Genomic DNA, 72,089 nt, shown 5'->3' with positions numbered 1-72,089 from the left:
TTAAGCTTTCACACTTGGGAAAGTCTCTCCGATGGCTCCTCAGCAGACCCTCACATTGATGGTGTACTTTAAACCAGCCGTGTAATTGTGAGGAATGATGTGTGTTTGGACCCAAGTGGGCGTGCTCGGGGACCCCGCCGGCCCCTGAAACCTGATCCATGACATCCAAAAAGGTTTAGAGAGCTGACGTTTTTAAGCACAATGTATGCAGGGACATAGTGAGAAGACACACACTCAGCAGTATTTTCACATATTTCCAACAGTGCTAAGACAGGCGCATAAATTCATAATACAGAAGCTGCCTGCGAGTCTCTGAAACTCGCGACAGCTGTTGAGGGAAGACGCGGGACTGGGAGCGCTCGTCAAAAGGCGGTGACATGGCAGTTGGGTGGAGATTGTGCAAGGGATGGAAACCCCTCCCCGCAGAAATACTGTCACCGGATGTGATCTGAGCAGACGGAAGAGGAGTTCTGTCCAACAAAGAGCTGCAGATGACGATTGTTTTAATCCATCATTCGACACGACAACGATTAATGAACCGTTTCATCTAGAAATGTCAGAAAAATATCACCAAATATCACCTTTCTGTCATAGACTCTGCTCAAATATAAAGGTATTTATGTTCTTTAAAATCATGTATTTTTACGCACATTTTCTCTATTTTCTCTTAAAAACTTTCCTCACTTGCAGCTGTGCATTGCTCAGTGTGCAGTTGATCTCATGTGCACACAGATGCATGTTAAATGGACAAACTGTTTGTCAGTGCCTTTAAAAATTGACCCATGTGAGTGTTTTGGCTCATCCGAAAATAGTACGACATAGTAGAAAATGCACTCATTTGCCTTCTCTCAGAGCGTGATAAGATAGAAATAGAGCTGCAGGCAGCACATGGTTAGCCTAGCTTAGCATTAAGACTGGAAGCAGCTCATCAGATGGAAAAAAAATCATTGGAAAACTTCACTTTAATGCCTTCATTTAGCATTTATAGCAGCATATACACATTCAATACATGGTTTAAGTGTTTATTAATGTATTTATCAGTAACTCTAACTCCTATATAAACACTTAAACACGTCTTTATATCTGCTGACAGATGTATTATGGTGCTATTAAAGGTTTATACAAATGCTAAAAGAGGGACATTTGAAGTACCGAAGCGGCTGAAGCTCACTATTTAAACATGCTGTAATTTAAAAGTGTGAGTTTTAACTGACATGCTGGACTGAGGAAAACACAAACATGAGTGTGAAGCAGCAGGTTTCAGGGTTTCACCCTGTTTCTCGTTCACGTTCTCTGCCCAGATCTTCCCCAGCTGGTCCTAAATTTGATCTGGCAACCTCTCAGTCAGTCCCGGGCTCTCTCCTCTACGAGCTCCAGGCTGTGGCTGACAACAAATTCAGCTTTGTTTGCCAGGAGGACTGACATGTTTTTCCTGAGATGAGGGTATCATTACACCCACTCACCCAGTCGCCGCCCCGCCAAGCCAGCGGTCTGTCTCGCATATCGCCTCCTCTCACTCATCAGCATACCGATCCTCTTCTCCCATCCAGCCCGGCCTCGCTGCCACGAAGCAATACAGCAGAGACTGTTATGCAAACAAGTTTGGTGCTTGTTTGCCTGTGAATCATCTACGGCTGAAGGCCTGATAGTCCCCATTTTCCAAAATAAACATGACATGACAAATCGCTGCTGTACCTCCAAAACTAGAAAAATAACAGAAAAGTTTTATTCAGCGGGGTTTAAAATTGAGTCGAAAGTCATTTTTTTCAGTATTTCTATACATTAAACGGTGCACCTCGGCATATAAAATGTGCTGAACTCAAGTCAACTTTAAGGGATAAAAACTGCAGAATTCAATGTTGAACAGGCCGAAGTGAATCCCTAAACGTTGGTCCTGTTCTTCCATTAATGATGAAGAGTTTTAATAAGTTCCTTTGTTTGTTTAAGTGATGAAGAGCCCACTAATCTTGTACATTTAGGTAAATGTTTGGTGACAAATTTACAGGAGCATAAATACAGATTAGTGAATTATTCAGGCCTTTTTAAGAGATGTTTGTCTTTTAGATATTAAACGCATCTTTTTTTCTTGCACAAATAATTCATCTTTAAGGATTACTGAAAGTTTCATATTAAGATTAATGGAAATGTGCACAAATTGTTACTTTAGTGTGTAACACAACTAGATTTGATCATTAAAAGAGCAAATTGATGCCCCAAATGTGGCTTGTGTGCCTCCTGAAGCTGCTCAAACATTAAAAGTTTTATTAAAATTATTTGTTTTAAAGAGTTGTCTGTCCACTACCTGCAACCCTTAAAACGCAAAACACAAAAAAATACTTTTGCCTTAAATTTGGAGAATTTGTAAAATCCAAAAATCACAGTTTATATGAAGGGATGTGTAGATAATTAAGGCATTTCGAAGCTTTTATCAGGGATGTGTGCCTGCTGTCCACATAAATGAATGTTCAATTTGCTGTCTTAAAGAAAAATATCACTGCCTGCATGTGATGATTGACGCAGTAGTTTGACATTTAGGGAAATCCACTTATTCACGTTCTTGCTGAGGGTGAGCTGAGAGGTTTGATACTACTGCAGTCAGTTAGCTTAGCTTAGCACAAAGACTGGAAACAGGGGGAAACAGCTAGCCTGGCTGTGCTCCTTGCACCTGTAAAGCTCAGTAATTAACATGTTATATCTTGTTAATGCTAAACTAAGCTAAGCTAAGCTAAGCTAAGCTAAGCTAACCATCTGATGGCTGTAGCTTTTTAACCGATTGGTATGAAGGAGATTTCCATCTTCTCATCTATCTCTCAGCAAGAAAACAAATAGGTGTACGTCCCAAAAAGTTGCATTAATTAATAAGAGAAATGACCTTTAATCTTATTTATATACACACTTTATTACACCATTCACAGTTTCTTGTTGAATTCTCCTCTGCCAGTGAGATTTCTTGTGGTTGTAGCCTGCTGCTTTAAGTCTGCTTTAAGTGGACCTCTGTACATAAGCCCGTCCCTTAGAGTAAACAATCATAATATTAATACTCTCATATGAAATCATATTTTTCCAACAAATGCCAGAAGTTCATAAAAAGTTCACACGGTTTGCTTTGAAGCTCAAACTGAGCAGCGTGTGCACGTGACGGTTCACGCTTATAAACCTTAAATCATCTCTTCATCTCCAGAAATCTGCCGCTTGTTTTCGATTTTGAGATAAATTAACATGTCGATACGCACACAAAAAAAGAGCTCTATTATCTCGAGATAACAAAATAATTAACTCATGATCTTGAGATAAGAGACTTGAGGCTTTTATTGCTGCAAAATACCAGCAAACTTTGAGGCTTGCCCCCAGATCTAAACAGCTGATTGGTTGATACAACTGTCTGTCAGGCTGAAACATAACAAGAAGAAATAACACACACATGCTCGGCCGCCTACAAGCATCTTCCATGTCAAGGGCGGTGAAATATTATGGAAATCCTGGAGTAGTTATTCACTTTCATCACAGCCATGTCCTGCCGTCCTGACTGGTCACCTCTATGTTATGTACACTGTAAAGAATTCATCACAGTAATGCATTTATCATGTCCCCTCAGCGCTGTCCAGGGCAGAAAGACAAACTCATATTAAATATGCATGTCTCTTTTTCTCCATGTGGACAAATGTTGGAGATGTACAGCTGAATGGTTTACGTCTGTGAAACTGCACCAAACAACAAGTTCCTGCTGGAGTGAATGCTGCGTTTTATTCATATTTCTGTGTTCGCGAGTGAGCTCATGCGGAGAAAGTCGCAGTAGATCTGACTGTGATGTGATTTCCCGTAACACATGATTCGATTTCGACAAGAAGCGCAAGTTCAACCCTCCACTCATCTCAATAAAACCTCCATCCTGAACCTCGCAGGGAGCTCAGGCTTCCTGCCTCGTCCTGAATCTGAATTATCATTTTAATCATTGCCGTGCTCGCTTTCATAACGTGTCTGCTGTCATCTTAAGTAATGACCTACAATGAGAGGTACTATTAAAGTCATTTATTAAGCTGCTGCTGCAGCTTTTTTTAGCAGGCAGTTTACCTCTCTTTGCACCTGTGACATCTCTGAGACTGTGGGGTGAACGTTCACAACTGCAGGAGTTTGAGCACATCGTGACTCTGACGGTTTTCTTAAAAGGTGTAATAAGGGTCACATGAAGTCATTGCTTTTCATAGTTTATAGTTTATGAACAGCTGTCAGCATTTCTCAGGCAGTTCTAGACTATGGTTGTGTTTCTTCCATTAGCATTCAAGCTAACAAGGTGAGACCAAACGTGGGCACCTGAAGTAAAGCTGCTGTTTGAGCATCTGGAACTTTGAAGGACTGCTGAGCTGATGGTGAGTCTGATTTGGACGTGACGGATGATGGGACCAGGTTGGACCTGGTCTGCTCCAGTCTGGGTCAGTTGGCAGGTAAAGAGTCTGATCTGAAGTCTTCACATCCAGTCGCTGCCACTCGTTCTCAGATTTCTTTCAGACACGTTTGATATTTGTGACCAGTGTCAGCAGTGGCTGATTTGAGGGAGGATGCCGTCCTCCGTGTTGACCTGCCATCACCCCTCTCCATCCACCAGCAGCAGAGCGGCAGAGGGGTTGTTTAGCTGAACGTGTTCAGCCTGACTCAATGATCCTTTATCTGACTGAGGCTCTGATAAATCCATGGCGCTGTCCGTGGTGCTGAAGCAGCAGAAGGATTCTGTTCAATTTCTAGAATATTCAGTACAATATATACTACAAATACTCTGATCTGTGCTGTACTGTGGCCTACACACTCTTTAGAGTGGTGTTGCATTCATGATCAAACTCTCAGCCTTTTTCCTCCTTTTTGGGACAAATGTCACTGAAACAGAGCTTAAAGTTTATGTCACATTTGCATTTTTCAGTGAAATATCTCAACAGCTATTAACTGGATGTGTTTTGTTTTGCTTTTTTCATTTAGCACCACCATCAGGTCAAAATGTGAACTTGTCCAGTACTTTAGTGCGTGACAAAATACCTGCATAGCTGACATTCCCATTAGCTTCAACTGCAGCATGCTAACAGGCTGCACTAAAACCATTAGAGCTTGTTAGCATTGTCACTGTGGCAATGTTAGCAGGCTGATGTTAGCATTTAGCTCAACGCACCAGTGTGCCAAAGCACAGCCTGTTAGAGCCGTTAGCATGGCTGCAGACTCTGGTTTCCTCCTCATTTCCTGATGTTATCCATCTTTCTTATGATCTTTTCTCTACTTTTTGTCTATTTTTCCTTCTGTTCAGCAGTAAAAGTACTGGTTGTGCAGTAGAACATCTCCTGTATTTGATTCCATGTGATATTATTAGAGTATTGTTATTGAAACACAATATTAGAGCATCATTTTACTGCTGTAGCTGCTCGAGGTGGAGCTAGCTTGAACTTCTGTGTGCACTGTTAGCCAGTTCAGTAATCCTTAAGAGTGTTATATTTCCTATACTGATCATACTATGTGTGTTTATAGAAAATTTCAACCCAGTAGAAGTAGATAAATTTTAATTAAGTACAAAACTTGAGCAAAAGTTATTTTCCACCACTGACTTTTGACACTTTTACTGCTGATACTACTTTAAATGAAGTAAGAATGTAACTGCAGGTCTTCATTGGAGGTGTTTCCACTGCCGTACTGATGCTTCTCCTTCAGTAAATGATTTGACTGCTTCCTTCCTTCCTTCGTCGCTGACGCGTTTGAGAGTCAAACCTTTCAGCTGTGCAGAGCTGATTTCACACCTGCAGCAGCTCATCAGGGCTCCTCTGCAAACATCCCTGATGTTCATCGCGCTGTGGAAGGCAGATACTGTACGTTCCCGGTCAATTATTTATCACAACAGCGCTTTCACGACAAGTTCATCGCATAGCAAAACTCATGCAAAATGCAAGCAGGAGGGCATATGTTAGCGGTGATGAGGGAACGCCGACTGATGCACAGGCGGGTTTGGAGGAGCTGAAGTGTGTTTCTGACCGAACACACACTCCCTCCCACTCACTGACACACACTCCTCTCCATCCATCCTCACCGTCTGCGTGTGAATTCACTTTAATGTCTTTATTGTTGCCGTGTTTGTGTTTCTTGTGCGGCGACGTCGTGTTGAAGAGGTTCTGGTCAGATATTCAGTGTTTTTGTTTGTTTGTTTGGGAGTGGGATGTTTCTCTGAGCTTTAGCTCGCCCACACATATCATCACACGTTTCTTTCTTCTCTTCTTCCTGTGGTTCTGCCATCCAGCTTTTATCCATCTATCACTATCAGCAGTGGTGGAAGAGGTACTCAGAGTATTTGCTTAAGTACAAGCAGCGGTGGAATGTATGTTAGTACTTCTTTTTATTTCACTACAGTACATTCAACTGACAGCTTTAGCTAAAAAAAAATACGATTTTTACACATCAAACATATAAAGAGATTATAAAATATGCTGTTTTGTTGTAAATTAAATCAACTCAACTTTACACAAATGTGAGGATTTGCTGCTTTTCCTTTTAATTGCTTTAATGTATTTGTAATAATCTTGAGGTTTTCACTGTTGGTTGGTCACTTTGTGCTCTTTCAATACTTTAAGCACATATTCCTGATTATACTTACATACTTTTACTTGGACACATTTTCAATGCAGGACTTGTAACAGAGTATTTTTACAGTGTGCTCTTAGTATTTTTACCTGAGTAAAGGATCTAAATGCGTCCTCCTACCTGCTGCCTCCGCGCTGCTCCTGCTGCTGCACGTCGCTCTGCTGATCAGCAGCTCCTGTCGCAGCCTCAGCACCTCCTGCTGCAGCTCCTGGCCTTTCTTCTTCCAGCCTTCATCCTGGTCCTTCAGCTTGCAGGCCAAAGCCTCAGCGTACTCTCTGCTGCTCACACCTGACGGCTTGCTCTTTATTATGGCCACTGCCAGGGCCACTTTGGCTTTCACGAAAAACCACTCGGCTTGACTCGCTGCTGAAACACAGTGAGAGGGCACATTTTAAGGGAAGTCCACCAACACAAAATCCACACATTTAACCACAAAGCACAAGTTGTACAAAACACAAATGTATGCATATTTGACAACAAGCTGGCGTCTGTTTCATCAACACAGTTTAGTTTCTGATCTCAGTTTCAGCAGGCTCAAGTGTCGCTTCACAAAATATTTCAATTGTGATAAATTACATGAATCATAATGCAGTTTGGGGGAGTGTATTTGATTTAAAACACTTTATTAGTCTGAAGCTTCCCAACCTGTAACCAAAACAACTCTAGCTAGGAGCTCAACTCAGAGTCCTTCTGACAAAACCGCTCAAATACTGAGAGACACTTTTCTTTATTTAGGCAACAGACCTAGCTTACTAAATACACCGTGCGTCCATTATCGGACATCACATTAATTGTCTTCACATGTCAAATCTTCAGACCAGTTGTGTCCCTGATATGTGACTGGACTGGAGAACATTTTATTACGATACACAAATTATTTCGCATTAACCCCTAAAATTAATTTGTTCTGTGTTTACCGAAGCACAGGTGCGTCCAGCTAAGCTAGCACCGTAATGTTAACGTTAGCCAAAATTAACTTTTTTATTGTTTGTTTGTTTTAACTAATTCAATCAGTCTGAATTCACATCTGTCTCCAGACCACAGCGGGAAATATCACTACTGCTGAAGGAAACAATAACGTTAAATTACTCTATATTATAATTTAATTGACAAAAAAATTGACAAACTAAGTTAGAGCTAGCTAAAGTTACCGAATGTGGCTAACTAGCTTAACCGTACACAAACACAACAATTCAGACTGTTGAACAAACGAGTTCTGCCCTAAAAACTGTTCATGTTAACTGTCGAACTAATCACCTTTTAAATGACCGTCCTTACTCTCCATTGCTCGACGCCTGCTCTCAGCTTCCCCATTAAAAGTTTACAATCAATCGTGGAAAGGAGAAAATGGTCAGCAGATTAATCCATCATGCAGGACGTTTACTTGAGTGTTTTAACAGTGTGTTTAGTCCATTTACTTAAGTAAAGGATTCTTGGTCTTTTCCTAAATCTAACCGAACTGCAGCCATTTCACAATGTTAATATCAGTTACTGAATGTAACTCTGGTTGTGTGAGTGTGCTCGCCAGCGGTCATCTACAGTGTTTTGTAGATCATAGTCAAGCAACCTCTTCTGCTGTTCAGTCAGAGTTCAGTAAGAGACTAAACTTGCTTGATGAGACATTTGTGCATTAATTCAACAGAGGAAAATGTGAAAGGAGCCATTTTAACAATCCTCACATTCAGTTTCATTCAGTGCAGGATTTCATTCGCAGCCACTTTCAAGGCCAAAACACCAGAGAACAAAAATGAAATGTGTGATTCCATCGAGAGGGAAAAATCTGTCGCCGCTCTGCAGACAATGAGCAGCGAGAGCTGAGCGAGGGAGGCGGTTTTTAAGCATCACAGGACATTTTCTGGTTCAGGACTGACATTTCCACTGTGAAGTAAAGCTCATCTGCATGTGAGGACTCAAAAAAGCGTTCTGCGTGTGCCTGAAATCAGTTTCTTATTGGCTTTCTACAGAGCAGACTGGAAAATTAGACGTTACAATACCACAAACGGGGCTTGAAGATTTGTGTTTCCGGGTTTTTCCTCGACAGCGGGATAAACATTCACAGATATCTCAGCCTCCGTTTGGCTTCTAGTTATAAAATAAAGACGCTGATTATTTGAGAAGCAGGTACAGCGATGTGACATCGCCTCTCTAGCTTCATCTATATTCCAGTCAATGTGTTTATTTGGCTTCGGCAGCATGACACATTTCCAGCAGAGCCTGTGTTGCCATGGTTTAGCCGAGCATCAAACCATGGAAACAGTAATCAGGGGGCCACAGCGGTCTGATCGATTTCAAAGGGAGCCAACAATATTAATTTCTGACAAAAGGGAAGAGCGACGTTGGCTGAGGGTTTGCTGTGAGAAGAGCTTTTTTGAACGGGATGGTTTTTTGAGGCCAGTTTGAGCTGGACAGTTTCAACACAATGGCAGATTCCAGCAGTGTGGTTAAAAACTAAGATTTTTTTTGAAGTGGCATGTTTACTGCAGTGCAGCTGCACAAGGTTTTGGTTGGACAGCAGGTAATGTTGCTGAACAAGAAGTCCCAGTGAGAGCTTTTACCCCTGCCAAGCCTTCACAGTGCTCACTGTTTGTGATTTTTAAGGACAAATCTGGTGATATGCTGTATTTTTCCTCCTGTCTGATCCCATAAAAAGACCAAAAGTGAATGTATCTGCTAACAAACACTGTGTGTGGATCCCAGCTGGATATATCTTCTTCCTCTGAGCCGTAGAGCTCCATTGTTGTCCGAAAACTATTAAAAACAAATCAATGAGCCTCACTCAATCCCACACACACCATCCTGCTGCCATAAATACTCACTAGAGCACTAAATGTGGATTCATCCACCGCTGAAAATAGACCCCAACTAAGAACCATTCCTTTCTTTTTGAGTAACGTTTGATAAAATCTACAGTGACCAGTTGTTTCAGGAAATTCATGAGGCTTTTTTAAAATGAAATGGGCTTGGAGCTGAGAGCCACAGACAGGAAGTGTTGGGAGGTTTTGACCTTTTCTTGGGTTTTGCTGACAATATTGAAAATATTTTAATTTGCAGCTGCATCCAGATGTGAATGAAACACAGACAGTAATGGACAAAAAGGATACGTGATGCCACAGAATACAGATAATCTACAGAAATATCCATACTTCGGATTCACTTGATGGAGGGAACTGGGGGGAGAAAGGAGTTGAGGACCCCTTCTGACTCCCTTTTTCCCCATTTTCCCATTAATTACAACCCACAGTAGTAAATTTTGCCTGAAATCTCTGAGAGCTTCAGAAAGCAGCTCATAACATAACATAACATAACATAACACAACATAACATAACATAACATAACATAACATGGAGCATGATTATGGTTCTAGGCTCTCAAAACCCTTAAATGTTGAGGGTTTGCGGTGGAGTTTTTGACCACTAGTAAGTCTATGAAGCAAGTTTTTATATTCTCACATAAACCTACTGATCTACACTGGAGAAGAACACTGTTAGCTCGTAAACATGGATGTAAACAATGCAGATATAAGAAAAATCTGCTTTTCAGATGTTTGATGTGGAAGCTTTAAGAAAGTCAGTGGAGAAGTATTTAAAACAGCCACCGCTCCCTCACCTTTACTAAAGGTGCTGAAAGCTGACCACACTCAGGATGTGAAGCAGCCTTCAGACACCCAGAATCCACCACAACCACCTCTGTATGACTTCTGTGCGGTACATGACAGTAGTACTTCATGTACCACTGACAGTGATCCAGTAATTGATGAAACATACAGCTGATTTCTGAGAGGGAAGGTTGGTTCCTGCCACCAAACGAACAAACAGGCCTGAAAGCACAACCTTGTCAGAGGAGGTAATTATCACATCCATCCATTTCCTAAACCTCTTACAGGTCACGGGAGCTGCAGCCTCTCCCAGCATGCACTGGGGGAGAGGTGGGGAACACCTTGGACAGGTCACATGTCTATAACTAATGCTGTCACCCTGATCCATCTGCTAAATACTGACTGTAATAGTACACTGTGTCTGCAGCTGGCACACGAAAAAAGACTAATGACGAACTGTCTGTCAGACATCAGAGCGTCAACATCACTTACAATTAAACTGTTAAAGAGAAACCAAAGGATTCAAAAGGACCTCAGTGTCTGTCTGAAGCTGCTCATCATCTGCAGTTTATTCACATTTCTTCAGCTGATTGTGGGGCGAAAAAGTCAGGAGCGTTTTAATGGGCCTGCTGGCTTTTTTTGGACATACTGCACTTTTAAAGTATGAACACAGTTCATGTTTAAAACCTGCTTTTATTATGTGTTGAATTAGGACACAGGATCATAAACTTCAGGGTCCCAAATGTAAAAACTGCACTAAACCCACGCACAGTAACACAATGGCCGACTGCTGCAGAGTGGAGGACCCTCATTACACTGGATGAGCTGTGCACATTAATAAATAATCCGCCTCGTGGAGAAGAATGCAAACATTCTGATATGCAGTGCAAAAAGGAAGCAGGCGTGCATTTCATTTTCCTCGTGGAGTATTTCTCCCTCATGGTTAATTAAGTTGCAAACTGTTAATGCCGTCACACAGCACATCCATCAGCTCACATCTGTGAAATGCTTTATCGTCACCGAGCAGACCAAATACCACAGGAGATTCTGACGGCGATAAGAGAAATGTCAACGCTCTCTTTGTCGTTAATCTTCACCGTCCTCGTGCCTCAGAATCACATTAAGACAGATGGTAAATTAGAAAAAATGACAATGTGGGCAAGCTATCATAACCTCATGATGCCATAGACCTTTTTATTGGTATTTTTTTCAGTTTTTCACAACAGCAGCAGTGCTTTTTTTGTGCTCCAAGTGGGTTGGATTTCATCCTCCAGAGCAGAGCAGTTACAGTGCATCGCCTGTGTGTGCAGAAGCGTTGTACAGCAGAAGCCAACCTGGATGAAATGCAACGTCCACTGGACTGACAGAGCCACCAGATGAGTTTCACACTGAGCTGATCAATACTGTACACAAAGAGGCTATTCACCACAGAGCTGCAATAGAGCAGGATGGCTACGGTGCGTCCACGCTGCGGTTTGTCTCAAACATCCAACATGGCTGCAGAGGAAGTGACAGGGTGGGAGCCGGCGTGCTCGCAGTCCTCTGGCAGCCATCTTTGATGTGATTCAGCAGGACTTTCTGTCATGTTTAATTCTGTTTTTTTTTGTTGCTGTTTTTTTCTGCTTCTCCCGGTGCAACAAACTCCCTGCAGCTGCGACAGCTCTCGAAATTCTTCAGGGACAATTAGGCAGTTTTTCAAACAAATCCATGTTTTCTATTTTTACAGTTCAGGAGAGCCTTATTAAAGGAACAGTTCATATTCTGGTAAATGGACTCTGTCTTTCCTGCTGAGAGTCAGGTGAGCAGACTGATACCACTCTCATGTCTGTATGTTTGATACTAAGCTATGGCCTCCAGGTGGTTAGCTTAGCTTAGCATAAAGACTGGAAACAAGGGGAAACAGCTAGCCTGGCTCTGTCTAAAGTTTGAGATACATCTACCAACACCTCCATAGCTCACCAATGAACCCATAATGCATTTATTGAATACTTACAGCCTGAAAACAGCAGTTTGTGGCTCCACTAGGGGTTGTGTGGCGTAAATATTTGCTGTTTTCCAGGAAAAACCTTCTTCTTCTTTGTCTTTACACATCTGTTTGTGCACAGATTAAATGAACGTGAGCTCTAGGGGTGTTTATGGGAGTATTTTCTTGCTTTGGACAAGGTCAGGCTAACTGTTCCCCCTGCTTCCAGTCTTTATGCTAAGCTAGGATAATCATCTCCATATTTAGCAGTGAGCTCCTGTTATTTTACACATCACAGTCTGTTTCAAGGAATTCTACTGCACACGTGAATAAAATTGTTTAAAGCCTTTAGTGACTCCAGAGGGAGCTGCGTGGAGTCTGACAGTAAACGTCCTCAAGTGATGTCACGTGAGTCAGCGTCGGGTGGAGACTACAAGCTGGGAAATGAAATGTTGGTGGGGAGTTAGAAAGAAGGGAGCTAACTGGACTTCTGTACCTGCTCCTCATGTCTGCTGAAGGCTACAGGCCCCAGGCTGCATGAGCTGCAATTAGCATAACATGCTACAATCTCCTGACTGAATTGTGGGTAAAGTAGGCGCCAGGTTTTGAGAAGCGTTTGGAATGAAAAAGCAAATATTTCTGGTTCGATTATTTTTGTCCATCGTGAGTCCGACAGCGTTATCGGAGCATGAAGTGTTAAAGTTAAACCGGCGGAGATTTCTTTTAATACACAGACATCAGAGCGGTATCGAGTGTTGCATCTAACTCTCAACTAAAAAGTCAATGATTCCATTTTCCAAAACGTTTCCTTAGAATTGACAGGACGGGGTTCCTACGCATTTTTAGATTCTGAGATTTCCTAAGTGACTGTACGACATGTGCAGGGCTGCAGCCAGGATTTAAAAACACTGAGGACAATGTCCCCAAAGCAATACCCACCACAAAACAAATTTTCATTTATTTAACTTTAAGTGACATTTTGGATCATTTTATCATTTTATTTATGCTCCAATGAATTTAATTCCTTTAGAAAAATCGGCTACTATTGAAAATCCTTTAAGTTTAATTGATTTTTTGACCTGAAAACAATCAAATGTAAGAACTTTGACTGCAAGAAACTGCAGAATGGTCCTTTAAACTCACCGTGCATGATTTGTGAGTAATTACTCGACCTCCTGAGGTTTTTAACCCCCCAGATTTCCAGACTCCTCAATGACAGCTACAGTCCTGGACATGTTGAGCATTATTTCATGTTTTTGCATCTTTTTTTCTGACAACCTGCAAGCAAACAGATTTTTTTTTTTCTTCAAAAATGTTCTTTTAAGGGATCAGCAGGCAGCAGCTAAAGCTTGACATTTAACATGTGACGGTTTGGTGGGAGGAAAAGGGTGATTTTGATCAGAATACCGTGACATTTTCCAGCATTTTAAAAATCGTCCGCCACAACTTTCCTGCGTGTAGGAGACACAAATGCCAAATTCCAAGAGGAGACTGTAGGAACCCTCCTGTTCATGATCAACCCTGTTCGACTAGATTTGGAATCGTGTTTGTTTCGCCTGACATGAAATGGAACATCAAAGCTCATATTAACACTTAAGAATGCATCTTTAACAAGAGGTCTGGGAGACAGGATCGGCTCTTCCTTCCCTCAGAGTCGCTCCCTTCGCACTATTTTACAGTGTGATACCCATTCGACTGAGCAAAATCCAGACTCTTCAGGAAATTAAGGTAAAAATCACACTGATGCATACAGATTCATACATTTACACTCATTTTGGAGCCTTGTTAAAGTGAACATCAGTCACAGCAAGAAAGGAAAAGAAAATGCATACACTGGCCACGAGAACAAACCAAGCCTGCGTCTTTTTCTCAAACTGAAATCATGCTTTTATCTCCGTCTGGGCCAGGCACGTCTGAGGAACAAAACTAAACTTGTTGTAGGCACCAGTATTTCCCCTTATTGAGTCAGGAAAATGAAACACAAATCTTATTTTTTGCCCTTGGGGCTCATGATAGCTTAGTCCTAAGCTGTTTGTGCTTACAAGCCAACTGACGTTGACTGTCAAACTCATATGGCAAAGTGAGTCTGTAGGCTACAGTCCAGTGCAGCACGTACAGGCGGGGCCCCTGCATCTGGGGCTATGGGCTTTCTCCAAGTCACTATAATAACACTATCAACTGCAAAGCAGTCACAGGTTTCCACATCATCACATCCGCTGACATTCCCCTCTGCACCAACAGCAGCCGCCAATCTTTCTTTAGCTTTCCGATGTTTAGGAAATGACAGCCATTCATTACGCGGTGCCATCAGAGAACACAATGCAGACTGGATTAGATTTCCACAGTCCTCTGCACCACTTTTCCGGTGAACGCTCATTCTGCAGCCACATTATCATAAACAATCTGGATGTTGGTGTTGTTGCCCTGGGGAGGAAACCTGGGGAGTGAAATATTTGTGGGTGGGTTTGATTCATTTCTGGCATTATACAGCTGATTGGAGATGAGTTTGAGGGAGGAGGAGGGGGGGTTATTATGGCTGGTAATCATCGTTCATGCCCTGCAGCATTTAAACCGTATTAGTTTGTGGAAAGCCTGTTTGAAGTCCTCGTTGGACATGGTGTAAATGATGGGGTTGATTAAAGAGTTGAGGTAACCCAGCCAGGTGAAAATGTCAAATAACTCCGGGTAGAAGCAGGACTCGCAGACAGGCACTAAGAGAGTGTAAATGAAAAACGGGAGCCAGCATATGATATAGGCCCCCAGGATTATCCCCAAAGTTTTGGTCGCCTTCCTCTCGCGGGCGGCGGAGATCCGCTTCTTCTCCAGCAGCGCGTCGGACACAGTGACTTTGACTTGGCTCACGTTCGCGGAGGAGGTAGTGTCACAGGAGGAGGTGTCGTTCGTCCCGTAGTTCAGGGAGGTCGTGGACGCTACCGAGCCCGGGGAGTTGGTGATCAGGTGCGCCGAGGTGAGTCTCTTCCCCGGCTTGTTGTGCGACTGCTTCAGGATGCGCTTTCGGGCTTCCACGTAGATCCTCCCGTACAGGGCGATGAGCAGCAGCGTGGGGATGTAGAAAGCGCCGAAGGTGGAGTAGATGGTGTAGAAAATGTGGTCGGTGTTCACGTTGCAGGTCGTCACCTCTTCTGCTTTCACCTGGCGCCAGAAGAAGGGCGGCAGAGAGATGGAGATGGCGATCACCCAGGCGGTGGCGATCATGCCGGCGGCGCGTGCCGGCGTGCGCTTCTTGGAGTACTCCACCGCGTCCGTGATGGCCCAGTAGCGGTCCAGCGCAATTACGCACAGGTGGAGGATGGAGGCGGTGCAACAGGTTATATCCGAGGACAGCCAGATGTCACACATCACCTGGCCGAGTGTCCACGTTTGGCTGACCGTGTACAGCGCGCTGATGGGCATCACCAAGATGGACACCAGGAGGTCCGTGACGGCCAAGGAGGCGATCAGAAAGTTTGCCGGGGTGTGCAGTTTTCGGGACTGGTAAATGGTGGCGATGACGAAGGCGTTTGAAAGCGTCGTGGCGAAAGTTATGAGGGCTAAGGTCACGGCGAGACCCACTTGGAAAGCCACGTTACTGTCTTTCGCCTCCGCTTTCGACGTGAAATTGGCATGGGTGTAGTTGGTGGAGATGTTCAACAGCTCTCCGTAGATGACAGGCGTTGGTTTGAGCTGACTGGCATTCTCCATCCCTCCACCTTCCCTCGTCAGATCGCCCTGTCATTGAGCTGAAAGGAAAGCCTGGAGACCAGTGTGAAATCACTCAGATATTCATCCACCGCTCGCGTTTCTCGCCTTCTGTAAACCCAAAATAAAAGCGGCTCCATCTCCAGCAGCAGCAGCAGCTATCCAACAATCAGACGACAGGTGTTGCCTCACAGACACATTTCTGCCTCCTCCTCTTCATCCTACTCACTTCACCCGCAGCATTTTATCTTTAATCAACTTAAATATCCAAGAAATGAAAATAAAACGCACAGAGGGGCTTATCCATCATCAATAAATCTGTTTCTGTGTTGTTAGAATCATTTTCCAAATAATATCAGCATCCAGTGCTCAAATAAAAACACTTTGTTGTCTCTGTTATCTGGTTTTTAATCCGCTCAGAGTCTCCTCACAAGTTCAGAGCTGCTGAAGTCTGACTCCTGGTTTTATACTGCCAACGCTGGGCAGCGTTACCTCTCTCTACCTCCCTCCCTCCCTCCCTCTCTCTCTCTCTCTCTCTCTCTCTACCTCCCTCTCTCTCTGTGTGTGTCTCTACCTCTTGCTCTCTCTGCCTACCTCCCTCTCTCTCTCTTCCCTCTCTTTCCTCTCTCTCTTCCCTCTCTTTCTTTGCTCTATTTCTCTCTCACTCCCTCTCTCTTTGCTCTCTCCCTCTCCTCTCTCTCTCTCTTCTCCCTCCCCTGTCTGCCTCTCTCTGCCTCTCTCTCTCTCTCTCTCTCAGCTCTCTCTCTCTTTGCTCTCTCCCTCTCCTCTCTCTCTCTCTCTCTCTCTCTCTCTCTCTCTGCGTCCCTTGTAAATGTTAAAGGACTCTTATTTTTTCTATTATCTATTTTCTCCTTTTCTTTTATCAATAATTCTTTCTATTAGAGCTTAATGACTTTTGAAGCCAATACCGATATTGATACTTCAATATATTGAATATATCATGTAATATATAAATATCAATATACTTCTCAATTGCTTAAATTTTAGGACTAAGAATTGTGACAGTTTTTATTGAAGTACGGAAGCCCAGAGGTGAAAAAAAAAATTGATGATCTTAATTAATTTCTCACCTGCAGTTATGAGTTAAGAACAGGTGGGGAAAAAAGTCTTTCTCTGGTGAAAAAACATTTTTTTTGTCAGGATAATTTTTCTTACAGGACATCTATAATGCAAACTCAGTTTGGCCCCCTGTGGCCAAACTGAGTATTACAACAACAATGGCAAAAATATGCTAATTTAGATTTAGGATATTTAGATCATCAATTTAGATCAGACTTGAATTTTTTTCCTCTCTTGCCTCTCAGGGCTTCCTTACAATCCTGATATTTTACAGTATGAAAATGAACTTGTCAGCGCTCTCTGGTGGACAAACTATATAATGAAGACACTTCTTAATGAGACGTTCAATCTCACCACTTTCCATCATATCACAGGATCGTTAAGAGATGGAGTTTGTCATTTAAGTGTAAAAGTTACAACTAAAATCTGCACAACAAATTGGACCTTTTAGGCATTTCTATGCTGTCTTTTTTATGTTTTAATAGGTAATACACCAGTACTGATACCTGAGTATTGATAGGCATCGATGCCTGATTGTAGTAAGAGAAATAGTGAAGTCAAGAGTCCAGCACTGAGTTATGATTTTTGTTTTTCAAATCGCACATCCCAAAGTCAAAAATGAACTGACAGACACACTTTTATTTTTTGTTGGGCTAACAGTAACAAATGTGAGTGTGTTCAGTCTGAAAATACTGGAATCAGCGTTTAAAATAGCCACCATTTGTTTTTAAGTGGAATACAAACTGCCTCCAGGTATCTGACACCCCTGAGTTCCCAGCAAAGAATACAGAGGACAGACCTCACCTGTCCTCAGCTGTCCTACCTGTGATGAGACGAAGTCAGCTGATCTGTCAGGTTTCCACTCAGTGGTGGATCGAATCTTTTGTAGCTGTGTGTCCATCACACGCGCCCAATAAAGAGCTCTGTCTCGTGATTAATTTCAGGATAATTTTTTCCTGCGGATTATTATTTCTTTATGTATAAATATCAGAAAGATGTGAAAGAAACATTTTATATTCCCCAAAGCCGAAAGCAACTTGATGTTTAGAGATATTAAGTTTATTAGCACAGACAATGAGGAAAAACAGCAAATATTCTCATTTCAACAGCTTGAACTGGAGACATATTTGCTTGAAAAATCACCTGAATTGTTATTAAATTCTAACCAAATTATGCAGATATTATTTATGCATCATTTATCAAAATCAGCAATAACAAGGTGCTTTACAAAAGTCAAGTTAACAAAATGAGGACTAAAGAAATGCCAATGTACAAATTTACATACACACTCATTTAATAATCAATTAATCATCATCAGAGGTGGAAGAAGTGCTCAGATCCTTAAGTCCCAACTTTTTTGGAGTTGGGGTTGTCGTCACCTCCCACCTCTGTTAATCACAATGAATGCATGTCTGAATATCTATTAAAATATATCTAATAGCACCTAGAAAAGTCTCTGGCAGACTGAATATCCCTCTCTCTCCCCCTCTCCCCCTCTGAAGTGCTTTCATTAAGGCTGTCTGCTGGGTCATAAAGCCCGAGGGTTTCCTCTGCAGAGGCTAACAGGCTAACAGGGTCCATTATTCTCTGCCACAGACTAATGAGTGAAGTCTGGTGAGCGGAGCAGTCTCAGCACCGTGGACAGCTCTCTGACCTGAGAGCAGCTGAACGGGCTGCAGCCTCAAGCTCCCTCCAGACTCCATGTTTTAATAGTGTCCTGCAGGGGGGAGACGCAAGCAGGGATCAGCGGTGGAGGAATTTTTATTCAGATCCTTTGCTTAAGCAAAGAAAAACTAATACCGCAGTGTAAAAACACTCAAGGCCTGCAGTGAGAGTGTGACTCCGATAAAACTTTGTAAGTATAATGAGGAAAATGCACTTAAAGTATTAAAAGTAAAACTGCTCAGTGTAGAAAAATCTCCCTTATATATATGAGCTCATTAGGTTATTATGACTCTGCGTTAATGTAAAAGCTTGAGGTGGAGCTCATGATCATCTGCTAATCATTAAAAGTGTACTTCTATAAACCGTTAGGTAGTTTAATTTAAAGCAAAGCATAATTTATAAGATCTTCATAAGTTTTATCTGCAAAAATCTTAATTCCAAAGTTACTAGTAACTAAAGCTGTCAGGTAGATGTATTGAAGTAAAAAGCTTAATATTTCCCTCTGAGATGTGGTGGAGAAGAATTAGAGTGGCATGAAAACAAAAGACTCAGCTAAAGTACAAGTACTTCAAATTTGTACTCGAGTAAATGTACTTAGTCCCATTGCTCCGCTTCCAGGGAAATAAGTTTCTCTCACTTTAACCTGTTTGACCTTTGAATGGAAGCTTTTTGTCGAGCTCTAAATCAAATCAATACTCTGTAGTAATTATAAGGAAATAAAGTATTCAGGGAAAGTATAATAGTAGCCGATTTATTTGAGTTTTTACAAAAAAATTAGCAATTTCTGTTGAAATCAACAACTTGATTCAACTGCTTATAAAAGTATGTCCTTTTTTTCGTCTATCTAAGTGAACTATTGTATCAGTTGCCATGAATTTCTTTAAAAATCTCACTATTTTCCTCATATTCAGTGCCAAATTACATTAGCAATTCAGGAAATTCTTAGAAAATGAGCATCACCCAATTGCTTTTTTCACTGACTGAAGTTGGTGTACTCCAAGGGAATGTTGTGTCTCTACGGGGTCCTGGAAGCCTATCAGAGCATGCCTTTTTCATTTCTCAAACAATATTGATATTTGAAGTGAAACAACAGCCTGCCAAGCAAATATTTGGCATGCGTTTGGAAAGCTGTGGTGCATGAAGCCGCCGAGTCCATTTTCAAAGCAATCCAAGCTCAAGGCTGCCGACCATCCAGAGAGCGTGTTGTTGAACTCAGCGACCAAAACTCATCACAGCCATTATGTCGAAACACCTGCGCTGCTTCAGCTCATCATGTGTTTATCCAGAGACACACAGAGACACGCAGAGTGTCCTTGATTCACACAGGAAGTGGAACAGCCGACATCTTCACTGACGTCTAGTATTTATGTAACACCTTCCTCAGCGAGGTTAAAGCGAGCAGCACAAAGTGAAAACAAACAGAAGTGTAAGTATGAGTAAGACATTAGATAACAGTCAGCAGTAAAAAAAAAAAAACCACAGTAAAAAAATAAAATGCATTACAGCACGTTATTATTACACTGTGTTGGTCCAGTCCAGGTTTTATTGTCACATGCTCCTTCAATACGTGCAGTGAAATGAAAAGTTACCTGGTGAACTTACCAACAGGTGTGCACGAGGGTCAGAAGTTCAGACGTTCGATGGTCCAGACTGAAATATCTCAAATTTCATTGCCGTGAAGTTTTGCACAGACATTCATGAGTCGTGCTGCCTTTTGGGGACTATTGAGCGAAATATCTTGACAACCATCGAATGGCTTATTTTGAAATTTTTCCCGCTCAAGTCAGCAGTTGTTTCTCGAAAACTTTTTTCTGTGGGGAAATAAAGCTCTCCAAGCTAACACGCCTGCTAGTAGGCAGTTAGCAAGCTTGCTAGCTCAGAGAGTTTTTTTTTCCCTTTAAAATTCTACATTTATTGAATGAAATGTTGTTCAGCTGTGCACAAAATGCCAGAGGAACATTGTTCACTTTCAGTACAGAACAGCAGAGAGAAGCTAAAGGCGTTGATGAGTCTGAGCTAACGGTTAGCTCGCATGCTACCTTCAGCAGTTCATCATTAGCCCTGCGAGTTGCCACTGTCAGCAAGGTTTTGACCTCCACCTGTTTCATGTTCATGGCACTCTTTCACACACGTCAGCCTGTTACTGTGTCAGTGTTAACAAACGTGCTTTTACAAATAATGAGGATCAGCAGTGAAAAGCTGCAGGGAGCTTTGAGGGGCAGCTGCACTTTGCAAACGTTTCTTACTTTTAGCAGCTTTGTACTTTTGGGGCAGAGCTAGTTGATCACTTGCAGAAAGTACAATCAAAGAGAGATTTTAAGCATAAATCATTTATCATCCTTCATTTCATCCACTCTGCACAGTCCATCCACACTGTGCACCTGTGGCAGGCGCTGTATCGAGCAGACCATCGAGCAGGGAGCTGAGTCACAATGCAAAGCTCCCCATTCTCCGCTCGAGCTTCTGCCGACCTTCACCCGCGTGCCCGCAGGCTCGGCACTGACTCGAGGAACCACGTCACGGACGCCCTCCGCTGAAATGAGATTCCTGGGTAAGGTGGCCAGCCTCACTCTGCGAGAGGGCGAGGGGCTCAGTGATCCGGCAGGACCTCCGTATCGAGCGGCCGCTCCTCTAAATGAACACGGTCGGCTTGTTGCAGCAGACACCTTCGAGTGCTTAACTCAACAGGAGGATATTTCTCCTGACAAACGCCTCGACGCAGTGCCTCTTCATCCAATGTCATACTTTGATTTTGATAATTGAGTCCCAGTAACCTCATTATCTTTAAGGGGATTAATGCAGCACTTCTGTAATGGCGGGGCCCAGCAGAATCCAAGATATCCTGACTGCTAGTCCCTAGTTGTGGCCAAGATACAAAACCACTGAGTACTTCATTTCCCATAATGCACTCTGCCTGGTAAATGTAATACTGATGCACAAGCTGTTGCTGCTGATACACTTACTTAAGACTTAATGGGCCCCTGGCCTCTTTCTCCCTACATCACCACTGATATTAACCTTTAAAAAGTTGTGCTGGTGGTTGAAAACAGATCTTGAACTTGCTGTCTGTGCTGATTTTCCAAAAAGAAGTCCCTTCAAACAGAAGCCCTGTGGCCCCTGGCCAGTTCCTGGTAGCCCTGTTCAATAATCCATCCATGCTTGTGACGGGTAAACTGATCTTGTGTGTAAAATTGGTTGCAAATATGTCCTTGAAATAAGCGTACAGGGAGCTTGAACCAAGAAAGAAGGCAGGTTTCTCCATTTGAATTCTGAAAAACAGATTTTAAACACAATGAACTAAAGTTGATATGCAAAAATATTAGTTTAAAGATTGAATTATTGAACAGTGCATCATATATTAGCAGCAGATTATGTTTTGTATGAAAAATCAGAATCTATAAACTGGAGCAAAATTAAAAGTAGCATAAAATAGAAATAGTTGAGTAAAAGTACCTCAATATTATACTTAAGTACAGAACTTGACTAGATGTATTTTTAGTGACCCTCCACCCCGTCTAAAGCCACATTTAGCTGAGCATTGAAGTGCCTCCACTCCCACATCTGGGATTTAAATGAGGCAAAATAACCTGGGAATTTGGGCTGCAGTCCAAAATGGTCGCTGCACCGATAAGAAATAAACAAATAAATAAAAACAACTGAAGCACAGCAAGAGCCTGAGATCAGATCCAGAAGAGGGCCGCTGGTTGCTGCAGATAATGAGCCATGATTCTCTCATGTTGAAGCAGGCCGGCGTGTTTTGACAGCAGCGCTCCTGCACGTCGAGGATACTTGAAAATGTCATGCAGGAAACTTTTAAAAGGTTAACAATCACAGTATGCAAATTTTGACAATTTGCAGCGAATTAGACGACCATTAGTTTAACCCAAGGAGAGAAAAACAAATCAAGAATGACTTTTTCCGCTGGCCTGAGGAAAAACCATTTATTCTGATGATGCTCCAGCAGTGAATCAGTCAGTGTGTGTCGACAGTGAGCTTATTGTGTTTCTCCTCTATCAGTGTTTTGTTGTCTGCTGATGCACATTTCACCAGGTGACCTTGTCAACAACTACATGGAGTGTCAGACGCTGCAAGTTTCAACCATTTATCCATTTTATTAACCATTGTGTTTAGCCAACTGTTTTAACCATTTATCGATTGTTTTATAGAATATTTATAGAGATTATAAAGGTACTCTAGGCTGCAACAACTATAAATTCATAAATAAAAATACCAGTATATTTTTGCTAAATTTAAAAATAAACTTTGATTTTATTTGATTGATTTGATAAAAATAAAAAACAAACAAAAAACAAACAAACAAACCACACTTTATCAACACTTTAACTGTCATTGTTTTTAATATTTTAAACACGTTTCACGGTCACGGATTTGAATGATGCGTTCACGGTCCATCCGCTTTCTTGGCGGACCGTCACCGGATCAGATGGGTCGCAGATTTCTCCGTAAAACCTGTTGAAAGTGAAATTAGCATCCCAAACTTGAAGATTGTAAACTTTTAATGGGGAAGCTGAGAGCAGGCGTCGAGCAATGGAGAGTAAGGACGGTCATTTAAAAGGTGATCAGTTCGACAGTTAACGTGAACAGTTTTTAGGGCAGAACTCGTTTGTTCAACAGTCTGAATTGTTGTGTTTGTATACGGTTAAGCTAGTTAGCCACATTCGGTAACTTTAGCTAGCTCTAACTTAGTTTGTCATGGTTTAAACTATAGCTGAGTAATTTAACGTTATTGTTTCCTTCAGCAGTGATACTTTCCGCTGTGATCTGGAGACAGATGTGAATTCAGACTGATTGAATTGGTTAAACAAACAAACAAACAAACAAACAAACAAACAAACAAACAAACAAACAAACCAACCACAAGTTTATTTTAGCTAACGGTAACATTACGGTGCTAGCTTAGCTGGACGCACCTGTGCGTCGGTAAACACAGAACAAATTAATTTTAGGGGTTAATGCGAAATAATTTGTGTATCGTAATAAAATGTTCTCCAGTCCAGTCACATATCAGGGACACAACTGGTCTGAAGATTTGACATGTGAAGACAATTAATGTGATGTCCGATAATGGACGCACGGTGTATTTAGTAAGCTAGGTCTGTTGCCTAAATAAAGAAAAGTGTCTCTCAGTATTTGAGCGGTTTTATCAGAAGGACTCTGAGTTGAGCTCCTAGCTAGAGTTGTTTTGGTTACAGGTTGGGAAGCTTCAGACTAATAAAGTGTTTTAAATCAAATACACTCCCCCAAACTGCTTTATGATTCATGTAATTTATCACAATTGAAATATTTTGTGAAGCGACACTTGAGCCTGCTGAAACTGAGATCAGAAACTAAACTGTGTTGATGAAACAGACGCCAGCTTGTTGTCAAATATGCATACATTTGTGTTTTGTACAACTTGTGCTTTGTGGTTAAATGTGTGGATTTTGTGTTGGTGGACTTCCCTTAAAATGTGCCCTCTCACTGTGTTTCAGCAGCGAGTCAAGCCGAGTGGTTTTTCGTGAAAGCCAAAGTGGCCCTGGCAGTGGCCATAATAAAGAGCAAGCCGCCAGGTGTGAGCGGCAGAGAGTACGCTGAGGCTTTGGCCTGCAAGCTGAAGGACCAGGATGAAGGCTGGAAGAAGAAAGGCCAGGAGCTGCAGCAGGAGGTGCTGAGGCTGCGACAGGAGCTGCTGATCAGCAGAGCGACGTGCAGCAGCAGGAGCAGCGCGGAGGCAGCAGGTAGGAGGACGCATTCAGAGTCTCACATCATATTTATAAGCTCTGCATACGTTTTGCTCTCAGATAAATGTAGTGAAGTAAACACTACAATATAGAAAGTGGTTAAGTACAGTTAAGTAGTAGTACTTGAGTAAATGTACTTGGCTGCATTCATCCCCTGTTGGGTAGACAGAGTGTGATTTGTGGGCAAAACTTTTCTGTTTATCATAAACAGCTTGTAGTTTGCAAAAGGTTTCGCTCTTGAAGAAGTCAAAGTTTCAGAGTAATTCATTCAGCGACCTGCGGTTTTAACAGCTGAAAGGTGAGCTGGAGTCAAAAAAAAAAAAAGAGCTGACAGTTTATAAAGATACACAAGCGCAGACTGACTTTCCTGATGCCTTCAGTCTGAGGAGAGGACGTCTCAAGGACACCCGCCTCGACATGACTCCTCAGAGGAGCTCAGGCGCTGAGGGAGCTGAGGTTGGCACACGAGGCTGCTAATGATTACATACATAATGCTCATGAATGTTGAGCTGTCAGGTTTATCGCTGCTTGTCCCTCTTTTCGACCCGGCCGATGTGTGATGTGCAAGCAAGACTCCATATTTCTTCCCAGCACACTGGTGTCCTGTCAGGGCGTAGCGATATTTCATGGCCCAGTTTTCACAATATAAAAACACGACAGTCTTAACGACATGTGAGTTCTGTTGGAGCTGATGAGTGCGGAGTGGAAGCAGAGCTGCTGTGAAGCAACTTGAGTGACAAGTCTGTAACAAGTCAGAAAATAGTGAAAAATCATCACAGTTTCCCTCACATCTTTGAAATGGCCATGTCAGTTTTGGTTTATTTTGCCTTTGATAGCCCGACGCTCATTAATAGGTAACTGGTTAATTTTGAGCTGAGGACGATCCAGACTGCATCTCCCAGTCAGCGCTGATGAAGTGAAGGTAGCTGTGATGTAGCTGTCCAGCAGTTGGTTGTCAGCGCTAGCTTCTCTGCTTGACTTTTAGCTCATCCATCCTCACTTAGCAGCGTGATCTGTGCCGGTGAGCCCACTAGCTCCACTTTGCGCACTTCGTTTGCTAGTTAGCGACGCTGTTAGCGGGGTGTGTGTGCACAAATGGGCCCACAGGCTGACATGTGTAACTGGTCATTTCCCATCAATCTCTGGACTGGACAGGCTAATCAATGGAGCCAAAGTACTGTTACTGGGGAAATGTCGCCATCTGTAGGTCCTCCTTGTAATGTCAGGTGGGGACGTTGTGAGTGCTGTCTTTCGTTCACTCAAGGTTGCTAGCCAGCCAGCTAACTAGCTTAGTGGACATAACTGTTTTTCACGAGGAGTCAGTCTCAGCCGTTGTCCACAGGAAGTGCTCCAGCAGCATCATCCAGCGACAGAGTGACCAGCTGTGGGTCACATGATGTACCGTGACATCATGAAATGAGCCCGTGTTGTTCATCCTCTCATGCTGCTCCCTAAAGAAAGCTCATACAGTTTGTGTAAATGCTCTCCTGTTGTTCTAATATTCAGTTTCAGAGCATTGAAGACCACATTTGGCATTGTTAGGGTCCTTGACTTGCAATTAGAGCCGCTCAGATTATTATGGCCTGGATTCAGCTGAACATTGACTCTGCATAGCTACCGCTCCACCTGTGCTCAGTAAAAATAGTCACGTCAGACCATTTCTGCCTCTCTTAAGGTGGCAGGAGTGAGATAGAATAGATATGAAACAGGATGTTGGCTCTACGTGATGGGAACTATCCTGTTTTTTCCAAATGATGCACAGATTTTGACAAACGGCTTGAAAAACAATGCTGACAGCTTTCCAGCGTTTGGCTCCTGATTACTATAATAAAATGCTCACGTTGGTGCAGGTTTTCCTTTGGCAGGGGTTTCTGTTGTTTACTCCATCCTCGCTGACATGAGTGGTGTGGACAAATTACATGATGAATGAATGAATGAACGAATGAAACACTTGCCAGTATAACAATTCAACAGCACCACAAATGACGCCTCTCTAAGTTTTTACTGTTTTTTAGTAAAAGCTGGCTGGAGAGTCGTCGGTATTATTGTTTCAGACCTCTGGTCTAATGTGAAATTGGCATATGGACCTTAAATTAATTAGTTTTTTGTTATTTAATCCATTTATTTTCCGCTGCCATTCCAGCTTCACAATGTACTTCATGATTAATTAATGATGTTATTTGGGTTTATTGTTATATTTCAGCTGGCTATTGCTGACAAAAATGTGATTTAAATGTCAGTAAATTGGTAAATAACTCCAGGCCATATTGTTCTGACTGGTTTTCCTTGATATTTTTCATACTTTGGCCGCTATGGCCATGAAAAATGTATTAAAATGCATTTTACGTGGCATTAAAAATGTCTTAAATCTAACTTTGTGAGCTCTGCGCACAATGCAAAGAGCTCACTTTCATACTCAGATACACACAGTGTGTATTTGTATCTGCAGCTTTCCGTATCTCCAGTATTTTAAGGCTCCTCTTGCTGGTGTTCATCTTTCCCTTTGTCAGAGAAGAACCAGCTGCTGCCAAATATCACGACTGGTGTAAATTATGTTATAATTCATTTGTTGGGAAAAGGTTTCAGCGCTCCCCAGCAGAGAATCTGTCACTTTGAAACAACACCCCACTCCTTATAAAACACACTCGGTTATAAATAGTGCAGCCTTTATGATAGCAATTGTTTCAAGGAAAACACTCGTCCCCCTAAATCTAAAACCTCAAGGGCTGAGGGGAGACATTTAGCACCGCAGCCTGTGAAAGTGATAACCAAGGTCCACCTGTTCATCCAGTTATGAGTTGCAGCCGCTATAATTTTGATTCTAGAAGCCCACCGGTGGGATTTTAGGGGCTTAAGGATGAAAGTTTCATGCTCACCTGAAAAGCATCGAGAGCGACTTACTGAAATGTGTGAGAATCCTGGAAGCACATATTAGTGATACAGCAAAAGCCCCTTTACGAAGGGGGTCTTCTTTGATCTGGTTTCATCTACCGTCTGACCTTTTTCGTTAATTGAATTTGTCAGTTCACTTTTTCACGGTGGCACTTTTCTCCCTCTGTGACCCTTTTTGTGCCTCTTTATTGTGACGTGCTCGTTAATCTTAGCCGTTCTTAACGTGAGTGAAAAGCCAGATTTCACCGGACAAATATAGAAAAAGGAAGGGTGATGCATAAAAGCACTCCGTGGTCGGGTGCTTTATTGCAGATCTGACTCCGAGAAGCAAAACTCTACACAAAGATTCAACATGGAGGCTGCCTGATAAACAATCCTATCAATAGCCTCGTGACGCCCACGCTGCCAGGGTCAGAAGGAGAGGCGTGGATGGCTCTTTTTAGCTATCATGTCCTCTGCTCTGAACACCAAAATCCAGGCAGAACCACTTTACAACCAGCATACCCATTTCCTCGAATCTGTACGACTGGACAGTCTGAACCTCCTCTGACATCCAAGGTCGGGGTACCCCGTGCTCCTCCTCAGCCTCTATTAAGAGCTTAACGCTGATGTGTCTTAATGATGAGTGATGACGCTGTTTACTGACCAGGCTCCTCATTGGACTTCCAGATCACCACGAGGCGGTGGACTCTTCTTCGCAGGACTTGTTTGGTCCAGAATGTGAGGCGTGCAGTGCAAACCCTGAACCAGGCTGTGACTCAGAGACTCCTGAAGTTCTGCAACAGGACCCCCGACCGGCCGCCTCGTCCCCTCAGCTTCCAGCTCCCTGCAGCCACCACAGATGTCCTCGTGGGAGGGCCGTGCTTCCTCATGTGCAGTTCCTCCAGTCACTGTGTGCCCTCCACCGAGCAGAGCGGACCAACAGCGTCCTGGAGTCGCTCTGGTTCCGCCCTGACGGGGATGCAGGGTCAGTGTTGGTGGACTCTGTGTGCCAGCTCCTGGACTCGCTGGTGGCAGCGTGCAGGGATCCTCCTGCACTTGGACCCCCAGACCTCGTCCCGCATGCCTGCCGGGTCACAGCCCGAGCGATGGACCTCTTCTGCTCTCAGAAGCTACCGTCTGCAGAGTTCATGAGACGGGTGGAGGAGTCACTGAGGGAGCTGACTGGGATGCTGCTGCACTGTAATCAGCTCAGCAGGGTGAGTAATGGGATCTCTGGGGAGGGGATGTGTATACACACAGTGTGTCCTTATCAATGTCCACAGCTGGAAGATTACCCAAATCATTCGGAGCAGTTCATTAAAGGGAGAAGTCGATCTGGCCTTTTTGATCAGATGTATTAACATATAAACAAACAATCCTGCGGCAGTTCCAGCTTCCTCTGATCTCCACATCTGACTTTTTGTTTATGTCATCAAATAGATGGAAAATCTAGATTTAGTGCCCACGTTGCTTAATTACCATTCGTATTAACTCGCCACAAAGCCACATGTGCATGGATGTAGTTTTAATGTGTTTTACTCAGCTGTGGAGGGAACAAGATGACAAGAAGATGATTGTGCCAGATCTTAAAAAGCACCTTATAGGTTGAAATTCATACTGAATTCAACAAGAGCAGCACTAGCTTTGAGCCTGCATGCGTTAGCTGACGCTGGGCACTCGCTGAGACACCTGCCCTCAGTTTCTCACCCATGGCTGTTATTTCTCCTCATCGTTGTTGGTTTCTGATCTTTCAGCTGTCTATCAGGAGCAAATGTATAAGACTGTGGTCTCTTCAGCCTCATCATGCTGGCATCTCTCATCTAAATGCCAGTATCTGGGCCAACAATGACAAAATGTTGTTTTATTAATTATTAATTAAGTATTATTAATGGTGTTTTTGAGTTTGTGTCCAATGAAACACTCCACTGCCATGGATGGAAGAGCGTTTCTGGGGGTTGGGCCTCACATATATAACTAAAAAATAACACAACTTTTTAACTTTATTCGCTGATTTAAATCTCTCAACTCTGTCTCAACTCTGGACAAATAACTTTACTTAAAGCTAAAGTAACCAGTGACTACTAACTAGCAGCCTGATGGACAGATACTGTGGCTTTACTTGTTGCTAAAGTAAACGCTATGCTGCTAAGTGTAGCTGCTGTTAGCTAGTTAGCTCGGTTAGCCATGCAGCTAGCCGGAAGGAAAAACAAAGAGAGGAAACCTTGGCTGGGTTCTAGCTGCAGAAACTGCTCCAGGTTTTACTCTGTGGACTCTGCAGACTTCTCTGGGATAAAATCACCTTATTGGCCACAAGTTTTTCATGCTGTTGTTACCACTGAACATCCCCTGGGTAATTTAAGTCCGTTGCAAACAAGGCTTAAGGGGCTGACGTGACAGTTGCAGTAGTTGGAGAGCTCCATTAACTTTACCCAAATGAAGTTTTAATACTACCTGATTTCCCTTGAGCATCATTAAAGTTTCATAATATTCTATTTTCAAGGCAAGAGAGGATTATTGGTGTTTGTGTAAAAATATGTGCTGACTCAGCTTAATGTATTCAGCAGCTGCTGCTGAGAGCTTGTAGGCAAATGTAAAAATTGATCATTTGTCCGCTTAGAACTAAATGGAGTTTGATTGGAGTGAAATGGGCCAAATACGCTCTCTGTGTAAACATGATCTTTATGCATTCAAAAGCAACTGTAAGTAGGGTGAGAAAACACTCAGGCTGCATCTGATTAATCATTCTATTAAAGGACAGAAAGCAGTGAAATATTAGTATGATCAGCCACAAAACCCAAAGACATTCAGTTCAGTGTTATCCAGCAGAGACCTGCAGCAGATCCTCACATTAGAGAAGCTGGAATCTGAGGATGTTTGACATTTTAGCACAGCAGCTCTGTCAAGCTTTGTGCTTCTCAACAAGCAGGAGTAATGTGCACAAGGCTTTAGTAAGTGACATGCATGGTTTCCAAAGAGTTTAGAGGGGTTTCTTTCTCCCATCCAACACAAACTGGTCTAAGAGTTTAGCAGCTCTGTGAGGCTGTACATGCTGACAGCGATGCCTTGAAGTAAATGCTAATGTCAGCATGCTAAAATGCTCACAATGACGGTGCCAACAGGTAACATGCATGCTAACATTTGATAATTAACACTAAACATGAGGCACAGCTGGGGCTGAAATATTTAGTTCATAAAACAAAATACTGGACAAATTAGTAACTATTTTGTGAAAAATGTATATTTTAGAAACACCTCTCACTCCAGCAGCTGCATCGAGGTCCCAGTGTCCATGGGAGAGGCACCAGACAAGTGTACCATCAGTCAGAAGTGCAGTATTTGATAGCGTATGTATATCAGAAGAGTACTGTGTATACAATAATAATCATAGTAGCAGTAGGAGCAGCCATGAATTTCTATTCAGGTGCATTCATGGAACCTGCGAGACGAGGAAGCGCAGTGACTTCTGGGAAGACCCCAAGTCAGTAATGTAAACGTGTACAGATGGAGAGGAGGAGAGAGGTCCCCACAAGCAAAAAAATCTGCGTTAAAGCCCAAAGTCTGATACATTTGGGTTGTAAATTTTCCACCATTATCACTGTAATCTGTATATATGCAGTGATAGAGTGGACAGATGAAGAGATGCAGTGACTAAAGAGGGGCAGGGCTAATTGTTTCAGCACTAAAGCATACAGCACACTGTATATCATGCAATATATTGAATTAATAGCAGTTAATTTTCTTATTTTTAGAAGTAATTGTCATCCAGGACAGTCAAACTCGGACAATACTGGATGATGCACACGTTGAACAAACAGCAGCTTGTCGTCGGTTTGCTGTGAGAAACCACATTCAGACATCAGCTTAACCCTCTATTAGCTTTCAAATGATGTGAGTGTTTTCATTACAACAGAGGAGCGCAGTGTTATAGGGTTTTCTCATCATTCAAATCTCACTGAGCCCGTAAAGTGTAAAATTGCTTTTGCAGCGCGTCGTCAAAGTCACTAACCGCCTCGCACATGCTACCGTCATGACAGGCCTCAGCAGCCTGGGAATGGAGATGAAAGAGAGCCTGAGTTGACGAGGGTGAAGTTATCCCGTCTTGTGCTGTACTAAACGCTCAGAGAACGGCTCACCCACTTAACATGGCTGCAGGCAGTTTCCTCTTCACGGCGAACTCCCTCTGTTTGTCAGGACAAATGGTGCAGAAAGTTTCCTTTTCGCAGAGAGGTTTAGTAGTTAACTGATGATAGCGGTGATGAGGGCGTTGAATTATTTAAATTCACGTCCATTAGCACAGCACCGCGCTGTCTCAGTGTCCACACAGAGGCAAGTGTCTCAGCCTTATAGGACAGATGAAACAAGCGATCACAAGAAGGTAAATGCTGTTGGTGGGACTCAAAGTGTGATTATTATGGAGGGACATGAGGGTGGGGGTGTTGCTTCAGGGATTCTTGTAAAAACTTAAATTATTCATAATACAAAAGAATTTTTTTTTGTCCGCCCAGGTGGAAAATTGTTTTAGGTAACGGGCGCTAAAGCGTACAAACCCAAAGGAGAACTGATGGCATTTGTGAAGAATCATCAAGAAAACTGGCCACCAAATCCAGAAAAAGACCAAGAAGATGTCAAAATGCTGAAAGAAACTTTATTTACTGTGGATCGGTTACAGTGTGTCATGGCCGACCGTTGAGGGGCAGCTGACCTGCAGACTTCTTCAGTGGACGTAACGTGTGATTGGTCAGAGCGGCTGCATTTACTTTCTCCTCCAAGTTTCTGATGCTTGCGTCGATCGTTGAAGAAATGAGCAAAGTCATCTCGGCTGTGATCAGCTCTGACTGAAAAGAGCTAATTATTGCACTGCGGGAGTCTAACTTTCCCACTGTTGCTCTGTGTTAAGTAAAGTCAATGGAAGGATGGAAGCAAAGTCACTGTGGGTAATATTAATATCCTAACCTGCACCACAGTGATCTCCAGGATGCCTCCTGCTAACCCCACCCGTCAAGTATATTCAGTATTGATTTGGAGTATTTTTTAACCCTCACACAACCAGCTCTGCAAAGACAGCCGGACTCTCCACGTGACGGGAATCTTCCCCATTAATTTCTTCCATCCCACTTGATAAAAACATGCCGTTCAACAGGTCACAGACAGCGTGAGCACCATTGAGCAACAGACGAGCTGCATCTGTAATCATTTCTGTTGTCCTTTTATGACACGCTCCCATAAGAACTGGCTGTGAATTTATTCCTTTTCATCAAAGCACCTTATAGAGTGAGCTCTGTGTTTGGAGCCAGATTACACTGTTTAAAGTAAGAACTGTCTTTTTGATAGCAGCGCTGTTTGATGTCACTCATCTGTGATGCTCAGCGCACGTGTAATTAATGTTTGTGATGTGCTCACCGTCCTTCAGCCTGAGTCATCTTCTCGTTTTAGTGAGCTTCCTTTTATTTTCTCGCCCAGTCTGTGTTTTGACAAGGCTTCAGTGACGGAGGGTGAACTCGCTGCTCGGTGTTAAATGTGGGCCTATACAGGCTTAGAAATGGCTTTTAAATGTGGTCATTCAGCTGTGGGTGATGCGGGTCACTGATCTCAGCTGTGCCTGTTACTCAAAATGCAGCACCTCGTGGCTGCATTGCATTTTGGTCTAATGACACCACACCATGCCTGCAGAAATTGGTCTCTCTGTCTTTTCTATTATGGATGACCCCGTGTCTGGTGGGTGAGCTGCAGTCCCAAATGGTATCTTTGGAAAAAAAAAAACAACTCACATTGATTCTGAAGAGCTGGACCTGAAACCTGATGTTTAAGACAGATATTTTAAACATTTCTGAACCAAACTGATGAATGGGCTAAAGAGCTACAGAATCTGAGCACTGCTAATAGTCTGATTGTGAAAAGATGAGTGATTTTGCGATGCATTTAAATGTTTATCTTAACATGAGGCATCAGCAGTCTGAGTTAGTCAAATCCTGTTCCCAGCCTTTAAGACAGGGGTCATCTACTACACTGTCCAAGGGCCAGAATTTAGGCCAAATTAGTTGTGTAGTATTTTTACCCAGAATATCCAGAATTTAGTTATTTCCTGCAGTCGTTGGAAAGCCACAGTTGGAAACCAGCATTTTAAATCGCCCAGGTGCTACACTTCTGCATTTCAAAGGCTTTTAGCATCTACACGTTAACTGCCGCTTCAGCTAATTTTTACTCTTCAGCTGACAGCTCAAATACAGCTCGCGGCAGTTTACATGCACTTAAACTATTTATGCAAAGGGTTTGAATTTGAAATTGAAATTTCAGGTGATTACACTTCAGAAGACACTTGTTCAGCCTCGACTGACACTTCAGCTGCTTAACTGTTCAACATCTCATGCAAACAGTCGACATTTGAATCCATTTCAACCTGTTCAGTGATGCTGTGATTTTGGTTCAGCGCGATTTTTTTCTTTAAAAATTTGCATTCTGTCCAAGTTGCCCAATCACGACTTTGAGGATCCCCGTTAATGAACTCTATATATTCCTGACGTCCAGCGAATGCTCCATTGCGCTGCCAGTCAGACTGATTGCTCAGGATCGGTCAGATATGGAGGCGAGGTCAGAGATGAAGGGCGGGGGTAATTATAATATTGGAAAGACTCCTGAAAAGATCAAGGCGTGCCAGCAGGGGAAGACGACCTCTGGGACGCGATTCTAAAACACTCTGACGCCAGACTAATCTGTCAAACGCGCTGTTCAAAAACAATTTTCCATGTGGAGAGGGATAAGATTGTCTGGGATACAGCGTCTCGATGAACTCGTCCAGTGTATTTCCGTGCATCTGACAGTATGAAGACATGACTAAGCACATTGTGCTGTGACTCCCAGATTTGATCTGAAGTGTTGCGTTATATCAGCCGCGGGTGTACAGATGAGAGGAGAGGAGAGTGTGTCCATACTATTATGCTGTAACTCTATTTTATGTGACGTGCCATTTTTCCTGTAAAGGAAGGGGGCTGTCAGTCAGTCCAGGAGAGTCAGTGCACATGAGGTTGCAGAGCTGCTCACCGTTAGTTACAGATGAAGGGTTGCTCTTTTAGACAATTCGATATTGTAGGGAACCCACCGTGATTTTTTCATCCCTTTTCTAAAGCCGCAGCTTAAGAGTCAAACCGTGAAAAAGTGTCAGCAAAGTGCTTACAGCCAAAGTGCGTTCCATCTCGAGGAGTAATGCCGCAAGCAATTTACCCAGCAGCGGGTCCTGCCTCCAGAGCCGCTCACGTCCACAAAGAGAGCTCCTATTTCTGCCTCCGTTTCTCAGGCGCACCTGGAGGAGTTGTTACCGTCTAGGAGGAAGGAGATTGGACAAGATGAAGAGCCCAGACGATGAAATTGCAGATCCTGAATCCCAAGTGGCGTCATTCAAATGTCACTCTCCCGCTGCGTTCAACTGCAGGCATATTTCATGTAATAACCTTTCACAGAGGAGGACAGTTTAGTGTCTGGCTGGCCTCATATAGCCTCAAACCCGCCTCATCTTACTGTGTCATCCTTTTGTCTACTGGAAGAACTTTTATTACCTTCTCGTATATTGCACCCAGCTCGCCTCATGCGTTTCGGCCCCAAACAGAGCGCTCAAGTACACCTTTTATCACTCTATTATTTTTCAGACAATGCTACCCGTCACGGTTATGGCTCCAGCATGTGCCCGTAAACATGAAGAATGAGATTAGAAGTTATTTAAACAGGCCGTTGTTCTGGATGTTAACCCCTAAGTGAAGAGAGGGTACTGTAGTTGGCGGTGTCTCCTGCAGCGTGCTCCATACGTTCCTGAGCTCAAAAACATGATAATATACCAACAGTTTTGATTGGTTGTTTACAGTGTTAAGCACAAAATGTGCTGTGATATATTCAGAGTGTGAAAATAAATGTCTGAGAACATTATGGAAAGGACCCCTGCAGAGATATCTTTTGTTAAAGAGTACGATCCTTCAGTTTAACCTGAAACGACTCCGGCCAAAACCACCAGACTCCATTCACAGAATCAGTGATTTTATCACCGTAAGACACACCTCATTCACACTTAACAGGAACAAATTCAAACCCACCAAAACTGCCTTGGTTCATCTTTCCACCGTCACCGTCTCTGGTTTGGTTGTAATTCGCTGAATCTTGGGAGGTTTGACAGTGAGGACGTCAGAGAAGCAGTTGGGAAAACGGCGTTTACAGCCAGAATGTTTTCACGTCTAACTCTGGAATTATTTACATTATGACTGAGACGTTTAAATATGTCAGACTTCATGTTACGCTCAAGAAAAGAAAATATTAAATAGAAATTAGTCTGTGTCGCTCGGCCCTGGTTTCTGTTAATCACTTGGTCGATATGATCATAGATACTGCAGCCAACAGGATTATCAAGAATAGTCAAAGGATGAGTGTTGAGTGGAAGGTGAATCAGCTGATGGATGCAGCGAGAAAGCAGAATCCATTTCATTGGTGCTTTATTTTTTTGTGCCCATCTCCGTGTAAGCAGCAGAACTAGCTGCTCCGATCAGGCATCAGAGGGCGAAGAGGTGCTGGGAAGGAAGCCTCATCAATCTGCAGCCTGAGACGAGCTGGTCAGGAAAACTGAATAACATCTCCTCCCTTCATTTGTTCCAAATTATGAATTAATCTCTTGATAGGATAATCACGCAGACAGTTTCACATGATGTCCTTGTAGCATTCGGCACTCAGGCGTAATCAGCAGCAGAGGCAATACAAAGCAAATTGAATTTAAGGGTTTTTTTTTTTCCTTTTTGTTCATCTTTCAGTCGCTCTCCGTTTGAGGAACGCGGCCAAACACGCCCATCTGATCAGCTTTAAGCATCTGTTTTAGCTCTGCACTTCAGTTGCGGGCAAGGTTACTAGTTGAATTTCCCAGCCCAAATTAAAAAGCAACAATGGTCATGATGCCCTTGAGCCAAACAATTTATCCGCAGCTGCTGCCGTGGAGCTGCCTGCTGGCACGGCAACAGAGGACAGTTTGGATGCGCTGGCCTGCTCTCGCTTGAAACTGTGAAAAACTGAGTGAATATGAATCAGGCTGTTGCTGAATGTGAGCGTGCATGCTAACCCAGGATCACAGAGCTTCAAACCTGTGGCAGCAGCCAACTGTGTGCTGGGCGTCAGGGTGTAGAAACTATTTCCTTGTCAACAAATCCCATGAAAAGACCCAAAACAGTGAACGTGACTGACAAATACTGTGTATCAAAGCCTGATCTATCGTCTTCCTCTTTGTCTGGAGCTCCGTTGTTGTTCCACAAGCTATTAAAAACAGTGCGCCACGCTGTTAAACTCAATCCCACACACACTGTCCTGCTCCTTGAAGTACTGGTTAGAGCACCAAATTACGTATTAATCCACCACTCAAAGTAATCCCTGATAACTGCAGCTTTCGACAGTGAACCTCCTAATTACTGCTTACTGATGGTACATAAGGAAGTTGTTGTGCGTGAATTATGATCTTAATCCACCGACCCCAGAATATGGCATTAAAAAGTGCTTTATAATGACCAATAAAGAGCCAGTATTCATGGTTAATACTAATGCTAATATTCTAATGCTAATATTCATGCTGTGATAGGTGTGGATTTACCTGTCCTTTAGCGCTGGGGCTGTTGACACTGTGCATTTTCTATGAAAAGAGTGAATACCTCTGACCTTTCTTCTGGTTCTCACTGTGTTATTTCTTGGTTGATCAACAGGAGGTGAATCTGATAACGACTAAAATTTTTAGCAGTATTTAAGGTAAAGATGTCAAAGATTTGGTTGTTCCAGCTTCTCAAACGTGAGAATCAGCTGCTTTTCCTCATCAAAGTAAACTTAATAGTTTGAGGTTTCCAATCATTGTCAGACAAAACAAGACATTTGAAGATCTCTTAGAAATGGTACTTTTATGGCATTTTTAATCGGTTAATCAGGAAAACATTGGTAAATGAATCTCTAATCAAAATGGTCATAGTCTCATGCTGGACTGGTGTTCATGTTGTCTTATTTACATGCAGCGTGCAGCTGTTTGGTGTCTTTAATCCGTATGACATGCACTGTCAGCACATATTTATTGTAACCAGTTTGGGATGAGTAGAATTAAAATCTATTCATTTACAGATATTGCATCCTTCATGTGAAGCTGTAAAGGTTAGCAAAAAGAAAGCGTTGAGGAATCTCCTTTAGTGAAGTGCTGTTTTTCCAAACCTCAGCTCCCGGCTGCAGAGACGCTGATGGAGTGCCTGATCACGCTGGGGAGCTGCAGTATGTCAAAGTCCTTTCTCATTCGTCACATCCTCTCTCAGATCAGCACTCTGGCTGTTCAGCTCTGGCAGGCCTTCCAGGTAAACACCCCCACTGCTTCACCACACCTCCTCCTTCGCTCCCGTCCTGCTTTTCTTCTTCTGCGTCTGTCTCTTTTGGCTCGCAGACAGTGTTGATCCTTTTCTGCTTCCCTCCGCCGCCTCATGATGGGATGTGTTCTTCGTGTTTGTGCCTGTGTTGTTCGCTTCCCTTTCAACAGCGGTGCACTGTGAAGTATTATGAACACATTACAGTCCATGTAAACAGGTGGTTTTGCACTCAGACCGTGTTGAGATCATGAATCTCTCCATCATACTCTCTCTGCTGTTCTCCCCCCACAGTCTCCCTTTCTCTCTCCCATAGACTCTTTCATTTCACCTTTTTGCTCCTTGCCAGCCGCCTTTTGTGCAGGGCTTCAGGTGAAAACAGTTTGCCCTATTGACTCTGCTCCACGGCCACTCCTGTACCACCGTAATCAATACTGCGTCCCACTAGTTTCCTGTCTGCCATGTATTCAAACATCTCTCGGTGCCTCTGGAGACCGCCTGAGTCACAGGCCAGGCGAGAGCTGCATTTGGCCGGCCTGCTTCCTGTGAAAGGCAGAGCTGAGTGTCAAGCCGCCGGGGGTCCTTCGAAATGGAAATGTGTAAAAAAGGAAAAGGATACAGATGATTCCCCCCCCCCGTCACCCCTCCCGCTGAGCTTCCCTCCCACTCAGCAGGGTCGGTCATGCTCTTGCGCCTGTTTTTCTCCTCCTCCTCCTCCTCCTCGAGAGAGCCTCTCGAGGCGGCCGATGCCAAAAAGAGAATTTTATCAACACTGCATTTTTGAGGGCCAAGTCGAAGAAAGAAAATAGCTGAACCCACTGTTCACTGGAGATATTGACAATGCAGAACAGCCTTGTGCTGCTGTGGCGCTATTGTCTCCAACAAACCAGCAGTAATGGCTATTTATAAGCAAAGTCTGGAGGCTCAGTTCTCCACAGACTGTCATACACAGGCGGATCGCGGTCATTGGCCTTGGTGCATTCTGGAGACTTTTAATTGGAGAATTTAAATGAACCAACATGGAGGCGTAGACCTCTGTTAATGTGATGGTTTGGCATTTGAACGCACACAGACATAATGGGTGGATGGGGGGGCTCACGTCCCCTGCGGCATATGAAATGTGGAAGCGTGTTCCCCCTAACATGTGAGTGACCAGACACTCGTGTTCAGGGTTAAACTGTCGCGTGTCTATGTCAACCAGCAACAGTGAACGCAACAGCTGTGAGCAGTTCAAGAGCACGTCTCCTCGTAGCGCCGTCCACAGATCTCTGGTCCATGTGCACACAAGTGAAACACAGTCTTCACTCAGAGCGTCGTTGTTAGTCAAATACAAAGGGCTGCTGAGTGCTTCAGTGTTACAGGATGGAGGCTGAGCAGCGTCGCTCTGTTTCCTGCAGACTTTGTGCCAGCTGTGTGCGTATTTGGGTCCAAAGAGAAGTCTGAGGGACTGGAGGTGATAGGTTGCTTCTAGGGTGGCTGTGAGGGACCAACCGGATAGGTGGAACCCTAAAAAATAAGATAAATATATCAATCTGTCCATCCATCTCTCTGGTTTGTCCACCCAGTGTCTGACTGAGTGTTTTGCCCTTGCAGTCATTAGAACGCCCATGGAGTCCACCCCCCACCACGTCCACCCCCACCACGTCCACTCCCACCACTCATCTTCAGTCTTTCAAGGCTAAAGACGTGACAGCGAGATAACTGTGGACTTGACGGAGTCTTATTTGCTTGCAGCTCCGCTCCTGCAGCTCTCCGCGGTTCATTCCCTCCAGGCAGGAGGTCTGAGGGGAGGAGCGGCGTGCCTCCCATTATGGAAAAACTGTAGAGGAGACTGCATCTATATCTCCATTAGCATTTTACTCTCTTAGGTCACGCTGCTAACCAGAGCGAATGAGAATGAGGGCAACTGTTGAAGCTTCAATTCCCGAATCGCAGCATGCTAATTTTGTTGTTACAGAGTCGAGAGGTTATATTTAACGACACGCTCTTTGAAGCGGGGGGGGGGGGATAATAGTGAGTGAGAGAGAATTAAAAGGTTAAACTAATTGCAAAAAGCCTTACTTAAAGCAGCTATAATCAGTATTATTACAATAACAATGGATCAAATGATGATGTGAAAGGGGTTTTGGCTTGATGGGACCTGTTGGGACCCTGTAGCACACGCCCCCTTGTATAAGCTTTCATACACTCCCCAGGCTGAGTCAAGTCCACGGACAGACCCCTGCCTCAGCTCTTTTGTCAGCAGCAGCAGACCCCTTGCCCCCCCATCGATAGTGCTGAGTGAAAAGTGTTTCTCAGCGTGGAGGATTTCCTTTGTATGGGAAGCTGTCATGGCAGTGACACGTAAAGGCTGAGCGGATGCCTCCTCTGTCTGCCTCTTGAGTTCAGTCTCCAGGTTTGTGCCGTTTAATGTCAGGATTAACATGTCTATCAGAGCACGTTTCCCGGTGACATGACATGAAATAAAATGCCTCGCGGTTTGTCTGCTTTCTGGTGCTTTAACATGAAGTCTGCTTGTTTGGTTCAGTTTGTTTGAGCCGCTGTGAAAGCTGTCAGTCAAACCAGAGTCTGCTCCTATATAGTACATGCAAATCAAATGGTGACCAAATCAGTGAGACAGGCAGCAGGTCTGCTGTGTTTGTGTGCTGCTCTGTTTAATTAGGCAATTCATTAAGTGTTAATGTTAATTATTACTAATATGTGGTCGATTTGCAGTCTTTGCAGTTTTTTTGGTTTAGCATTAAATTGCTGCTGTCAGGCACCAGATTTCCTCACGTGTGTCCTGATGACGGTTGTTTTCCTTCGCTCCAGACTGTTTTTTCGGGCTCTGGCCGGGGCAGGTGCAGCTTTTCATCAGTTTAGTTAAACAGCATGGACAAACATGCCTGCAGCTGCCCTGAAGCTCAACATCTGAGAGCAGAGCCGAAAACGCCTGAGCTGCTGAGAAGACTTCATTCTGAACAATAAGTATTGTTTTTGTTTTCTTTTTCGTTTAGCGTCTGAGCCGCGTGCCTCATCAGGTATCCATCAGACACCGTGCACTACAATCTGTTCACGGTGAATGACACTGATTGAAGCTATCAGCAAAGAGCGCAGTAGTGCTAGCTGCAGAGAGGGTATGAATCGTGCAGGAGACGGAGCGAAGAGGAGCCTCGGTTTGAACTTCAGAAATAAGAGCGCTCACTCGGGCTATTCACCATGTCTCTTGTTAAGATTAATTCTGCTTCTTCTGCCGTATTTCCCTGATTGATAATGACATGCTGTGTCTGAATGAGGCTTTGTCATGTCTTACTGAGGCGTTCGCAGGCAGCGAGTGATTTGAATGCAGCACGTGAGCTAACAGTCAAACGATTATATGGAGAGATAATTCCAGACTGCAAATGCAGTGAATGACTTGCTGAAAAATCATAAATGGTATAAAAAGGGTTTGATTTTTCTGAAAAACTTGATTGTAATTCTAACTTTAAGGGGGTCATCTTAACATGATCGCTGCTCCTGCAGTTTGAAGTTTCCTCTTTTCCTTCAGATCTTCTCTCCTACCTGCTTCTCCAAGAAGGCTCGAGCTAACAAAGCTGTCTGTATTCTTACAGTTAAATTCCTAAGTAGTAATTATTATTATTATTAGGGAAGTATTACGTTTTCAGTTTATCAGCACACCACCTGCCGCTGTAGTGAACGTCACACAGGCCTTCACCCTCCTCCAGCTGGTGGTTAAGGGGGCAGATCGCGCCCATCTGTCCGGGGAGTCTTCGCTGACTTGGGTTTTTGTGTTCCAGAGGTGGAGAGGACAGGCAGCGGTGGTTGAAGGGCTTTGTGTGATGTTCACATGTGATCGACCTTATTTTCTTGTCATCTTTTGCGTCATAACTTGGGAGACCTTAACAGCTCCTCCGGGTGTTTGTCTAGAAACGCATGTGCAAGACGACGAGCTAACAGGCTAACAGGTTTTCAAGCCTTTAGGATTTTAGCGGAGAACTATTAAAACTCTGAATTTGAGGTCTTACATGATGACACGTGGACTTTAAGTCCCACATCATGGAGATATAACTGCCCATTGTCCTATTACTGTTAATTTTCACTGTTATGATTAATTATGAATCATAGTAGCGCTGCGTATTTCACCTTTATTTCAGGCCCGGTGCCCCCCAAAAAAAAAAAAAGATTGCCAAAATGTCATCATTTAGAGCTTTGAGGAAACTAGCCTGAGTCATTTGGTCCATTAAATGTCAGTAAAGCACTGAAACTTCCTGAAGTTGCCATATTCAACAGTCCAAAACCCAAAGATAATTAACAAAGGCATCATGAATTGACTGACTGATTAATGGAGTAATTGTTTCAGCTGTTTTCAAACCTGTGATTTCAGCACAGTAAAGCTGACATCGCAGTGAAGGTCTAATATATACATTTATTTTCATTTTACCACCTGCTGAATCACTGAAGTTTCACAGCTGTCACAGGAAGCATCTAAAGAATGAGTGTTTTTGGATGCACTATTTCAAGGACATACAGTAAGTGTTGTAGTGAGCGGTGGCGTTTAAGTCATGAGTATTCTATCAGGAGCAGCGCGGCGCTCCTGTCTGACATACATCCTCAGAGATGCTGCAGCCTGGTGCCACTGTCCTTGGAGCAGCGCGGCATACAGATGAGCCGTGCCATCTGGGCGCTGCGCTGTCCTGTCAGAGGGCGTGACAGTCAGCGGCGGCTTACACCAAACAGCCACAGCCCCTCAGGACAAAGCCACCATGAAACCCAGCAATAACACTAAACCACTGGGCAGTGTAAATGCCACTCTGACGCCATTACTATGCACCCTCGGTCGTCACCGTCTCAGCGTCTGCACTTTATGCAAACTGTGGGCGGTCAGCGGCTCGCCGGCTCGTCTTCACCGTATTTTCTTTAGCTGGTTTACTGGAGAGCACTGGAGGTGTGGCAGAAACAAAATCTCAGCTGGAACCTGTCCAACAAGGCGATAACAACAAAAGCGATTAATCACTTTAATTATTTACTGATTTGCAGCAGATTTTGGTGTGAACCTGCCAAGTGCTGAAACAATAAAATTCATTGTGTAGAGCTGAAACTAATTATTTTCACTGCTGGCTACTGTCTGTAAAATGTTAGAAACTGTTCAAAGTCTCCCAGAGCCCAACAGAATTTAGACAAAAGCAGCAAATCTTCACATTTAAGAAGCTGAAACCAGAGGACATTTAGAAATCAAACAGTTTTTCAGTTAGGAAAAATAATTAGCCAAATTGTTGGATTTGATTGATTTTCTGTTGTTCATCGAATTGATTTTGACTTGAGCAGATTTTAAGTTGAACTCGGTGACGTGTTTGAGGTCTGTGGGACAGCAGAGCGTCACGATCGTCCCATTACAGTTGTGTTTGTACCTGCTTTCCTTTTACTTCTGGTTTGCTCTCCTGTGAAAAACCTCTGAAAAACGCTCCGCTTTCTGGCCGTGTGTGCTTGCTGCCGGGCGGGTCGTGTACGGTGGGTTTATCGGAGTTGGCTTGATGGAAACAGCTGCTGCTGGAATCAGGTTGATGAGAGACAACAGTAACGTTGTGGATCATTAAACCAAAACTGTGTGCTAAAAGATTTTAAAATGCTCCACAGAGCTGAAGGGAGCTGCAGTTGGTAGTAATTCTGTCCGAGTTCATGGCTGTGAACATACATCGTTTCATTCACTGGTTTCCGCAGCTGCATTAAAATTGCCAGCCGGTTGTAGGTTCCAGCCTCTCAACTGCTTTAAAACTTGAGTTCAGATCAGTACATGATGAGCCCATTTTTAGCATTTAATGTATTAAACGACTGATTAGTCAAAAAAAAAAAAAGATGTGCGTGGTCATCAGTTGCAGCGTACATTGGATTTCCTGTGATGAATTGTGAGGCGTGTGAGCGGACAGTCGGGGTGGGGGTGGGGGGGGGGGTGGCCTTCCTGGTTAACCTTCCATTGTAGCATCATTTGGCACGAGATCCCATGAAACTTCCCCGTGTTATTGTCTCATTAGAGTGATCCGATGAGTTTCATGGCCAGCCATCGTCTGGGCCGAGTGCCCTTAATGATATTAAGTTTGGCTTGGGGATATTAAATTTGGCTTTGGGGTGATGAATGACTTTTCCGACATGCAGGGTTCAGCTGTGGTGGCAGAGCCAGAGGAAATGAGCATCGCAGCTGATGCCTCGAAAGGCCAGTGCCAGTTCAATTTGCACCCTTTGGCTCCTCGGTCCTCAGTGAATGCTCGGGGAATATTTCGCTCCAGGACTGCTCCTTACTTCACGTTTTATCTTTAAATATCAGGAGGAGGCTGATTCCCGAGTTTCAAATGCTCCTAGTCCTACATTTTTCTCGAGAGCCCGGTCGTCCGATGCTTGATAGTAATCTGTGACTCAGATAAGGTGAATTCATTCTCAAAAATTGTGAGTTTAATGGAACTGCTTTGTCTGCGTGAGTGACAGCGGTGTTTGCAGGGAGGAAGTCTTTAGGAGATGTGGGAAGAGCTGTGGCGCACACGCATGGCATTTCCAAGAAACTGGCGTCATGCGCCTTAAAGCTCATTTTTTCTGGTCTCATGTGTGTCACCATGACAGCAGAGAGTTCAGTCGCTGCAGGTCTGAAGATCAGATGCAGGAAGAAATCTGCTTTTTAAAGACCGTAATTACAAACAGCAGAGAGGAATATGGTGCACTGAACTGCTCAGTAACAGGGAGCTGTTTCTGGTTCTTGTGGTGCAGAGCAGTCACGATGTAGTTTATTGGAATTAAATTAATCTAATAATAACGTTTGCAGTTGTACTGCCTGATGGAGACGCTGCTGGTCTAAACGTTGCATCCTGAACAGCCTGCTTTTCTGTGGCCTTATTGGATTTTTGTAGAATTTTTGCCTCAGTGTGATAAATTACTTTGATTTATCCGGTTTTGGATGCGCTAGATGAGCCAAAAAGACGTTCAGTCAGATTATTGTATCCATGAACAGTCCCTCAATTGAGGTTCCCAAAAATAAGCCGCGTCACGATGCTCTGTATGTCAGTATGAAACGAAATGTTAAATTGTGGGCAGTGAACTCCTTTGCATGGCACTGGTTGACCATCAGGAGCAGTTTTGCTCAAGGATGCTTTGACATGTGAACAGACCGCCTGCCCCGAGGTCAGTGGACTGTACCACTCTGTGATCCATCCCAGCAGGGATTCACAATTCCCTTAAAATAATGCTTTACCCTAATTCTAGCAAGTTAGTCCTTATTTCACCGTTTTACCTCTACTAAATTCTCCAGTTTGTTTTAGCGTTTGCTCACATGCTGCACCCAGTCGCCCCAAAAACTCAGACTTTTTCACCCTCGATTGCACTCGTGGTGCCTTCACTGGCTCACTGACTCTTCAGGTTGACTGTTTTGGTACTAAAAGGCAGGTTTCGCCGTCTGTGGGTTACAGTGAAACATAAAAATTCACAGCTTTTTGAGGCATGAATTCATCCCGTTTTTAATCTTCAATCTTAGTTTCCCATAATCGGGAGCGGCTTCTTCATATGTTTTGGCTTTTGACAGATGTTTTTCTTTTCTTTCCTGTCAAAAAAGGGTCAATATTTTATTTCGCGAATAAATATGGATGACAGCAGTTACAACGCAGGTGCCACCTTAACAGTGCCGAGATTGAAGCTTGTTTTACTACTGTGAAAAAGGGCCATTTATTATATGATGAAGAGACGAGAGGGCTCTGATGGATGGAGATGAACATATCTTTGGCATTTATGTACTGCCTGACTTACACATCGATGCTAGAACATCTCAACTAATTCAGCAGCTCATTTATCAGTCTCGCTCTTTTGTACTGCGCATTATGTTCTAAACTGTCTGGCAAAATAAATATTGATGTGTATATAAAGAAAAATTGTATTTTTTACAGCTAACATAGTTTGTTAGTCGTGTTGGGCTCCAGTCCAGTCAGTGGAGCTCTGTAATGTTCACGCAGACCTACTGTAAGAGCTACAAACAGCCTTCCTCTCTGCTTGAGTTGCTATAAGAGAGCTTTGTCAGTACATCTCTGCTTCTTTTTACACTTACTCACCAGCTCTGCTCCATTCCTCGGGGAGAAAGAAAACCAATAACACCTTCACGGGGAAAACAAATGACGACATTTTGATAGTTTTCTTCCTGCTGTACAGCTTTGTATGAGGCACGGGGCTGGCAGGGGGGTGCTAGCATGCTGAGTTGAGTCAGCAGTAAGCTGAGAAGTGGAGATACTCGGTCCTGATACAGGAAGACCAGCGAGAGGGAATCATTGTGTGCTAACAATCTGTGCAGCATCCAGGTGCTGATTAAGCTGCAGACACAGAGATGCTCGTCTCAGGGTAAAAATGCAGCTTCTTTCTGCGCCAGCTCCAGTGGGGGTAGCCTTCATATTAATCATACTAAACATGCCCCTTTTTCTGTTGTTGAGAACAGCCAGCGAACGCCGGGTGTTCCGGTCAGAGAGGCTAAAAGACAGAACGCCGGCGGTGTTTGGGACCGTGTGGTCTTCTAGAACTGACACCTGGACCTTTCCTCTGTACGAACCGGCTGAACTTGACTTTAAGATCTGAGCCCAATGGAGGCTCAAAGCTACGTTTTTACCTTTCTAAAATGTTTAGTGTGTCGAAAACTTTTGTGATTTTAACTAAGTTAAACAATGAGTACCAGTGCGGCAGTGTGGGTCGACTCTCTGCTACAGCCACTCGATTTGTGCATGGACTCGCCTTGTCCATCCCATTTACATCCATGAGGGTAGGCTAAATAACAGAAACACCTCTCTGTACAATGCAGTGCAGTTCAACAGCATTACAAAGTGCATCATACATCTCTTAAAAACCTCATAACCTTCATCAGGGGAGGATTCATTACAGGATTGTATTAGACTAACTGGCGGCTGAGTGAAATGAAAAAATGGCTGCCCCCATCTAAACAAATGAGTAACCAGAGTTTAACGCATCCCAAGCCCACAACTTTGTGTGGCAAATTGTTGCAGGTCGGGAGGCGGATCAGGTCATGATGCCACATCTGTTCCCGCTTTGGCTCCAGCGGGTGCCTTGTGTCTTGTATTTAACAGTAGCTGAGCCATGTGTCGTTCAGTCTGAACTCAGCAAATGAGCATTAATGCTGCGTACATCAGTTCTGCTCAGACCAGTTCAAAGGCATAATGTGCTTGACAGCCGTCAGAGGTCGTGCTGTTTTACAGCATTATATAAAATGCCATTTGGATCCTGTCATCATTGTGGATTTTCTGTGTCATCTCAATCATCCTGTTTCTATTAAAATGTCCTGTGGATTTCTGAGAAGTTAACAAAACAGACATGTGAGACATTGAGTGTTTTCCACTACTCTTATGCTAACACACCCTTAAGATGTGACAACATAACAGAATTAATCGAGCACCGACTGTGGTCCATTTGTTATTTTAATGAATTTGTCTGGCGCGAACACATCCTGCTGTGTTTTCCATCAGCAGCTGTGGGATTTGAAAGAGATGTGACAGCAGCGAAGGCTCCTGTCTGAGCTCATACTGTACTTTTTTTTTTAGTGCGCTTTGCATTCAGACGTTGCGATATTTTCTCCACCACAAGTCAGCTGACTCACATTTTCAGATAAGGGCAGAGAGGTGCTCTCCACAGCACAAACAGGTACCAGGTGTTATTCGCTGTGTGAAAAGCCTCTTTCCATCAGCCTGTTATCTCACCTTGTCTTAACAATACAATCTCTTCGCCACCTCAGTCAAATATGAAACTTTTTTTGTGATCCTGAAGCTGTTTTTCCCAGAATTTCTTTTCTGTTTCAGTGCATTAATGTTTTAATTGAAAAGTATTTTAAGGAACATATTTGCCTTTATGGTATTTAGTATATTATATATAATAAAGTCTCTTTATATGAGTTTTATTATTGTCCTGTGTTATTCTGTCCATCCTGGGGCAGCTGTGGCTCTGGATGTGTAGAGGTTTGATTGTAGGGTTGATCTCCCGTCAACATGTCAAAGTGTCCTTAAGGAAGACGGTGAATGCAAAGTTGCATGGCAGCAGATGTTTTTCACCTCTGTCAATGTATAGAGAAAAACAGGACAACAGCATGGCAGGACATGAACATTCACAACCTGAGCTGTGTCTCAAAAAGACCACACTAGAAAATGAACTGGATCAGAGGGAGCTTCCTTTGCGTTATCAAAGTGAGCTAACATACTTTTGAACTAGACGCTGCTACGACCTCCTCCACTGCCATCCAGTTCAGCTGACAGCCTGTTAGCAGCAGGAGAGATGCTCCATGGTGTGCTTGAGTTTTACAACTGATTAGAACCGGGACACACTTTTTATTCCTCTGTGTGGAATATCACAAACAAAGGTGTTGAGCCTTACAGGTGAGACCCGAGACTCATGCAGGCTGATATTGCAGCAGTTGGTGCAGCTGCTCTGTAGGAGTGCTAGACTGTACTATAACTGGGCAGAGGCCATAAATAATATACTTTTCATGATTGTATTGAAGAACATCAGCAGTAGTGTTGAATATATATGTAATTGAGAAATGTTGACAGCAGAGACAAAACTCTGACCAGAAGCACCTGACAAATGAAAAACGAGGTCGATGTTGGGCAGTGGGAAACCAAAATGAGACTCCCTCTCAGGGTAGTTCTGGTCTGGATCCCACACATTCGGAGGTTGATCTGTGCTATACTCCATAGTTGCCATAGTTGAGGCTTGTAAATCAAGATGCCATTTAACATCACGACTCTGTGTTGTCTCTGTGCACATCATTACTCTCAGCAGTCTGTATTATTAAATCTGCATAGCAGGAAAGTGAAAGGTGTAAAATCTAAAGAAAAAAATGCTTTGTTATTATCTCATTACTTGTCATGTTAGTATTTTCCAGGCTTTTTTCAGGAGGCTTTTTTTTATTCGTCTTTTGTGAGGAAGCTCTGGTGGCATCTGTGATGATGGCTTAATTAATTAGCATTCTTTGACTCTCCCGTTGCCTGTTGTCTTCCTCTCTGTTATCTTCTTCCTCCCACAGTGCTCGCCTCTCTCAGCTTTCATTAAAATAATCCACAGCATTCACTGCTCTGCTTCGGTGTTCGCATGCATCTTCTGGATTTAGATGGACAAATATGTGGTAGGACAGTACTGATTGTATTGAATTACTGTGATTTCATGATCATCACGGCCTTCTTATAACACAGTGAAGGTTCATTTCAGCAGACAGGACCTCAGGCAGTGGGAATATACTCTCTCTCTCTGCCTTCGCCGAGTTTTTAATGACAAAAGCATAATTTAATGTCCGTTAGATGTGTCCCACATAAATGCAAGCTATAGCATTCTCAGCCTGAGTAATGCCTACCAGCGCTTCACAGCCATAGTCATAATGGCTTTGGCATTTTAGTTTGAGCTACTATCTGACTGGCCTACAAATCCACTAAGGCCTAACTTATATCGTCCTGAGCATTGTGTGTACAGACGAGCACACTGTGGTTTGTCAGCTACATGAAGTCTGCAAAGCGCCTAAACTTCAGCTGTCGTGGCTGCAGAAAATGGAGAATAAATTGAGCCAATATTTAGACCAATCTGCATCATTGCCAAGTACATTTAAAGAGCAGGAATTTGGCTCAGAACTAAATACGTTTTGGCAGAAACCTGCACGGAGACAGAGACTGTCTATCAGTTTATTCCCAAAATCCTCTGATGTACTTTCACAACTTTAAATACAAATCATGTCAGCATAGGAGAAATTAAATGAACAATGTGTTCAGCTTAGTTTTCTTAGTTAGTTAAAGAAGCCAGTGCAATAAGAACAAGAGAGCATGAAAGCCAAATTATTCATGCAGCGTAGTGTAGAGGCATTGTTTAGTTATGTTTTAGAGCAGCATTTGTATTAAGGAGACTGCATCTGTGGTCTGTTTATTGGAAAACATTGATGTTCATTTATATTTACACACACACCTTTCTTTAGCTCTGTGTGAGGTGATCTACTCTCTCTGTGAGGTGATCTGCAGTGTGTGAGGTGATCTGCTCTCTGTGAGGTGATCTGCAGTGTGTGAGGTGATCTGCTCTGTGTGGGGTGATCTGCAGTGTGTGAGGTGATCTGCTCTGTGTGGGGTGATCTGCTCTCTGTGAGGTGATCTGCAGTGTGTGAGGTGATCTGCTCTGTGTGAGGTGATCTGCTCTGTGTGTGAGGTGATCTGCTGTGTGTGAGGTGATCTGCTCTGTGTGGGGTGATCTGCTCTCTGTGAGGTGATCTGCTCTGTGTGTGAGGTGATCTGCTGTGTGTGAGGTGATCTGCTCTGTGTGGGGTGATCTGCTCTGTGTGGGGTGATCTGCTCTGTGTGAGGTGATCTGCTGTGTGTGGGGTGATCTGCTCTGTGTGAGGTGATCTGCTGTGTGTGGGGTGATCTGCTCTGTGTGAGGTGATCTGCTCTCTGTGTGTGGGGTGATCTGCTCTCTGTGTGTGGGGTGATCTGCTCTCTCTGTGTGAGGTGATCTGCTGTGTGTGGGGTGATCTGCTCTGTGTGGGGTGATCTGCTCTCTGTGTGGGGTGATCTGCTCTCTGTGTGTGAGGTGATCTGCTCTGTGTGGGGTGATCTGCTCTCTGTGAGGTGATCTGCAGTGTGTGAGGTGATCTGCTCTGTGTGTGAGGTGATCTGCTCTGTGTGGGGTGATCTGCTCTGTGTATGAGGTGATCTGCTCTCTGTGAGGTGATCTGCTCTGTGTGAGGTGATCTACTCTGTGTGAGGTGATCTGCTCTGTGTGTGAGGTGATCTGTGTGTGAGGTGATCTGCTCTGTGTGTGGGGTGATCTGCTCTGTGTGAGGTGATCTGCTCTGTGTGTGAGGTGATCTGCTCTCTGTGAGGTGATCTGCTCTGTGTGTGAGGTGATCTGTGTGTGAGGTGATCTGCTCTGTGTGTGAGGTGATCTGCTCTGTGTGTGAGGTGATCTGCTCTGTGTGTGAGGTGATCTGTGTGTGAGGTGATCTGCTCTGTGTGGGGTGATCTGCTCTGTGTATGAGGTGATCTGCTCTCTGTGAGGTGATCTGCTCTGTGTGAGGTGATCTACTCTGTGTGTGAGGTGATCTGCTCTCTGTGAGGTGATCTGCTCTGTGAGGGGTGATCTGCTCTGTGTATGAGGTGATCTGCTCTCTGTGAGGTGATCTGCTCTGTGTGAGGTGATCTGCTCTGTGTATGAGGTGATCTGCTCTGTGAGGGGTGATCTGCTCTGTGTGTGAGGTGATCTGCTCTGTGTGAGGTGATCTGCTCTGTGAGGGGTGATCTGCTCTGTGTGTGAGGTGATCTGCTCTGTGTGAGGTGATCTGCTCTGTGTGGGGTGAGTCCAGCTCTGTCGCCATCCACCGCTGAACATAGCTGACAGATTTGAAGAACGATCAAATTAAGGGCAAAGTCAGAGAAATTGATGGGCGATTAGCCGAGGATCAAAGCCGTCCTCTGTCCTCAAAGCGGACCGCTCTCATTAGCGGTCTAAGCAGGAAGCGAAATGAGATGGTTGATCAAAGTCACTTTATGAAAGTAAACCTGGGAGCCTCTGTGGAGTTCCCGTCCATCTCACACACTCCAAGCCATGCATAAATACACAAACACACCACATACATACAAAACACCTTTTAACGTCCTCTGTATTCAGTCAGGTGGATGAACAGCCGCTGCCTGAATCTTTAATCTAGTATTTCTAAAATCTAATTTCGCCTGTAAAATAAAGCCGCTCACTGGGAGAAGCTGCACATGCACAATAATTTGGGGAATCTTTGATCTTCTTCCATTTCTGAGCCTCCACTAACTGTACTTTTATATCACTTCTTCTTGCTTCTTCGTTTTGTTTTTAAGTAAACATGTTTTTTGTAGCTTCCCAGGTAACAGCAGTGTGGTTGAGAGGTGAAGGCGTACAGTATGATCAATAATAAAGAGCAGAAAAGAAGAGCTGACAGCAGAAAAAGGTGGAACGAAGTAGAACTGAAATAAAAAATGAACTGTGCAGCTCAGGTGAGAGATTTCTGGAAAGAAATTCGGATCATGTCATGTGGGTTATTACAAGAAATCAACATGCAGGCACCGTTTACATTGATAACTGCGGCAGACTTACCTCTTAAGGTTCTTAATGATTCTTAATTTTGTTTGACTGCTCTGTTTTTTTTGACCTGTTGGACTTTTTCTTCCCCACATCTCACATGATAACTTGAGATCAGTAGCCAAAACAATGAAAATAAAGCCTGTTTTGTCTTAAAAAAACATGTTTTTCCAGAAGTTTTCCGGTTTTAGAACACTCAGGAGTAAGTGATTGTGTGTATATCTGATATTTTAGACACTGTTGTGTCTAAAAGGCTAGTTTTCATTTTTCTAATTAGTCAAATTCAGGTGAGACAAAAATAGTTTGCCAGTCTAAAACCCTGAATGCTGAATTTAAAGCCAACAGTCAGTGGCACCAGATGACAAAAAGAGGCAAACATGGCTCATAATTTGGGGTTTGAGAGGACATGGTCAGCTGCTTTTATCTGGCCCAGGAAGCTGTCCTGATCCTGATGAGGTGTCCTTAAAGGAGTTGAGCTCTGCTGTCTGTTCTGCTGCAGGCTTTTTCTCTTCTTACACTCTTTAAACGTCCTGTTGAATTCTTCTAGAATGCAAAATATTATTTGCTGGAGTGAAGGTTTGGTCTGTAATTTCTGTTAATTTACCCAGAATTCTTGGCATATTAGCCCTAAAATCTAGAAATAAACTTGCCTTGAATTGAGACACAACCCACCTCCAGCGAATGTGGGCGGAGTGGTGGAGGAGATCCATGGATAGCCTGGTGAGAGGAGAGAGGAGAAGGACCGCGAGCTGCCGGGTTAAAGGTGGAGCTCTTTTGTCAGCTTTCTGCTCGAGCAGGTCTCACTAAGTGGGTGGACGCTGTAAATCTTTGAGGGGACTCTGCTGTCTTATCAGATGGGACAAAATTGACCTCCTCTCTGTAACTGTCACTGCTTAATGAAACCATTTAACAAAAACCAAAACAATCATCTCACCCGATGGGCCTTTCTTGGGTTGCTGATGCTGAGATAAACTTGGAGAAAACAAGGAGATGTGGTACTTTTTCCTGTGTGTGTGTGTGTGTGTGTGTGTGTGTGTGTGTGTGTGTGTGTGTGTGTGTGTGTGTGTGTGTGTGTGTGTGTGTGTGTGTGTGTGTGTGTGTGTGTGTGTGTGTGTGTGTGTGTGTGTGTGTGTGCGCGCGTGTGTGGAACAGACAGACCTGTGTTCTCCCACCTCCTTGGGCAGTCAAGATGTCAAGATTTGAGCTCAGCGAACGCCGGCTTGGATGAGATTGGATCGATTTTCTGTCGGTTGAATCAGTGGATTGTCAGCGGACCGCCTTCAAAGAGACGGCCGGGGCAAAAAATAAAACACTGCGAGAGGACGCTTGTACAAGACAGAGGCGAGAAAATGAAAGAGGAAAAAATCAATTCCCGGGCGCTGTTGTCTGCTCCGGGCTAATGGGTGGGGAAGGTGGTGTGTGGTCATGTTGCATGTAAGCCTGCAGCACGCCGCGGCCGTACTCTCTTCAGTGGAGGACCGCTGGGAATTATTTGTCCGCAGCACTTCAAGGAGAGTCATACCAGGAGTGTTATACGACTCCTGTGTGAGGAAGACCATGAGGCCAACAACTGTTTGTCATCAACGCAAGTGCTGAGAAAAAGGCGGATTTTTGTTGTTTTTTTTTGTTGTAGCAGAACATGAAAATGAATTTCGTCTTGATTAATTAGTCTCTCAGGAGGCCACGGAGTCATCGTTTTCACCTTTATCGATACTGTCACTCCGCATCAGTTAAACCAAACAGGATCTGCACTCCTGTATTCTCTTGATTAGCTTTTAAATGAGCTTCATGACGTGTGTTTCAAAGTCATTCATTAAAACTGCTCTCTCCTCCACCGGCCCAGAGCTGCTATCAATTAGACGATCAACAGAAAATGAATCGACAGCAAATGTTCGTGATCAAGCATGTTTTTAGGTCTGGAGCTGTTGGAGATGTCAGCTTGGCCCCTGGGGACATCGTAGTGGACATTTCTCATTATTTAAACAATCTGAAAATATGTTTCCAGATGAGCTGATAATGAAATTTTAGTAGAGGTCGAACAACAGTGGAGCTCATTGTCATTCAGACCTTTCTGCTAAAGTTGAGCTTTAGATGTGCGTGACGTCAGTTTTGTGTCTTTCCTGCGGCTCCTTTTTCATATTGATCCGCATCTTCTCAGATCAAAGGAAGCTGTCATATCAGATAAGCCATGAGTGATGCACAACCGCTATGTCTGATCGACGTCTGCAGCCGTCAGCAGCTGAAATCAGCCGGTTAGAAAAGGCCGATAGCAGCTCGGGTTTGACCCAAGCTGCTCCTTGGACCGAAAAACGTGAATTTCTGTTTTCAGTGGAAAACTTGAAATGCTTAAATTCAGGCACATTTAGTGTACTGTGACATCAGCACGGACAGGAAGTCGGTCCGACCTGGTTGATCTGTGCAGCAGCACAAGTTAAAGCTGTCCCAGAAGAACTGGTCCCCCTTTGACGTGGAACTGGACCTGGCAGTTCTCGCGGGCAGGGTCTCGGTGAAGTTGCGGTCGGGGTCAGCACAGGCCGAGCCTCCCTTCCTTTTCGATGGGAGCGCAGTGCCGGCTAACTGACAGCACTGCTGCAGAGAGAGGCTGAAGCTTCTCAATCACGCTTTGGGCTTTCTTTTCCACTCTGGTGACAAATCAATCTTTGTCCTTGATCAGTAAATTACTGCCCTTCACACTGCCAGCCGAGCACAGCTTCATTATGTACTCTTTGTCAGCTTCTCCCTCGCTCTGTCTGCCTCACTCTGTTTGTCTCTCTGCCTCTGCCGCCTGTTCTTATTATCAGTCTCATCCTGTCACATTTTTTCTTTCCCCTGCCTTTCACTTTTCTTTTGCTCTTTTCTTTCATAATCTTCTTCCTTCCATTTACCTTGACGTCGCTCACGTTCTCTACATTTTCTGACCCGGCCTTTTTCCGTTGCAGTCTTGTCACTCTCTCCTCTTTATGTCCTTTTCTACTGAAAATCACTATGTCGGTATAAATCTCAACGAAATAAAGCAACACTTGAAAAAGGTATTGACATAAACTCTGAAGTAACTTCATCAGAATTACAAATGGCGGTAAAGCGGTGAGTCACGGAGGGCTGAAAGCTAATTAGCAGCATTTATCAGCTGTAAAAGAGTTCTGGCAATTAGCACTTTGATATGTGAGTTTTTTTCAAAGCAGCGCGAAGCAACTCCCTGAGCTGAAGAGGTCAAATCATCTGCATCCAAACTGCTCGAGAAAAGAAGAGAGAAAAGAAAAATATCCACAAAGTATTTGTTATGTGAAGGAGAACAGTCTGACACTCACTGCTGACCAAACAAGCAATTTGAAGACACCAAATGGACCTTGGACGAAATGAAATTGCATTTTAAAGATCAATTGAGAAAATTATCCTTTGTTGCAGCCTTATTTGTGGTTTTTTTTTTTTTCAGGCCTCGTCAATCAAATCTTATTGAATCACACCCACACAGTCCTTAAGAAGAACAGCAGATTAGCTGAATTTTCCTGTTAACTCTTAATAAATGTGTCCAGTAATACCTGCTCAACAGCAAACAGCAGACAAGCTTTGAGACGAGCTGGACCATTTAGCAGCTCATCAGCCAGATGTTGATGTCAGGAGCTGATGGAGACCAAACCAGAGCTACAAACAGCGGGAACGATAGACTTTCATTCATTTGGTGGATGCAAACACGAACATGACCGCAGTAGGATGATAATAGGCAGTGATAACATGCGTACAGTTTGTTCTGCTGCCCCCAAGTGGCCAAAAAGAGTAAGGAAATATCAGTTATTGTTTGTTTTCATCAGAGTCTTTAAGCTGCAGGTGAATTCGCTTTGTTTTTCTGCATCATATCGTCGCAAGCTGAATATATCTTCCTGAGACCCAGCCTGTTCATTTGTGTCCTCTGTAGTGGACATTTGGTTTTGGTCTATATCTTTTGACTCATTTGTGCTACCCTACTAAGTCCTGGTGTGCTCAGTAGAGGACATCCTGGCCTTTCCAATGATATCTCATGTGTTTGGGTGGGATGAGGGGAACTTTGTTTTCATGCTGAGACAAAGTGGAGACTGCAGCAAAATGCAAATGCCAGGAAAAGAGAAAAGAGTCAAATATTGTTAAGATATTGATTTTTTTAACAATGGTAATTGTATATTTTCTTGTTAATGAACATGTCAGGAATCATAGTTCAATTAAACTTTTTGTTAGGAAAAATAATAGCAATGCTATAAATGTTTAATAATGTCAGTTTTGTTCAGTAGTTCAACAAAAGATACAGGCCAAATGTTCAGGTTCACTTAAAAAATGGATTGACGTTTTTGTTTTCTTTTCAGCCTGTTATGATTTTGTTGTTATGGTAAAATCATTGTTAGTCCACTGCAGCGGACATGCTGTAAAATCTGAACTAAAAATATTTTTACAAAATTCTGCATTGTGAGTTGTTGTTTTAGCTCCAAAGAGGCAGGAAATCGCAAAAAAAATTAAATAGAAAGATGCTTTTTTTCCTCGGTTCTCAGGAGGATATTTTGTTTTTTGGACAAACTGTTGGACAAAACGAGACATTTGAAGACATCGCCTCAGGATCCCGGAAATAGCGATTTATTTTCTTCTGTTTGCTGACATTTCATAGACTAGAAGAAGAACCGTTTGCCGTTTCCAACAGTGATGAACTGACTTTGAAGTTAGAACCCTTTTTATAAAGTGTCTTTGTGGACGTCTTCCAATCTGTCTTCGTCCCTTTATTTCCTTCCGCTTTGAAACTTTCAGCCCCACCCGTCTCTCTGCCTGCAGACAGTAACGAGCTCCAGGTCCAATCAAATGGACGATTAAATTCCATTCAGGGTGCAGCTTTATAATCTGAGTGCAGCTGATGTTATCTGGGTCATGGTGCTTCAGGCTCCCTCGCTGCATACAGATGGCGGAGTTGTCTCCTCACCACAGCACAGGTCCTCATCCCCCTCGGTGCGCAAGGCCTTTCACATTTCCAGATCCCAGCAGTGGTGATCAGCGGGGTTCTCGCGCAGGTATGAAGAGGTTGTTTGTTTTGAGACGCCGTATTCAAACGTCTCCACATGGAGTCCCAAAACCATGAAATGTTTCTCAGAACTCTCAGAACAGTCACGTCATTTCTCATTTTGACCACAGCAGTGCTGCAACTAACAACTGCTTTGATAATCGATAAATCTTTTATCATTTTTATTGTATCATTTTTCTTATAACTTACTGTTTGAGACAAGTAGAAACAAGACCACGACAATAAGTAAGTATTAAGTATGGAAGTAATAAAAAGACAGAGCAACACTGTCATCACATTAGAATTGTGTTTGTGTCCACCTGATGAATCTAAGTCCAGCATCGGCTCTTCCTTTAGCTCTGGTTTGGTCTCCACCCACCCCCAGGAAAGGTTTTCTGGCTTTTTAGCATTACATTGACAGTTGAAAAGGATTAATTTTATTGTCCAAATGTCGTTTATGTTAGCATATGATGTACAACGTATGCGATGTTTACGTTACGTCCATGTTTGGGAATTGGCTGGAATCCACATTAAATGCTCAGAACAGCAGCTGTGAATGTGTCACACCTTGCAAAGACAGATAACTGTGTTCATTTCTGACGAGCTGACTCTCAGGGTAGCTAATTATCACCGTTTGAGGGCACAGTTGAAGGTTAGGAGCCTCTGGGTAACAGGTGGAGCCTCCTGCGGACATGCAGACACTCTTTACGGTATCCTGTTGCTAAGCTTAAAATCCAGATCTCATCATCAGGCTCACCTGGAAAGTTGATTACAAAATAAACTGCTTCACCTGTAGCTGAGGACACTCGCTGGGAGAAGAGACACCGAGGATAAAGCTCGCTCTGACTTTGCGTTTTGGCCTGGAAGTGAAAAGCTGTCCTGTAACTGGCGTGGAGGGAGACGGCAGTTTATCAGGATTATTAAAAGGCAACGGCAGCAAATCCCGTCACTGTCAGCCCGCGGCCCATCAGATCCCTGAGGAGTGCTAACGAGCCAACAGACAGCTCAGTCAGTCTGTCCTGCTGTTTTCATCGTCTCACTTAGAGAAGGAGTCTGGTCTGGAAACATGCAGATGGGCCCTCTATCACTTCCTCTAATGGTCTCATCTCCAAATCTTTGAAATATAAGTTTGAAATATAGACAGCAGTCTGAAGCAGGTTGTCGAATCTGAGTGCTAAAAGTTGGTTTTCAGTGCCTGCTCAAATTTTCCAGTTATTCACCAACAGCAGATCAGTTAAATGCAGCGCACATACACACATCTCAATAAATCTCACAGGACAAAATAACACACTGAATAATTACCACAACCAGGTCAGCCGTCACCTTTTCTTTTGCGGGGATTTAGCCATTTTGACTGTTATTCGAGGGCACCATGGCTGCCTAAAGCGATTATGATTGGTTTAAAGACATGCAAACGAGCCAGGTCGCTAAAATGAAGTGTGGAGATTGGTCCGGCTCTGCAAGCCTGGACTCAAGGATGAAATGATTTGATTATCATGGTCAAAGGTCACTGTGACCTCACAAAAGGGAAGAATCCATACGCTGATTTCACACAGTGATGAAGTGATGACATTTCATAGCCCAAAGGTAAAAGGTCGGCATCACTGTGACATCGTGATTGTGACCGTGTCTCACATTCGGTCACATACTGAGTTGGTGGCTCTAATCTTGGGCGTCCTCCGTCAAACTGCGCTGATTGTAAAGATCTTCTTTGCTTCCATGTTTTACAATCAGTAGCTTCTTTGCAGCAGCATCCATATTTGAAGCATTGTAGTCCACCACGGGCTGATATTGATCTTCAGGTGATTGTCGTTGCACTACGTGATGATGAAGCTATTTGTTGTTTCTGCTTTGTCTTCTCAACAGAATTGTTTGTGATTTATTTAGATGTAGTTAGATGGGATACTTTGCGCGCTGGGTTGTAAAAGATATTCCTCAGGGGATTTTATAGTGAATCCACTGTGGAACACAACCACCCACTGATGGAGAGACAATTCAATAAAATGTGGCACCTCTAACATCTCTTTTTTTCAAGAAGCAATCCGAGATCTGGTGATTTTTGCTCAGCTCCTGCTTGATGAAGCTGTCAGTCTGCATTGTGTTTCTTTTCCCTTCATGCCATGAACATTGATTTCCAGTGACGTGGAAATGAAACAGAACAGAGAGACATGAATGCAGTAGATGTTTTATGACTTGTCAAGAGCTCCTCTGAACCCCATTTTCCAGCCATTGATTTCAGATGGACAGATGGACACACAGACGGGCCTGTGACATGGACTCACTCATGAGCTCACTTTTTAGCATCTGACTGATCAAATCTACAAAAACTTTCGTGGTTTTTGTGGAGGATACCCCAGGTGAGCACAGGGAGAACATGCAAACTCCACACAGAAAAGCCCCTTTCCTCGAGATAAAGGGCAGCAGGTACCGAAGGCATGGTGGAGGACACCCCCCCAGTGCCCACAGCGCCCCAGGCGGGAATCGAACCCGGGACCTTCTAGCTGTGAGGCGACACTACGCCACTGTGCACTGTTTGTGCCCTGCATTCTTGGCTCCAGCACGTGTCACATAATACAATTCAATCTAATTACCGCGCTGAAAAACACGATCATTTTTTCCAGTGGTCATAACGCAAATTCGACTGCAGCTTCTGGAGTCCAGCAGGCGACCTTTGTTCCACGTCACAGCCTTCTCTCTGCCTGCGTCCTGTCTGCTCTTCACCTCTCACTATCCAATAAATGTCCAAACAGTAATCCTAGAGAGTAGAAAGAGGCACTGAGTCTACAGTATGTACAGTTGTCTTCATTGACTGTATGTGTTGTGTGTGAGGAGGGTTTTTATCTCAGGTGGCCGTTTGTGTCAGCCCCCCACCCCCACCCCCCCCGGTGGATGAGTAGTTGTAGTTTGTTTATGTTCTTCACAGCTGCTCCATCACAGCTCCCACTAGATTTTCATTCCAGTTATCGATTTTGCTCTATGGAGTCTCACTTCATGGCTTCATAAATTCTTTGACCGTGTGAGTGCTTGACAGGTTGGAGATGAAAGTGAGAATATCTTAGGCTTCCTCTCAGCAGCCTGCCTGGCATAAACCTCCTCTTCCTCCTGAATGCTCTTATATGTTGTTGTCACCGTGTTGGTTAGAGAGGCGATGAATTTCGCCGAGATAGTCACATATAAACGTAAATAATCATCCCGCTCACTCGAGTGCAAACTGTGGCTGCTGGTAGTTTGTGCAGGATTGCGCATCATTGCACCTGATATTGCTCTACACAAGAAATAAGCATAATTATAACACATAATGCCTGATTAGTTGTGTAGTTTGTCCTGTCAGAGTGAGTCAAACCAGAGCAGATTGATGTGGAGAAGCAACAGTTTTAGGAGGAAATGAGTTCTTCGTCTGTGAGGCTGAAGGAAAAGGTGTTGAAAGGCTTTTGGCGTTCAGCCTGCTGTCTGCTGGCAGCTTTGACCCCGTTGAAGTGCTCTGTGCCTCCTCACATTTGTTAAGATGACCTCCTGTTTTGCCTCAAATTGCAGTGTTTGTCCAGCTCGGTGGTCGTAAATGATGTGTGTCCTTGAATGAGCAAACTCTGGATGGAGACGTTTGTTGTTGAGGGTCATTTTTTATGTTTTCAAAAATGACAGGATGTCAGAAGTTTTGGTAAAGTCTCAACTTTTGGACGTCTTGGTTGTCCACCAAAAATACCCTGGAAATGTTCCCAAACCCCAGAGTCACGTCTTTAATTTACTCGTTTTGTCCGACCAACAGACCAAAACCCAAAGATAATTAATTTGCAATAATATGAAACAGAGAAAAGTAGAAAATCCTCACTTTTTCGAAGAAACACCAGAAAATTTGCCAAACAAATGACTTCAACAATTAACTAAAAAAATGTTGCAAAGGAATTTTTCCAGAAGAATATATCAACCTCAGAAATCCAGTACCTCTTATTGAGCTGTTAATAAATGTTGAACAATAATCAATCAGTTTTGATATTCAACAACTTTATCTGGTCCCAGCTTCTCAAAAATGACCTTTTGCTGATTTTATCTGTTTTGAATTCAACTGAGGCTGTGGAAAGTGTGATTTCTTACACACTAAACAATTAATCGATTAATTAAAGAAGCAACCCCTCACATCAATGAGGTGTTTTCTGATTTAAGTCAAGAAAATCTGCATATTAATTAATGGTAAAGCCTCCAAACAGGATGTGCACTGTGCAGTCAGTCAAACTGAAATAAATCATGCTGGAAATCCTTCCAGAAACGGTTTCAGGAAGCTTTAATTCCCACATCTTTGCTTGGTTCCATGTCTTGGTCGTCCAGCGACAGTCACAGGGAGGTAAGATATCATCCAGGATCTGCGCATGGGTACAGCCCAGATAATCATCTTTTTAACGATGATTTGCACGTCACACTGCAGTCCTCCCTCCCCGCGTTCGCTCAGATGAAATGTGGCCTCTCCATCTTGTTGACAGTTGCTGTAGCAGACAGTGTGAGTATCCGAGGCCTCTGTGTCAAGCTGCCTGGCACCATCTCTTAATGGCAAATCTGCGTATGTGTATATATATGTGTTCAGCACAGTCCCTTAACTCAGCTCAAACACAATTCTAACACATGATTGGAACCTGTTATCACACTCAGATTTGCAGTTATTTTAGTAGATGAGCTAATAATGACAACAACATAAGACTGCATGCAACCCTGGAGCAAAGCAGGCCCGTGCTTTGAATCACAACCAGCTGAGAAGATAAACAGTAACTCGCTTTTCACCGACTGTATTGTATGTTAGTATGACTTAAATTTATGAGCTCTGGGCCTTTGAATCAACAAGCTGATATTCAAATATGGATAACAGAGCCGAGATTTAATCATATGACAAGCTCTCTGCTCGTCAGTGCCGTCGACCGTACAGACGTATTCATAGATATCGGGAATATCTGCCACACTGCTCTCACTGCAAGTCACAGATAGCATGAATAAAGTTTCATCTGTGTATTTAATTCCTGTGTGAGCTGACAAGATACAGTGCAACAAGCCTTAAAAACAGCTTCACTCTCATCTGATCCATTGATAATATTAAAATCTGTCTATTTGAGCTGTGGTGATTTTGGACAGCTGGTGCTTGCTTTGCTAATTTGTGCCACCAAACAACATAATGCGTCATTAGCTTTAGCAACATAGCTAACTAGCCTGTCCAACAAATGCGAGGCCAGATCCACATCAGCACTGAGGTTTGAAGTGGTGGGTTTTTGGTCATGAATCCAAACTTTGTCAGCAGCAGGAGAGTTCTGTCTCCACTAACCTGTGAGTGAAGCTGCAGAAACAAGAAGGCGAAATTGAGCGATTGAATTGTGAGAAAATGGTGTTTCAGCTCTCAAGAGCAAAGTGCAAAGTGACCCAATCCTGATGCTGTCTAAGTGGTGTGTGTGTGCGTGTGTGCGTGTGTGTGTGTGTGTGTGTGTGTGTGTGTGTGTGTGTGTGTGTGTGTGTGTGTGTGTGTGTTTAAGGGGTTAAGGGGTGTTGTTGTCACATTCTGTCAGCTCTGTGAAATCGTAACCCTGGAGGAATACCTGACAGCCATCTGCTGGTTGTTTTTCTCTGTGACATCTCACACACAAAGGTGCGCACGCTGAAACTTTCACATGCAAAAAAATCAGCCACACACGCATTAATGAAGGTGCGCTGAGACTTAGCCTGGAAGGAATCCAGCAGCTTCTGTTATTTGAATAATTAACATTTGGTTTGCAGTATTTTGTGTATTGTAGGCCTTGAACTTGGCTTACTGCACACTCTGAAAGCAATAACACCTCGTACCTCTTGTTTTTGTCTTGTCATCTGTTGCTAAATAGTGTGTGCATGTATTTGCAGCATGTTGCAGCATCATCTGTCAGTCCATCCGCCCTGAAGGATTGCACCAGTGTTGGTTCATTTGAGTAATGATGCACCTTCTCTGCTGGTTCAGTACTACTGTCTCTGCCTTGGATTACATCGATCATGAATGCCACACGGTCATAAAGTTTAAAGGATGTCTTTGATATCTCCATCTTGGCTGTAGTGTTTCACACAAGTAGAGAATGTATCTGTGCTGGATGAGCCCAGGAGGAGGTAAGAAGCTCTGACATATTCACCGTTTTAGAGTTCACATCTGTCATTGCAGAGGCTGCTGCTCAAAGATGTGGCCAGGAGGTTGTAATGGCAGCAAGCCAACACCAAAGGACGCTGTCAAGATTGGCTTTGGTTACGCCAGGGGACTGGGGTAGAAGACAAGCCTTCATGGATGTAAAGGATTTCATGTTGAAGCACTTTTGCCAAGAAAATGTTCCCAGGAGAACCGCCTATATGACGAGTCATCAAATAAAATAAAGGTTATGATCATTAGAGAGGGTGATCAGGTCGGCCTCCACGGGGCAGATGATGAGCATATCTCTTGCCAGCGTGGTACTGTGTTTCCTGGGCAAATTTCCAGTTCTACATCACGTTTCTCATGAAGTCAGCTTCTGACCTCCACTGGGGGTTTTGTCATGCAGTGGAAGGAACACTTAAAGCAGATCCTGAACACTGATGTGTCCTCAGTGGAAGAGGCAGAGTCGGGGAAAGTCTTGCCGACATCTGCCAGAGGACATTTAGGTGGAGGAGTGGATGGACACCCTGAGATGGTTGGGGAGCCTCTTCACTGTTGCATAAAGGTCAGGACAGTACCTATCAGCGGCAGCCGGTGTATCTGTTTGCAGTGCAGCCAAACACACTGATGTTTTAGCAAAGAAGCCACTCAATAATTGGCTTCTTTCCATCACGCCTTGAGCAACTGCAATCTGATTTTGCAGCGTAGGTAGTTTTCCTCCCTCTGGAGTACTGTGGTGATCCGGAGTGCCAAGGTCATTGGTACAAACCGTTTGGTCCTCCTACACCCAGAGTCAGAGCTGTGTCCGAAGCACTTTTATTCGTGGGATACCTGAGCTGGTTGAGTCCTGCCTCATTTTATATCAACAGCCACTAAAGACTTTTGGAGGTTTGCAGAGGCAGTAGTTTCCATCTTCATCTAAAGATAGAAATCTTTAGATGATGTAAAAAGTATTTCTGTACATACATTAAAATCTGGGACAGAATCCCACATTGCATCAGTCGTCCGTCATTAAGTCAGCAGTGAAGCGTTGATGTGGATTATGCAGCCCTAATGTTGATGTTCCTTTCCAGGCGCACGGCTCAGGGCTCGAGGAGTTTCCCGTGAACCAGTATCAGAACTCGTGCCACCTGTTCTGGATCCTGGAGGAGCTTCTGCAGAAGTCAAAGGTACCTTGCAGGGTGGAGGTGGGGTCTGAGCAGACGGGCTTCATGAGTCACTTGGAACGGCGCGTCTTTCTATTGTCGGATGAGTTTCCCTTGTTTTCCATCGCCATGTGGAGGATAGGAGGTCTCCTCACTTCCTTGGACAGATAAGATCCCCCTAGTGCAGAGCACCAGGCCACACTCAGAGATTTGCTTTTCTCTGCCTCATATGACCAAAGTTGGTTTGAAACCACGGCCTCACACCGCTGAGCAGCATCTATAGAGACCAACGCTGTGGCTTGGTGCGCTAAAAAGGAATACACAGAGTACATCATATTGACAAAGGCCCATAATCTTCAGTCCCTCAAAAGACCAAAATCAACACTGAATGTGTCTACTAACAAGCACTGTGTGTGTCAAAGCCCGCTGCATCTTCCTCCTCTGAGCCATAGAGCCCCATTGTTGTCCAGAAACTATTAACAACACATCCATGAGCCACACTGACACGTTCCTTCATCACCATGAACACACACGCTGGAGTTATTTTCATTCAATCCCACACACACCCTCCTACTGCCACCAAATGTGGATTAATCCGCCGCTGAAAATAGTCCCCAACAAACGCTCCATTTCTTCCTGTTTGAGTGACCAGCTGAGTCTTTTTTAAAATTAAACCATGTGTTTGTGAGCCTGTGCAACAACAGTTCAGATTCTGAGCATTTACACCTTGTGGGCAGTGACTGCTGGCCAGTGTTGACATACATACGTCAAACTTATTATCCACGTGTGTTTAACGTCAAGTCAAGGATTCTATCTAAAGGTGAACATCAAGGCTTTTTCCCCTTTTTACTCTCAAAAAATGATTGTTGACATAGCTGTGGGAGGTAAATATCAGTACAGAACACAACATAACCAGAAGGCAATGCAGGTAATCCAAATAAAAGGAAATATAACAAAAAAGTTTTTAATCTTGTTACAGCCTTAGTTGAATTTATGTTTCCGGTAGCTGCCATGTCAGTAAGAAATATGGGGAATGTTTGTGCTTCAGCATTTTTCTTTGTTCGTTCTATTAAATGGTGTGAAATGCATAACTGATTGGAAAGCAGTGAATCCAGATATTTGCTGATAGTTGTTTACTTCACTCCAACGTTAAATGTATCTGTTATCCAGTAATAAATGTGTTTTTTATGTTTTAAATGTTAATTTTTATTGCAACATCGTTTCACAAAAACATCCAAAGTGTTTCTGCAGTGCTGCTGTTAAGTGAGCAATGATGCTGAAACAATCACTGAAAGCCACAAAATTACTAATTTTTCTTGTTATGTGCTAATAGTTTGCTTTGTGTGACGCATCAAGGAAGAGTGCTTACGAAGGTTTATTTTATTTATGTGAGTAATGACTGAGGCTTTTCATGTTATTCTCCACCGTGGATATTAGAGTGAATGGGAGGTTGTGTTTTGAGTTTCCTGCAGGGGTTCAGCGCAGGTCCTAAAATACAACAGAAGTGTGACAAAAAGGATCTGGATCATTTCCAGCTTGTTAACTGCGGGGGAAAAGTGTTAAAACTTTACAGGATGATGTGGTGAAACGGTTCAGACTCAGCACTGTGTGTGTTATTGTGCACTGAGCCAGGAGAAACCTGCATCTTGAAACTGAAATTTGCTTTAAACAGGCGGCAATTACACAAAAACATGGCAAATCAAACCAATAACAAAGAGAGACACCAGAGAGGCAAATAATAATCCCAACAAAACACTGCAGTAGGAAACCACGCAGTCCAAGCACAGGACAGGCTGCAGCTGAAGATTATTACATCAGCACAATGTGTCTGTTGTCAAAAGTAATAGCAACCAAAATGTACAAAATTACAACGTGCTGTTCTGATCGCACAGTTTACTCTTCATGTTAGGGTTTGCTGGGTTTAGGGATGCTGTTTAGAGGAATTTGAGGGAGTTAATCAATCAAGGTGGAGACAAAATGTGAGGTGGCCTTTTCCTCCATCCCCAGTGGAAACTACAGCAGCCCGCTGCTAATGGATTCTACGCCTGCATCTGTTTCCCGAAGCTCTGAGCTTGTTAGCCTTTCATCATCCCTGGTCTGTGTCTTACCCCCCTCTTCGTGAAGCCGAGTGCCTCCATCTGCAGTGATGTTCTCTTCCCTGTTGCTTATTTGCTGTCTGCAATAATGGCCCGGCCGTGAGCGCAGCTAAATAAGTTTCCTGGTACGTCACGAATTACCAACGGCTCTCGGGCCCCGGCTGCAGCGTATCAGTGGAGCCATCGCTCCTATTGTGTCTTCTTTGGGTTTCTTCCCGTCTCTGTCTGTGATCTCCCCATCTTTCATATCCTGTTGGGAGCAAAGCAGGGATAGGCCACGCTTTAAAAAAAAAAAAAAAAAAAATCAAAATGGACTGCTCATACGTGCACTGGTGGCTAATGTGCCTCTGTGGTGGAGTGAATCTGTCTCATCATGTGGAGGATTGACAGGCGCAGACATGGCGGGTTGCGTCATCAGCGGAGAACCCCAGAGGGTCCCAACGCATGTGCATGAGCCGTTTCATCTGTGGAGATTAACACTGTGATAATGCGTGCTTGCAGATATTCAACGTTTTTTTTTACTGCTTCCACGAAATGACAACAATCAGTGTATCCCAAAGCCTGATGTACAGCAGCTCCCTGTGCCTCTGAGGGCTGCACAATTAATGGCATTAAGATCACGATCTCAGTTCATTCAAGCATCCATCGTATCAAACGCTCCTAATATCTCCTGGAGCTGCATCAAGAAATGCAGTGTCCATTACTCCACATGACACAGTGTACACAGGTAGATGGGGCAGGATGTTCACCTAAATAACTCTAATGTGAGAAAACTCAATTGAGAGAACCAGATTCAAAGGCAGTGAATCAGTCAGGAGCACTTATGCTACTTTGCAAACAAATGTAAAAGTGCAAATCTGTACAGACGCCTGGAACATCTCAAAAAGAGTCTGTATGATGGAGCTGCCAAGGCTGCTCAGACGTCCAACTGTCCACAGCAAGTGTCTCAGTAAGACTGAGGGGGCTTTGACTTACCATGCAGGTTAGCCAGAGATGTGGCTAAACGAGGACTATGCAAAAGTTAGACCTCTACATGAAATTGTGTGAGAAAGTGAAAGGGTGCATCAAGTCAGTAATGGAGCTAGCTGAGATGTAGCTTTGGATAATGTGATGCAATCATCTTCAGATAAACCCTCATTCAGTTTTCTCTGCCTCCTGCTCAGCTGGAGTTAATTCAGTTTAATTCAGTGAGAAATCTGTGCATACTAAGTGGCCGAGGCCATTACCCAGCATGCATTGCTGGACAAATGCTGCTCCGCGCCTTCCTGCAACTGTTGTTCGTGTTGTGCTTCCTGCCTTGCCGTTACACTGACTCGACCTGGCCTCGGTGTTGAAAATAAAACTTTCAAAAAACAACACACTGTACCATGTGGAAGTGTGTTTTTTAGTCAAAGGTTGTAGAAGAGATCAAATGAGTGTCCAGCAGAGCGTTGGGCTGCTGGACCATGAAATACTGTAGCCATAACGAAAAGCATGAAATAAGGTAAGAGGACATAAATCAGTGAGGCTGTAAAGTGGCTTACTGTGCAAAGCCGGCAGAGGCCGTGTGCGGATTGTGTAAATAATGCTTCACTAAGGCATATCCACACTCTCCCATTAGGAGTGGGTGATTTATGAGCTCTCAGACGCCTTAAATCTGCACGACCTTGATTGATATGAAAATTCATTTTCTGTATGTTGGGCCGCCGTTGTTATAGATCAGAGGATCTTTGACGGCCAGTCCTGAAGGTCCTGGAAGGGTCAAGGTAGTCCATCCAAAGTGTGATCATTTGGATGTAATGCAGGCTTTTGGAGTAGGAATAGAAATAGAGATTATTTCGAAAATTCAGTGCGCACTTTGTCCTCTGTGAGCTTAGCTGTCACACAAGCAAGAAAAATAGAGCTTTTACAGGAGTAAATGCTGCTTGGTAGATCGTTTGTAAGCCAGGTTTAACAAAAGAGTCTGAGAGTAAGACAACAGGACGGACTGCATTGAGGCTGACGTGATGTATTCACCGGAAAACGATGGGAAGAGATTTGTATTCTTAACTCGTGGGAGCATTGATTTAAAGAAACATTCATCACAATCCTCGGAGCAAGAGAGGAGGATTAAAGCTCTCCATGTCTGTGTATTTTGAATTCAAAAGAGGTGTTAAGAGAGTTGAAAAGGGGACATGAGGAGTTTCCTTTTTATCCGTACGGACGGGGTGTTTGTGATAAGCTTTAAGAGACTTTTTCACCCCGATTGATACACAAACTGATTGACCTTTGATGCTTTTCCAGATGCTTAGTATCTGATGTTCTGCATCACTGGCCTTATTTGACAGCTGTTTCAAAATCAACTGAAACGCTAGCTAATGATTTTATTAGCAGAGGGCAATTAGTGCACCAGATTCGACCCTCAAAAAGATGATCATAACCGGTCTTTGAAAGGCTCGTTGAAATGAGAGATTCCAGCAAAAAAAAGCCCGTTTGGACGAAAAATCAGACGGTAAAATGAGCTGATGGTGGAGAAAACAGGAACGAGGTGTGTTGCTTGGCGTCTGATAGCGGCTTCTGTTGATGTGCCCTCAAACAAACCCGCTCCAGTGGAGTGACTCAGTTTGAATGTTTGCATGGCAGCTTTTCAGCCGTGGTGAGGGGAGTCACGTCGAGCAGCTGCAGCCACTCAAGCCCTGCTGGCATCGTGGCTGTGTCTTTTCACCGCGGACAACGGCAAGGTTAAAAACGCTTGTTTTCATTGATGGTGTGCTGGAGGTGTGCAGTGGCAGAGGCAGAGGCCCTGTGTACGCAGCACTGGTATTATCTGCGAATGATTAAAAAAACAAACAGAACAAAGAACATTGCAGGAGGACACAGCAAAGATTTCAGGATTGTTTCTCAGACTTGACAATTTCAGCATTGGAAGTCCTCGATAGTTCCCAGAAAAAATCAAAATGCAATGCAGGGCTCGCCATGAACCCAAAGCAAAGAGGCATCTGTTGTTCAAATGCTGCTTTAACGTTTATCACTGTAGTGTTAAAAATAATTGCCTTGAGCTGGAAAGCGTCTAATAAATCTGTTTCCTTTCCCAGGAGGACATATAGTTCTTGAAATTAAAAGCATCTCACTGCAGAACTGTTGATGTTCTTCCAGTTACTTCCTTCTGTTCGCTCTTCAACACCCCCCAAATAACCTGCTGTCATACGGTTTGAGTACAAACAGCCAGTCAGTGCCCCGTCTCATCCACTCGCTCTGTGAGCACGCAGTCAGGCTGATTAATGTAATCTGCTTTAGCAAGCTGTAAATTGAAGACGACTCCTGCTCGTTCGTCTTCATTCCAAAGGTTTTTGCATCACTGGGAGATGACAGCATTATTTTCACTTCAGCCGTGTTCAGTTGACACATTACTCCTCAGCGTATCAGTGGAAATACACAAAGGAGAAAGAGACAACATCCATCAATCTCAATAAACAAAATCAGAGCGTTTTTAAAGGCACACTGCACAGCGTCAGGTGGGTCCTCTCTTGTCCTCCACCCTCACGTGGACTCAACGTTAACATGAATTGTGAATTCAAAACTTTACCAAAGAAAGGCTGAATTTTATCAACAGTTTAAACATTACAAACGATAAAAACCAGCCTGTGAAAATAGTAAAAAGAGCAACTGACTAACGCTTTGTGCCACTGACTCGAGATTTCCATGTGTGAATCCAGTCCGTCTCGTACATCAGTCCAGTAAATGGATGATTTGGTCTCTAATTCAGCCTAATTTGACAGGCAGCGTTTGAACTCCCGGGCTTCCCACTGGCCGCCTCTTCGGTTCGGGCTTTTCAGAGGCTGATTGTGACCATCAGCACCAGGTGCTCTCCGCTACTCATTAATGACATTTGTTTCTGAAAAACACAAGCTGTAATGGATGCACACTGTCAATAACACAATCAGCAGGGAGGGAACACTTTAGAAGCCGGTCCCACCGCAGCGGCCGAGGTTCATGTTTGTTAAAAAGCTTCCCCACCCGGTCACCTCATCACCAATCCAGGCGTTTTCAAGAGAGGCCTGCCAGTGAAATTTCCATCACTGTCTCGGCTGTGCACCTGAACCTAATTTATACCCTGATAAATAGACCTGAGCTTCACTTGCGTGCTTCAGTCAGGTCATTTTGGAAAAGGTTGAGGAATCAGATGGTGTGTCTATGGCTCCGACTGCCGTAGCTACAGTATGTGTACAATTAATTTGATTTATTGTTATTATTTTAATGATCATTTGGCCAGTGACAAAGAATCCAAGATGATGTCTTGTGTGACAGTGCTGCCAGGGTGGTCCCAGGCACAGGAAAAGACACAGGAGTATGGTGAGTAAAGGAAGATTTATTACAGGGGGGAGAGGCGAGGAGGAGTTGGCTCGCAGAAACAGAGGACAGAGGGGCGATGGTGGATGGCAGAGCCGAGCCAGGCTGGACAAACAGATGAACGTGAGTACCGTGGACAGGCCGGAGTTACCTCAGGGTTAGCAGGCAGGCACGAGATGAGAGATGATCCAGAGGCACGAGGGATCAACACGAACAACAAATCACAGAAAACTAGAGAGGCCGGAAGCATGTGAGGGCCACTGTAGCCGAGACGATGACCCGGTGACGAATGGGAGAAGAGTTGAAAAACAGGGGAAGTGACCAGCTGATGGACGGCAGGTGTGCAGGAAGAACAGTGGCAGGACAGGAACAACACACACACTTTCTGATTGAAAGTCAAAAAATGTAGAATTAGACCAGGATGGGTTGTGGTGTTCCCCAGGGGTCAATCCTGGGTCTTTTAAAAGTCAATAATACTTCCATTTTGTTTGAAGCAAATACTGTCTAAGAATATATTTCCAGATGGTTTAAATTAAAAAAACTGAAATAAGCAACATCTTTAGACTCTTTGGCATTATAGAGAAAATGTTAACAGGATTTTATCAGTAAAGTCAGAATATTCATTGCAAATGTTCCTTCTTATATTGTTAATGTTGAAAGGTTGTTTTAATGCAGTATTTTCTCAGCTGTGTAGTCTATGGTATAATTTGCTGCATGTGTAATTGTTCAGCACACCGAAAATGGAGCTGAATTTTGCAATCTGATGCCCGGACATTGTTATTAATTTATGCACAGTTGAAAAATGACTCTGGATTAGCTTTCAGGTGCACTTAGGGAGCTCTGTTTTCTCCGTTCCTTTGATGCAAAATGACTTTCAGCAGCTTAAGATCTTTCAATGAATTACCTGAGCGCAGAATGACTTGCAGTTGATGTTTTTCCCAATTTATCCGAGCATGACACGTAATGCGTAGGTTCAGGTTTAATCTAGGGCAACTTTGGCCTTTGCTTTGCATGTCGCCCCCTGTGGGAGTCCCTTAATAAGCTGTGGGACCAAAGCGAATGGTGAGGACTCTCATTTTCTTGTGTTACTGGTTGGTTTGATCTCACCTCTTTCAGATTCCTCTTAATTCACTTGAGAGTGAAATTTTCATTACGTCCCCCTTTTCCATGCAGCCCTCTGAAATATTCAACAGATAGTGAGATAAACTGGCTGTGATAGAAGCGGTGGTCTCCTCAGATTATGTCTGTGTCTGCAATGAAGCTGAGCATCCATGCCTCCATACAATCACAGCGAGTTCACCCTCTTTGTATCCTTTGTCAATCTTTATTGATCACTTTTCACCTGACAGAGCAGCAGAGTGTAAAGCTGTGAATTCAATGACTTGTTGAGAAAACTGCAGCGCGCTGGAGTTCAGTTATTAGATAGAAAAGAGAACACGATGATCAGAATCTTGACCGTCACAGCAAGCAGTGTGTCAATCAATATCTGTCAAAGTACGCTTCACGCCGAGCCCTTGTTGCTTTATAATTCTCAGTAAGAGAGATGACTCAATGCCTAAAACAGAAATGTACAAAATGAACTGATTCACTGCTGCAAATGACGGCTGAAGGACTTAAGACATTTATACATTCTCACATCAAACGTTGGATGGCTTTCAGGATGGATACAGCCTCCCCCAACACTTTCCAACGTTGGAAATACGTAGCGGCTTCATTCGACGATTTTGTAACTCCAAAAGTGATCCAACAATTAC

The 72,089-nt window shown here is 43.6% G+C and overlaps 2 protein-coding genes across 2 annotated transcripts; one reads left to right on the top strand and one right to left on the bottom strand.

Annotated features, from left to right (window-relative positions):
* Nucleotides 1–11,372: 11,372 nt before the first annotated feature.
* Nucleotides 11,373–16,294, bottom strand: LOC139348172 (5-hydroxytryptamine receptor 1B-like). The gene has a single exon (XM_070988129.1). The coding sequence runs from the start codon at nt 15,864–15,866 to the stop codon at nt 14,715–14,717; it is 1,152 nt and encodes a 383-aa protein (XP_070844230.1). The 5' UTR covers nt 15,867–16,294; the 3' UTR covers nt 11,373–14,714.
* Nucleotides 16,295–23,156: 6,862 nt separating this feature from the next.
* On the top strand, nt 23,157–64,102 carry mei4 (meiosis-specific, MEI4 homolog (S. cerevisiae)). The gene is made up of 6 exons (XM_070987994.1): nt 23,157–23,184; nt 24,101–24,346; nt 27,911–28,440; nt 37,435–37,566; nt 41,041–41,043; nt 63,860–64,102. Exons 1-6 carry the CDS (start codon nt 23,157–23,159, stop codon nt 64,100–64,102), a joined length of 1,182 nt encoding a protein of 393 aa, XP_070844095.1.
* The last annotated feature ends 7,987 nt before the right edge of the window (nt 64,103–72,089 follow it).

Source organism: Chaetodon trifascialis, chromosome 19, assembly GCF_039877785.1.
Source record: "Chaetodon trifascialis isolate fChaTrf1 chromosome 19, fChaTrf1.hap1, whole genome shotgun sequence".
NCBI lineage: Eukaryota > Metazoa > Chordata > Actinopteri > Chaetodontiformes > Chaetodontidae > Chaetodon > Chaetodon trifascialis.
Note: the sequence above shows the minus strand (reverse complement) of the source record. Positions and strands in the feature narration are given on the sequence as shown.

Coding starts and splice junctions, on each gene's coding strand:
- LOC139348172 (XM_070988129.1), bottom strand. CDS start 15,866: ATGGAGAATGCCAGTCAGCTCAAACCAACGCCTGTCATCTACGGAGAG.
- mei4 (XM_070987994.1), top strand. CDS start 23,157: ATGGAGAGTAAGGACGGTCATTTAAAAG. Junction 24,347..27,910: donor GAGCAGCGCGGAGGCAGCAG/GTAGGAGGACGC, acceptor TTGGACTTCCAG/ATCACCACGAGGCGGTGGAC. Junction 28,441..37,434: donor ACTGTAATCAGCTCAGCAGG/GTGAGTAATGGG, acceptor TCCAAACCTCAG/CTCCCGGCTGCAGAGACGCT.